Below are 72,089 nucleotides of genomic sequence, written 5' to 3' on the forward strand. Positions count from 1 at the left end.
TTTCTCCCTTTCCTCCAGTCATAATGGAAAAGATCTGCCTCTTCCTCTCTGAAGATCTCTCCTATCCCTGCATATGACCTGAAAATTATTTTCTTTTCTTTTCAGTCTCCCACTTCTCCCACTTTCTTGCTCTTTCTCACTTACTGGATGCAAATACATGATGTTAAAGAAGGAAGGAAGGAAGGAAGAAAGAAAGAAAGAAAGAAAGAAAGAAAGAAAGAAAGAAAGAAAGAAAGAAAGGGAAGGAAAGGAAGAAGGCAAGAATACAAATAAACAGTTCTTCTCCTTGGATCTCACATCTCTTTTTGGCAACTGACCTCGCTTTTGCTTTTTACTGCCCAAATGCTTGAACAAGTTACCCATGGCTTTGGTTTTTGCTTCCTAACCTCCTGCTGGTCTCTTAAAGCCCCACAATCTGCTTCTTATCACTGCTTCTCTATGACTGCCCCAGAAACTGTATGCATCAACATCATAAACAATATCCACATCCTTAGATTGGCCCTTGACTCGTTTGATTCCTTAAACGAATTCAACACATTTGATCACTCCTTCTTCCTGAAAAACTCTTTTACTGGTTTCTAAGAAAATGCATTCTTGTGGTCTTTCTCTTAGTTCTCAAGCCACTTTTCTTCAGCCTTTTTTAAATTTTAATTTATTTATTTGAGAGAGAGAGAGAGAGAGAGCAGCAGAGGGAGAGGGAGAAGCAGGCTCCTTGCTGAGAAGGGTGCTCTATTCAGGGCTAGATCTGTGGGCTCCAGGGTCAAGATCTAAACTGAAAGCAGACACTTAACCAGCTGAGCCACCCAGGTGTCCCTTTCCTTCAGTCTTCTTTGTTGGCTTTCTTCTTCTATGCAACCACAGAAAAGCTGGTTTCCCTAAGAACTATGGCTTGGCTTCCTTCATTCCATAGTCTACCCATTGTTCCTAAGTAATCCTCATGCCCTGTCATAGGTTCTGTCGTTATTTATATTTTGAAGACTACCTCTGAAAATCTGCAGTTTAAATCTCTCTTCTGCTCATGTAGCTCTTTTTTTTTTTTAATAAAGATTTTATTTATTTATTCATGAGAGACACAGAGAGAGGCAGGGACACAGGCAGAGGGAGAAGGCTCCCTGTGAGAGCCTGATTCGGGAGTGAATCCCTGGACCTCAGATCATGACCTGAGCCAAAGGCTGATGCTCAACCATTGAGCCATGCAGATGCCCCCACTCATGTAATTTTTTTGAGACATAATATTTATGTTAAATCAGAGACATATTCAGCCAAATGCAAAACTGGTGGTAATTTAAAAAAAATAAAAGATTTTAAAACATGAAACTTCAAAGAAATTTCATGATGGCGTGGGCCAGTCTCTGCTAAATTTTTATAACCCTGGGGATATGCCTTTCACTCTTCTATTTGAGATTCTGAACTTCAGGTGTTAAATCTAAAGAATTGTAGGCATGTAGCATGTAAGTGTGTGGCATACGTGTTAAGGAAGATTTGTTTATGAACATTCTACAGGAAAAATTTTTGACACAAAAGCCAACAAACAATAAACAGACCACACCACCTTAAAGAAAATGTGAAATTTCCTCAAAGTTTAATATACCAGGGCTAGTAGTAAACAATCCAGTTTACTTCTGAATTCTGGGCTTTCAAATATCAAGACATAACAGTTTTAATACAGGAAGATCAAGTTTCTTAGAGTAGCAGCTAGTGCATAGATAGATGCTTCATTGCCTTACTTATTGAATTGCTTGTAATGGGAATATGGGAGTAATCTGTCCCACATGGAGCTAGAAATCTCTCTTGGTAAGTCCAGATTTAAGACAATAGGCTTTGAATGTTATTATATTAACAAACAAGTAAAACCAATAGAGCATCACAAAATTAGAATGAGTAATTCTGCTTAAGGAATCTCCATAAGGATTTAAAAATCCCCTTAGAGAAGCTATAAGGCATGCTTCTGTGTTTTCTGTCATGGGTAACCACTACAAAGGCTGCATGTGTTTCTTAATTTTTACCAAAAGGAACAGATGGAGACCTAAATTTTGAGGGCTTTGTTTTTTAAGGAGTCCTTACTAGACAAATGATTTGGATACACATATAATAAAAGTAATCATTTTTCTTCCATATACAATTAGCTTACTGTGAATTTAGCTGCTCTTTCAACTCTAGGACAGAAGGCTTTACAGTCCACTCAATTTTTTTTTTCCACTCAATTTTTTTAAGGAAGAAGTCTGTGAGAGTTTGGTAGAGTCCAGAGAACACTTCTCTATGAGTGATCCTGGAAAACTTCTCCTTTGATAAGTCCTTGGTTTCTGTAAAAGAAAGGGGCAATGCACAAATCTCCAAATGCTTTCTTCCTTAAATGGGCTGTGATATTATTGTAATAAACAAGGGTCAGGACTGAGACTTTCCAAATGTAGGGAAAGAGAACACATCTCCTGCTTCTAGATTTGTACAACAAAGTTTACACTGTATACTGGACATAAATTTATTCAGTAAGGATATATCAATATTGGACAACTCCAGCCAAGATCTGCATTTTTTGGTAGTTTCTCTTTTTAAAAATTTTTATTTATAGAATAAAAAAGATAGAAGAGAAAATGTAAAATGAATATGATCCTTAGATCCTAGATTCCTCCAATGAAACAGAGCAAAAGTGTTGGGAAAATCTTTCTGCTCATTGTTGGCTAACACAAGTTAGTGATTTACTTGAAGTAAGCCTTGTGTTCTTATTTTGTTGTGTCTAGACAGCCAAATTCTTTACTGCAATTCAAAGAATGTGCAGCCCGTGTTGATGACACAGTAAAGGAGGAAAAACAAATGTAATAAATTTCTAAATTATGCTTTCTAAACTCATTGAAAAAAAACTGAAGCCAAGAATAATTTTTGTAAATAGTGTACTCCTTCAGCAATATGTCTGGAGTATTTTAAAGTACAAAAAAATGATTATAGGCTGCAATCTGAAAGCCATGGAGGATTTTATTTTACATAATTTTGAAATGAATGTGTGCATAGAAAGCATTTCTATGATTGACTAATGACATTAAAACAGTAATACTTCAGCACTGGCAATGGGCTCTGATGGTCGATTTGAGTTTTGTGGATTAAACCAAAGATTCTTGGTAAGAAACATCAGTGTATTATAAATAGCAAGATGAAAATAGAAAACTATTAGCTCAGCAGGAGCTGTATATTTGGGAGAGAAGATCTGAAGTTGCATAAATACAACAGATGACATTAAAAATCTAGCTTGCTTAAGAAAACTATTATTGAAAAAATGTTATTTGAAAAATTTTAACGCTATAGATGAAAATTTTTCTGCCGGGATCCAGTAGGTATAAGATTTGTCACGTATGTCAAATAGAACAAGGCAATTTGAGTGAGCTGCAGTGTGAAGACTTTAGTTTGAATTCTGAGAAAGCAACCCATTATATTTATCCTTTATGTTGACAAATCTATTTCTAAGAAGTCAGGCTCTTTACATACTAGTCTACATGAAGAAACCTATGACTTCTGCCTCAAGTCATTGTTCATAGAGGGAGTCACTAAAGGGAGTTCACCCTTCCTTAACCTTCTGATTTAATTATGGAGAGAAAAGATAAGGACTTTTTTATTCTTTTGTATACTTTCTACAGTATACAAGGCTTCCTTGTACACTGTTATATACAAGTTAAGGTTTCCTGAGATCACAGTGGAGAACAAGTGAGGCCAGAGATGGGTAGTAGAGGCAACTACTAAAAAAATGGTAGTTGTAGTGAATAGCAATCCTTTCCAAATACCAGAATGTCTCCCACTACATGCCAGCCTTTCAGTAATCCTCATAGGAAACCTCTAAGGAGTGTTGAAAATTATTTATACCAGATGCTTCATTGAACGTTTTTTTATACTAACTTGTTGAGCCCCAAAGGCTAAGAATTGTGCTTCTATTGAAAATGGCTGCTCTCTTCCCCAGAGGGAGCAGCTTGGGAACTTGTAGAACTAGGTCCAAGTATAGGGACAAATGCAAGATTAGTGATTATAGTCATGTAGTTTAAAAATATAAACTGAGGTGTACTGATTGTAGCTTTAAAGAACAGGTATTCAGTAAAACATTGGCCTGTCTCATTTAAAAAATACTAGTAAAATTCCAGGATGCCATAGACATTTTTTATGACTTTTTCTTATGAAAATTTCAAACCCATAAAATAGCATTGTGTAAGGAATCCCCATGTACTCATCACCCAGCTTCAACCATTATGTCAGACACTTTACCATTTTCTCAGTGGATATTTCGATCTGTAGCTCTGAAATACAGATGAAAAAAAAAAACACACCATTATCATACTGGAAACTTTAAAAACAATTTAAGTAGAAATATTTGAAGTATCTTTACTTGAGACACTTCTTTTGGCAGGGAGAAATAATATCTATAATTTAGAGAAAAACATGATCCTGAAATAACCCAATTCTCTCAGCTCTTTCCCTAGGCTCAGTGTCATTGCAAGAGAGAAACAAATCCCTGTCACTCCAGTAGGACAGTCATTTTGTTTTCTGCCTTGTTAAGGGCTCCAGATATATGACTGAGGTTACTGAAGAGTCAAAAATGAGAGTTTGTGGGCATCCCGGTGGCTCAGCGGTTTAGCACTGCCTTCGGCCCAGGGCCTGATCCTGGAGACCCAGGATTGAGTCCCACTTCGGGCTCCCTGCATGGAGCCTACTTCTCCCTCTACCTGTGTCTCTGTCTCTCTCTCTGCATCTTTCTGTGTCTCTCATGGATAAATACATGAAAACTTTTTTTTTTTTTAAAGGAGTTTGTGTATGATTTTGCTTTTCTGAGATCAAGCATATTGAACATTCACACCTGTGTTGGAGGGGTGAATGGTGACTCACAGCACTGGGAACTGACATCAGAGGGTGTGTGGACAATAAGGGGAAGTCACCGTTGGCAACAAACTCTAACAAAGCCATAATCCTTCCAAATCAGACTCCTGAATCAAATGATCATTTTAGGAAAATAGGACAGAATAGGAATACATTTATATAGTCAGAGACATAGATCTATTTGGTCAGTGAACAATGATGAGATACCCTGAAAGGAAACCTTTGAGGCTGTCCTGTGCAGTCAGGGAGATTATTTCTCCCAATGGGAAGACACCATCATCTGACACAGTGCCACTCACTTCGGGGTACAACGGAGATTTTAATTATTAATTTTAGCTCTCAGCTTGGCCTGGCTATGGCACTGGGATGTTTGATCAAACACTGGTCTAGATGCTGTGAAGGCTTTTTTTTTTCCCCCAAATGTGATTAACATTTAAATCAGTAAATCTTGAATAAAGCTGATTATCCTCCATAGTGTGGACAGGTCTCATCCAACCAGTTGAAGTCCTCATTAGAAAGACTGGGATATCCTGAGAAAGAAAGCATTCTGGCCCTAAATTGCCTTCAGAAGCATTTCAGGTGGCAGGCAATTCAAAGGCAGAGGTGACTGCAGCATCACCTCTTCCCTGGGTCCCCAGCCTGCCAGCCTACCCTACCAATTTTGCACTTGCCAGCCTCTGTGATTGTGTGAGCCAATTTCTTAAAATCTCTATCTCCATCTCCTTATCATCTGTATCTATCCATATATATTCATAATCCTGTTTCCCTGGAGACCTCTGGATAGGGATAAAATAACTCTTTTGTAATGTAGAAAAACAGCTGTACCATGACCCTGAACTTAACTACTAACAGCCTACTATTGACTGGAAGCCTTACCAGTAACATAAGTAGTTGATGAACACATATTTTGTATGTTATATGTATCATAGACTGTATTCTTACAGCAAAATAGGCTAGAGAAAAGAAAATAGTATTAAAATAATAATGAAGAGAAAATACATTTAAAGTTACTCTATTGTATTTATAGAAAAAAATCCACATATATGTGGACCTTAGCAGTTGAAAACCATGATGTTCAAAGGTCAGTTGTATTTAGACAATGTTATGTTATCTCAACTGCACTCTCAGCAAATCTGGAATCATAGATCTTAGACTCGGAAAGAACTTAGGTCTAATTCAGTCAAAATTTCCACCTATACATTGTTAAAAATTATAATAATAAAGGTCAAATGATTCACACATACTAGGTATAATCTTTTCAATATTCCAAGTTAATATTATTCAATTTTATATGAGTAGATGCAGCTCAGAGAGGCAAATAACTTCTCCAGGATGACTTGGGTGGAAGTCACTGAGGCAACATTTGGATTTAATACTTTTTGACTCCAAAGTCCATTTTTTTTTTCCTATCAGGTTAGATGGCTTTTCTTTGACCCAGTTCCTAAATTTTTGGACATTTGTGGTGATGTAGAGGCCATTATATGGCAACTGTATATAATTTTTAACATCTTTGTTAGAAAGGTCTTCCATAATGAGCCAGATTTTATCATGTTTTGCCCTTTATAGCTACATTCTCACATGTCAGTTCTTCAAACACTTGAAGCTAGCCATGTTTTTGGTATTGTTGACTTATTTTCTTTGAATTAAATTATGCCCTGTATAAAATAGCAATGTGTATATACAGAGGGATTTAATGAATCATAATATATATAATTATCTTTGAAAAGTCAGAATGCAAGTTACAATGATTATAAACATAAAATTTATATTAAAACATTCTCCATAAAGTGATTTATTTGGCTGTTTTAGTTCAAAGTCATTGAGAATCTGATGATTACTCTCCTTCAGTTTATGGTCCATCAAATCAAAATCAGTTGGCCAGATATATGTAATAGGAGATGAAATTTCATTTGTGTATAATTTCCATTTGGCCCATTTTGGTTGAGACACATTTTCTTAACTTCTATATTTGAGAGCACTGTAGAGCTCATTGTTTCAATTATCTTCTTTGCTTTTGATTGAAGAATTGTTGGAGAATGTTGTAAGAAGTCTCCACATTTCTGTTTCTTTCTTTCTTTTTATTTAGAGGCCAAGTTTATACTAACTATGGATGCTTGACTCCATAAAGAGTATGCTTCTTAGATGACGAATGTGTGAAGGCCTTTTGTTTCTTTTTGACAGAATAATTCCTATGTTCAGAAAAAGGGAACTTTAAATGAGTTCTGGGAATAGCATTCTTCTTATTTTCACATTTCACCCAGTCCTGACAGAGAGCCTCAGTAGTATGGTTAATACAATTTCTACTTTTCCACCATTTTGGAAATATATCACTTTTATTCCATTTCATTATTCTTCCTCTTTTGGGAGTTGGAAATCTTAAGGGTCCATCACTGGTGAAATACGAGAAAGGTGTTTCACTGCCATTTTGTTTGGCTATAAAGGTGTAGAATGAATCTCTAACTCAGGTTTTGGAAATTGTGTGGTTTGATTATTTTCTGTTGACACTTCTCAAGAGTCAAGGACTACAGAGCCACTCTCTACTTCATTTTTTAGAATTTCAGTACTTGTTTGAGGTTCAGTTTCAACTCTGACAGGCTTCATTGAATTCATATGTCAAGACTTGATATCTACAGTTTGCTCTTCTGTTTCAGAAGCCTCCAGGGTGATCTTTTTTAATTGCTCAATGTCATTATTTTTCTGTATGTCACTGGAGATCATACTTCACCTGTATCTCTAAAGCTGCAACAGGTTGATCCCATTCTACTCACCATTTTTAAAGGTTACTATCTCTGCCAGTTGTGCTCTAAGTATTTCTACTTCATTTTGTTGCTTTAAACAATGCTGTCTTCAGAATATTTTTTCATCTCTTTGTTTTGTAGATTTTCAGCTTCTTTTTGCTTCAGGAAGCTAGTGATTTAATCCAATCCAAAATCCAAATTATTTTCTTTTTGTTTTTTAATGTTTTGTCATAGAAACAATTTTCAGTTTCCCTCCCTCTGATTGTTTTTACTCATGCTCTTTGGCTAGCTATCCATTGGTAAGTTCCAGCAACTATTTCAAAAGTTTGATTCTAGTATTATCTGCCCAGACAACAATGGAATGCCCTTCCTTCTTGTTCTAGTAACTATGGTCTCTAAATGCAGTCTAAGATTTACTAGTTTTCTAATGTAGTCTCATGCCTCCTTTTACAGATCCTTTTATAAGAGTCTCTCATCTCTGTACCTGTGTGGGTAATATTTGTAGGTCTTTGCATTTACTTACATTATAATTTATATTATTAGTATCAACCTAACGCTAAAGTCTGTCAAGGTATTTAATACTGTATATTTTATCTTTTTCAATGCACAATTTCAGTAAGTACAATTTTGGCTAATTTGTTGAATATAAAATAGTAGAGCAACATGATGATAGACAGGTTTAGTGAAAGTGATAGAAAAGAAATGAAGTTTTAGGAATCATTTGCCCTGAGGCCCTAGTTAAAATCATTAGGAGTGACATTACTATGAGAAAGAAAAAAAGGGGGGGGGGGAGAAAAAAGAGATTTTCAAGGGTTGATCTTTGGAAAACAATTGATTTAAACATTGGAAAAGCCCATTTTAGGTAGTGAAGAGAAAGAGCAAATTCTTTAAGGGTAGGAATCAGGCCTGCTCTGAAACATAATGAGGGCTCACTGAATAATTTTAGAAATGGAATTAGTACAAGAGGCAAAGAAGGAGGGGTTAGAGAAGAAGGAAAAGAGAAAAGAAATAATAAAGCATTCTAAAAGAGTGCTGCCCACACTGTCAAAATTAGACAGATCAAAGAGAATAGAAGGGAGAAGAGACTACTAGATTTGGCAGTCATAAAAATGGTCACGAGTGATACCAGAGGTGGCAGTTCTGGCCAAATGTTTGGGTAGAAGTCAGATTGTGAGGTGTGACCAGTGGCTTGGTGATCAGAATGCAGACATTGAGTACAGATTACTTTTTCCAGTAGCACTTTCACAGGACTAGAGGGTGGCGGTTCTTTTGAACAGGTGGAACCAAGTGTTTTTGTAGTTAGAGAAGATTCACTGGCAGAGGACAGATAATCCTGGGAAGAGAGGGAATAATTAGAAACACATGATCTTGGATAAAGCAGCCAGGGTTTTATGAGGAACTGAGCTGAGTTTATGCAGTTTGTTAAGAAGGATGCACATATTTTCCACAAATGGAGTCAGCAGGGAAAGCAAATAGGCTGGGTTATGAATCTGTGTAACACTGAGGTAGAGATCAAGTTAGTATCAGATGATGACAAAAGTGGTTAAACTCAGTTCAGGATGACTTCTGTAGCTCAATAATAAAGCAGCAACAAAGATGACAGTGTAGTTACAGTTGTCTTAAAATATTTTGAAATTGCACCAGGGAATATATTAATTTGCTGGGGCTACCATGACAAAACACCATGGACTGGAGGACTTAACCAACAGATGTTTATCTTCTCACAGCCTGGAGGCCAGAAGTCCTATATTAAGGTGTTGCTAGGTTTGGTTTCTTCTGAGGTCTTGCTCCTTGCATTATAGGTGGTTGTCTTCTCCGTTGTCATATGATTTTTTTCTGCTATGCTCGTCTGCATCCTAATCCACTCTTCTAATGAAGACACCAGTCATTTTGCATTAGTGCCACCTCCCCCATAACCTCTTTTTACCTTAATTATCTCTTTAAAGGCCCCAACTCCAAGAAAAGTGATATTCAGAGGTACTAGGGGTTATGACTTCAACATATGAATTTTGGGGCAGGGAAGAGGAGTAGAGTGATACAATTCAGCCTATAACAGGAAGAATGTAGTCAACAACAGACAAATAAAGGAATTCCACTTATCTTCTTATAGTTGAATATGTTGTAACAAGTAGAACCCCTCAGAATTTAGTGTGGTAAGCAAAGTGATGGCCCACAAAGGTGCCTACATCATAATACCTGGAAATGGAAATACTTCACAAATATGACAAAAAGGATTTTCAGACGTGATTTAGTTAGGGACTCTGAGATGGCAGGAACATCCTAGATAATCTGAATGGGCCTAATCTAATGACATTGGCCCTTAAAAGTGGAGAACTTTTCCCCACTGAGTTTAGGGTTAGAGGGACATGTGATTCTGGAAGAAAGGTCAGAAATACAACACCGTTGGTTTTGGAGACAAAGAAAGAAAGCCAGGAGCCAAGGAATGCACTTTTAGAAGCTGGAAGAGGCAAAGAAATAGATTCTCTCCTAGAACCTTGAGAAGGAACCCAGCCTTGTCAACATCCTGATTTTAGCCCAGTGAGACCCGTATCACACTTCTGACCCACAGGAGTGTAACCTTACACATCTGTTTTAAGTCACTAAGATTATGGTACTTTGTTACAACCGAAAAAGTACCAGGGTGAAGGTCTAGAAGACCAATTCAGTAGGTCTGGGATGGGGCCTAAGAATCTGATTACCGACCAGTTCCCAGGGGATGTCAGCATGTCTGGACTGGGGAGCACACTGAGTAGTAAGGCTTCAGAGATCAAGCCTCATCAGATCTCCTCATCTCATAGAGAAAGGAATTGACATTTAAGAAGAATTTATGGTTATTGGCTGGTCTTTCTTCAACTCCAGTCCACTACACTGTAATAGTGCCTAAGAAATAATAAGTTAATAAATTAATTAATTGATTTAAAAAAGGAGCCCATCAAAAAAAAAAAAAAAAAAAAGGAGCCCATCAGAGAAGTCAGGCATGAAGAGGTGCCAGAGTTTGGAAAATTTGGCTCCAGAGCCTCTGTGTGTTTACGGTGCCCATGAAGTGCCATGAAGTGTCCTGTCTGACACTTAGCTGACATAAATTGCTCATCACCCACCCCTTTGAAAACTAACAGCTGTTTGCTACATACAACAGGTTTATAGCCTCTTGGTCCCAGGAGTTTCTAACTTCCTAGGTGTCAGCAAGTTTAAGAGAAAAATTTCAGGGCAAACGGGCATTTTGTTGTGACAATTTAGCAGGAGGCAGCTCAAAAGCTGTAGATCATCTGTAAACTCAGAACTGTAAACACGGAGGGAGTGTTTCCAGTGACCCGAAGGGCATGTTCTGTGTTTATCTTGTTGCCTGAGGCACCCTGTAATTATGTAAGAGCAGAATGTCCACTGATCATCTGGCAAAAGGGTTTGAGGAAAACTATCAGGCTTTATAAAGAGGATAAAGAGCTGGCATGTTGGACCGACATCCAAGGTGAAAATCAGAAAGGAAAAGATTCTAAGAATGTGACAGGGACTTGTCAGGAGAGGCTGGTGAGCAGAACATTACCAAGAAGAGTGAGGAGAAACTGCAACCAAAGCTCTGTGGAAACCTCCCACTTGACGGAATAGAAAGAAGAGTCACAGGCACTGGAACAAGGGTTCCCGAACAACCTCATACATGGGATGATGGAGGGAACATGAATACCACACAGGTAGCCTGCTAAAATGCACACTCCTCAGAATCTATCCCAGAGGTTCTTTTTAACTTTTTATTATGGAAATTCTAAACATTCGACAGTAGAGAGTGTAGTATATCTCACCTGCACATCCTCAGACTCAGTTAAGATCACCACACAGCCAATCTTCCTTCGTCTGTTCCACTTGCTCAATGCCTACGTTCTCATCTTCCCTTCTCCACTGGATGATACGGATGCCAATCCCAGTCATCAGGAAACAGCATTTCAGGTAGAGAGAAGAGTAAGGACAAAACCCCAGGGCAGAGGGTGCCTGGAATGTTTGAGCAATACTACAGAGGTCTATGTAGGTAGAATGGAGGGAATGGGGGCAGTTGGTAGGGGATGGAATCAGAAACATAATAGGGCAAACAGAGAGTTCAGATAGGCCGAGTAGGTCCTTGCAGCTTATTGCAACAGCCTTGGCTTTCACTCTCGAAACTTTAGAGCAGAAGAGACTAGCAATTGTGGAAAGCTAAAATTGAAAAGGCGAAGGGATGAAACAGTATTACTGGAGCCCATCGAAGAGTAACTGCTTGGTAGGAGCTCTAGTCATAGGGAATCAAGAATGCAGTTATGGCCAAGAACTTCGCTCCAAATCTGTGAGAGAATAGGAGAATTATTACTCTGATCCTCATGATAATAGGAATGAATATCCCTGATGAATAGAGTAACCTCCATCTCTGCCTCTTGGTTCAGTGACAGGAAAAGTCTTAGTTGGGAGAGCGCTATCTCAGCTTCCAATGACATGGAACATGACTACCTTCCTCATTGGAAGCATTTATCCCTTGGTAACTAGGGCCTTCAAATCACCCAGTCCAAGGTAGTGGGGACAGATACCAAAAATTCTTTAGGTGGGTTATTAAGTGTAATAGTGAGAGGGGTCCCTCCCACTCCCACTTATTGGCTCTTGACCCTATATAATCTGGTGATGGAGGGAATGGCATTACTTGGTTCCGATTTCACCAATGCAATGAGGCACTCATTTTTTTCTTGGTTCCTATTCTACAGGATCCTGGGCAGAAATTTTAGGGGGAGGAGCAAAAAATGGTCCTTGGTTTGGTTCCCATGACTTGTTAGGTTTATCACTCCCCCTGTGGTTAAGTATGCATGTGGTAGTTTTCCTGGGAAAAGGAGAATATAAAATTTCAGGGCAATCTGGCATCTGCGTGAGGCTACTTTCTGAAAAGCACCACTTTTCTTGTATAGATTGGTAAACGGTTCAGCTTTTTGTTAAAAGGCTCTGAAATGAGTCAAAACCTGGCATTAATTGAATTAACCTAAAGGCCATGCTATATTTCAGGCCAGAGGTTCTCCATCAGAGGGATTTTGTTCCCTAGGGGATATTAAGCAATGTGTAGAGACATTTTTAGCAGTCACAGCTAGGGGAGAGGGGGAAGACAGCTACAGATAATCCAGTGGCTACAGGCCAGGGGTCCTGCTAAGCATTTTACAATGCATGGGACATTCCCTGCAAAAGAATTATCTGCTCAAAATGTCAATAGTACTGATGAGAAATCCTGCCCTAGGCTGAAGAATTCACTCACCATTTATTTGATTTCTTAAACTTTGCCTACTCATGCTGTCCAGTATAGTTTATCCGAGACTAGGCAATGAACCTCTATGATAGAATAAAATTTATATAAGTAAGACAATGCCAGCAATATACATCTGCTTTGAGTTTGAACAATATAACTCCTCCTATTATTGTATTTTCAGGGAGAAACTGAAACCCCAAATTAAATCCTTTAATCATTTATAGTCAAACTTTCAGAAATTAAAGGTCATGGTTATTTTTTGCTCTGTCTCAGCCAGAGAAGTCTCAGTCAGATGCACATGTATGCTTGGAGTTCCTTTTGTAGCTGAAACCTCAAGCATCCTTCACTAAGTACATAGTTCTGTACATTAGCTGAAATTAGTTGCATCAATCTAGTTTATACTTCTAGGTGTTCTCTTTGTAAAGAGTCTGAACAGTGAATAGGGCCCATAAGCCTATCACAGTTGCAGCCCAACACCCATACACATCAGCAAATCTCTGGTATCCAATAACTGGTAAAATAGTTATGTCATTATAGACACTCAAGGATTCCCAGTGGGTACAATCGCAAGTTTCTAAGTGAAAGCAAGTCTATCACAAATTGAAAAATCCTTTTGATTTCCTTCTTAACTTTCATTCCTGGTTAGTTTATGCCAGTTATTCAAAATCATCCACCTGTGACTTGAAATTTGATAGGGAGACACTTCCCAAGAAGATGTTTAGTATGGCATTCTGTTTGTCATGAGGAAACAATCCCCTGACCCAACTGCCATCTTTTTTAGAAGTGGTCTCTGAGAAGGAGCACCTGGGTAGCTTTAGTTGGTTAAGCCTCTGACTCTTGGACTTTCAGCTCAGGTCATGAGCTCAGGGTGGTGGGAGCAAGCCTGAGTTGGGCTCTGTGTTCAGTGCAGTCTGTTTGGGATTCCTCTCTCCTTCTCTCTTTGCCTCTCACTCCACTCATTTTCTCGATAGATAGAAAGATCAATAAATAAAATCTTTAGAGTGGTTTGTGAGAAAAGTCAGACTCACCTAGGAAACTGGGTGATATCCTGATCCACCAGACACTTACCTGAAGTTCCTTCTTCTATCTTGCATATTGAAAAATTTTCATTTCCAGTTCTTCTTTTGAATTTTGTGTCCCTGGCCTTCCTGAATTGAAGATGCAACTGTGTAGTGGCATAGTCTGCACACCCTTTAGTGCCGGTAGCCGCCCCTCCTCTGTACCACATTTCATATCCATTCTCTAAGTCACACTCCCCTGGAGTCTCTGCATGTCTCCTTACCATCTGTTGCTGTTAGTGACACTTCTGGAAACCTTTAGGCTCCTGCTACACCTTCCCAGAGTGGCTTCCCTCGAGGTACCTGCTAACACACGAAATGTTGGTGTTTCTGGGGTGCCAAGTGCATCTTCTGCATTTTGTCTTGAGTTTCTTACCTCTTTTCCTTTTTTTTTTTTAAAGATTTTGTTTATTTATTCATGAGAGACACGGAGAGAGAGGCAGAGACACAGGCAGAGGGAGAAGCAGGCTCCCTGTGGGAACCCGATGTGGGATTTGATGCAGAAGTCGATCCCAGGACCCTGGGATCACGCTCTGAGCTGAAGGCAGATGCTCAACCACTGAGCCACCCAGGTGTCTCAGTTTTTTTTCCTCTTAAATTTCAATGTTTGACATTGTTTTTCAGAAACTTATTGTATTTGTTCTTAATTCATAAATATCATTATATTACTTTTGGGAGTGTTTCTGATTTCTGAAAAACTTTGGAAAACTTTGCTTATGACTTTTCTAATGCCTATATATATATATATATATATATATATATATATATATATATATTTCCCTAGCCCAGATGATACATTTTTGACAAGCCCTTGATATTGAAATCTTATTTTGCTGGCTTAGAGCATACATAAAAATTTGCAACTTGTTAAGACTGAAATTTCTCTGTTACTGTGTTCTCTCAGTTCTGCTCCTCTGGGATATTTGCAGATATGCAGTTTAAAACTATAAGCTAGGAACAAAAGATTGATGTTGCTTGGAGAGATGTTCTGAATGTCAGATTAAACTCATAGCAGGAATTTAATGGAATTAATCCTTTCCATGGGTTAATTCCCTCACATCGTAAGAGAGATACAAATAGAGAGTGGTCAAGAGTGACATTTAGTATGACTAATATTTTATAGGAACAGTACCATCTTATTGTTTTTGGCATATTTGTGTAGAAAGAGGAGGGCATATTATTTTGGCAGTTAAAGTAAGAGAAGTAGAGAACTGCGTAGTGGTTTTTAATACCACCCATGTTCTTTTAGTGTCCCACTGAGAACTATTAGTGAGAATCTCTCATGCTTCTGTTTATTCAACAACTTCCTGGGTCTTCTGAGTATCTATTGATTTCAATGTCCACTGCTAAGACAATAATAGGCCATGGGTAATCTACTGAGGATAAGATCATCTTATAAATGTCTTATTTAAGGTCTATTTGGTCTTTAGTTGTTCCTTCTTTTCTAGTGGAATACATATTGCTATTTGCTTAAAATTCCTATTGGAGTAGATAACATATAAAAGATGTCTCATGCCTTGTAGTTAGCTATACTTATATTAACCGAATCATTGATCTTTCTCTAGAGATTGAGACTAGTATCCGAAATCTGAATGACCATAAAAATAAAGTATCTTCTGCAACATACCTAGTGAGAAAATTTTAATGAAGAGTTTTTGTCCTCTAATTCCCTAGTGGCTTAAAGCAAATATGACTATAATTCCCAAATGTCTCCACCAACTGAGAAGACAAATATCAACCTTGAAACAGATTAGATCAATATGATGTACTAAGATTAATATGATTTAACCAATTAAATGAGCTTTATAGATAGAAATACATTAGGGGACCAAGTATATCCCAGTTAAATTTAAAGCTAAAGGCAGCCTGCACCCACACGCCGGGCACGCGGGACAACTTTGAGGGGCCATCTCAGCTCCAGAGCTCCCTAAAACATCAGTTGGTCTCTGTTTCAACTGCAGCACAGTGCAGGCTCTTGCTCTGTCCAAACCTGCTTTCTTCACTCTCTTGCAGGTATTTCTGAGAGCGCTTTCCAATAAACTTACAACATACACACGTTCCTCTCAGACTAATTTTGCCCAGTGGGCTGTGAGCTTTCTCAATTTGATAGAGCATGGCTCCCAATAGTCAGGTTGTTGTCTTTACTTTTTATTTTTTTTAATTTATTTATTCATGAGAAACAGAGAGAGAGAGAGAGAGACAGGCAGAGGGAGAAGCAGGCACCATGCAGGGAGCCTGATGCGGGACTCGATCCCAGGACTCCAGGGTCATCCTCTGGGCTGAAGGTAGGCACTAAACCACTAAGCCACCCAGGTGTCCCAGGTTGCAGTCTTTAAATACCAGTCAGTTCTCATTCTCATTCAAAGGAGCCAGGATTCCTGAAGTAGTAGATTCTATGTCTGGGCTCAAAATGTACAAGATGAGATCAGGACAGTTTGTCCAAAAGGTAACAAAGGGATTGTCAAAGTTCATGAGGATGAAGTCAAATTAAGCAGAAGATAGAAAAATATAAGCATCAGTAAAGACAATACCTGCTATGAATTAAAACATAAGAAATATGTTTAAATACATGAGCTCATACTAAAAAATACAAATTAGTCTCAAATGGAGGGTGCTAATTATTTTTGAGAAACTCATAAACAGAGGAAAAAAGCATTTGCTCAGCCTTTTCTATAAGAACTATACCACTATGTAAACAAATAACAGACAAGACGATGTTTTTCTTAATAGGGGCAGCTCAGTTATTAAATAAAGACAAGATAGTTTAAAAAAAAGACAAGATAGTTTAATTAGATTATAACATTTTGCAACCTTTAGTGAATTGATGGATCTAGGCATTGAACACAGATTAATGAGAGAAAAAGAGAGAAACCCTGAGATTATGGGCCTTCTGATAGAATACACCACTGCCAATGAAATATTATTTTCAAAAAATTCAAGCAAGTTTACAAGAAATATAGACAATAGAGGAACATGCTAAATTTTACTATGGTACATCAGAAAATTTGTGACTGTGAGAAATTCTACAAAAACAATGAGCCAGGTTTATTAAACAATTTATAGCCAAAAGAAAGATACAAAGAGAGGGAGAGGGATTAAGAGAGAGAGAGAAAGACAGATACAGAGATGGAGAGAAGTTATAAATTAGAAGATACTTTAAAGACATCAATCAATTACCTCCTGTAGGAGGACTTTTTTTTTTAAGATACAAAGAGAGGGAGAGGGATTAAGAGAGAGAGAGAAAGACAGATACAGAGATGGAGAGAAGTTATAAATTAGAAGATACTTTAAAGACATCAATCAATTACCTCCTGTAGGAGGACTTTTTTTTTTAAGATTTTATTTATTGATTTGTGAGAGACACACAGAGAGAGGCAGAGACACAGGCAGAGGGAGAAGCAGGCTCTATGCAGGGAGCCCAATGCGAGACTCGATCCCAGGACCCTGGGATCATGACCTGAACCAAAGGCAGATGCTGAACCACTGAGCCACCCAGGCATCCCTAATCCTGATTCAAACAAAGTGTAACATATATTTATGAAACAATTGGAAATTTTAACAAACTGGATAATTTATATATAAATGCTTTCTGCTAATGTTTTTCGGTGTGACTATACCATGAATATGTGACAGTTTTATTATATAAGTGTTCTTATCTTTTATTGTTACATACTGAAATACTTACAGGGAAAACCATAGGATGTCAGGGATTTTCTTTTAAATGATACAGTGAAGGGAAGGGAGTGGGGATATAGATGAAACAAGACTGGACTTAAGTAATCACAGTTAAAGCCATGAAATAGGGTCATGGGGGATTATTTAGTGTTACTGTCTATTTTCCTACATGTTTGAAATATTTTAAAATTGAAGCCTTTTAAAGTTGAAAAAAATTCTAAAATAAAGAACTGCAAAATGGATTTAAGAAATATCTCCGTTTTGCCTTTAATTCTACTATAAGCAAAACACAAAATGAGTATGATGGCAAAAGGCAACTGTCTCCCGTCCACAGGGGCAGGACAGTGGGGACTGGTGTGGACTGTGGCAGATGGAAGAGAGCACGCTCATTGCAAGAGGAGTGGTCTAGCACAAGGTTTATCCATACTACATATGGCAGCAAGGTTGATAATACCAGATTTCTGATGTGTTCAGAAAAGCTGTAAGTTGACATACGTAGATAAAATTATCTTTAGTGTTAAGTGTTGGCAACTAATGTAAATTTATTTTACATCCCTAACTCTGGGAAACGAACTAGGGGTGGTGGAAGGGGAGGAGGGCCGGGGGTGGGGGTGAATGGGTGACGGGCACTGAGGGGGGCACTTGATGGGATGAGCACTGGGTGTTATTCTGTATGTTGGCAAATTGAACACCAATAAAAAATAAATTTATTATAAAATAAATAAATAATGCTAGTTCATCGTTAAAAAAAATTTATTTTACATCATTCTGTGGGTAAGCGCTATATGGATCAAACAAAACATGACATTTTGCAACCTCTGATTTATAAGGAGCCGTCACAGTACCATATGACTGGCTTCCCCATCACCAAAAGGGAGTCACAAGCTGTAGAACACCAGCACCTAAGTCTCATGGAATATTGCCAGAAACCCATTGTTTGATCTGCCTTCCTTTCAGTCACCCCATTGTGCCATGTCCACTTTCTATTTCTGTGCCCAGTCTCTCCAGATTGCGCCTTTGGCTGGAAGGACTGCTTGACTTTTGACTCCAGACCCCCTCCTGCATACAGGATTAGATCTTCAGAGTCTCAGGATGCAATCCAGCACCACTTTCAGCAAAACTTCCATAAATCCTCATCTCTGTCCAGTATCACAAGCACCCTGCCTGTCCAGAGGCCTGTTTGGTAAGAGGTTAGTTTATAGTTATCCTAAATATTAATTAATGTGACTTTACTAAATTCAAAACATGTTTTCCTCATTCACATTCAAGGCTAGCTTTCTCCTGGCCTTCACTAAACACTGACCCCCCCCCCCACCCGCCCTGCCTTTAGATAGTTCCATGCTATTTGTTTACAATCCATTCAGTTGGAAAATCACTATCTGGCTGAGTATAAACACATCTAATAATTGACCATCAAAATGACCTAGACACTTCCTCTGCGCCTGCATGTATGAATAGTGATGTAATAAGCTCTCAAATATCTTCTCATTAGTACTTATAACTCGTTTGCTGTTCTTGAGACTGGATACAGTCATATAAATGTTGATTTTAGTTAGATTGAATTTGTCTAAATGTTGCTCTTTGTAATAAAACTCAGTGTACAGATGTTAGATGCTTAAAATGTCACTAAGAAAAATAGATAAATTCGTAGTGGTAGAGATATTTACTAACAGGATTTTCTAAAATATAGAACAGTTTGTTTATGCAAAATTTGATAGAACTACTTTCCTACTTCCCTACAAGCTGCTTTTCCACCATTCCCCATTCTTCACCCTTGCCATGTGTAGATCAAACACAAACCCACAATTTTATGTATTGGAGTAGTTGGGGAAAAAAAAGAGAGAGAGACAGACAGACAGACAGAGAGAAAGATAATGAGTTTGATCAACATCTTTAGCGTTTAAAATATTTTAATATCTAAATATATATAAATAAAATGAGTTGGAACATTGTATGTAAAATATCCTCTGCTTATGTTAAGAGGGGATTTAAATTATCTATTCTTGCCTCAATAGTAAAAGAAAATGTTTAAAATTGCTTAAATCATAAATTACTTATTTATTAGTGGTCATTCTTCCCAATCTCCAGAGCCCAGCCGCGAGGCCTTGGTGCTCTCATACTGCCTGATGTTGGAGCAGATATGACAGGTTCCAGCACACCCTAATCAAGAGTCTTAGTGCATGTCTCATTTAGAATTGGTTTTCAGAGGCCATTTTTTTCTCTCCATTAAATGCTTTTTTTTTTTAACACTGTAGAAAGAAATAAATAGGTATTCTCATATAAGAGATTCTTAAAACAACTACAGGACAAGATCAGTGGAAGATCCATTAACAAAAGTTTGGGATGTGTGGAGGGGTACGTGTGTGTGTGTGTGTGTGTGTGTGCGTGCTCTGGTATAATTATTTTGTAGTTGTGTTCTTTGTTTCCCCCTTTTTTTTTTATTCATTCGTTTGGGTTTTTTTTTAATATACATATATATTTTATTGGAGTTCGATTTGCCAACATATGGTATAACACCCAGTGCTCATCCAGTCAAGTGCCCATCACCCAGTCACCCCATCCCCTCGCCCACATCCCCTTCCACTACCCCTTGTTTGTTTCCCGGAGGTAGGAGTCTCTCATGTTTTGTCACCCTCTCTGATTTTTCCCATTCATTTTCTCTCCTTTCCCCTATAATCCCTCCCACTATTTTTTATATTCCCTGTACGAGTGAAACCATACAATGATTGTCCTTCTCCGATTGACTTACTTCACTCAGCATAATACCCTCCAGTTCCAGCCACGTCGAAGCAAATGGTGGGTATTCATCATTTCTAATGGCTGAGTAATATTCCATGGTATACATAGACCACATCTTCTTTATCCATTCATCTTTCGATGGGCACCGAGGCTTCTTCCACAGTTTGGCAGAAATGGGCCCTCAACTCTACAGTCAACTAATATTCGACAAAGGAGGAAAGATTATCCACTGAAAAAAGGACAGTTTCCTGTTTTTCTGAAAAAAAAAATCAGTTTCTCCTTATTTTGTTAGCTAAAGCTAGAAAAGTCTCTACTTAACAAAATCTCCAGAACTGTAGCAATTTAATTGTCCTTACAATTAAGCATTTATTGAATCATACACTCTAATTAGTAAAAAAAAAAAAAAAAAGAGAGACAAAGTCATAATACAAAATAGAATGTGTTAGAAAAGAAAGATTTTAGACCCTATCAGGGAGTTCTAAAAAGATAGAGACTTAGTTATTTTCTATGTATTAAAAAGACTGAAATACCTGTTGATTTATGATGGGAGTAGTTTAGGTAAGCTAATATGCTTCTTTTGGCAGGAGTCTCATACTTTATTATGAAAGCATGATTTATCTCATGCTGATTGAAAGTTATAAATGCCTTTAAGTAATTAATAAAAGGAAAATACATCATTATTACCTACATTTTACAACTTAACCAATTGACAAAACTTTTAGAGACTAGGTTTAGCAGTCAAATTGTTAAGCATTACAGATAAAATCTAAAGGTCTTTTTTTTAATTATTATTTTATAGATGAAAACTATGTTTGAGAGGCTTGGTGACTTATCCAAGATATCACAGATGTTTTTCTTGTAGCCAAACTGATATTAAAACCCAGCTTTTGTAAATCATGCTACAGTAGCACACAAACTCCCTTACATCTCTGGATTATACCAACAAAGGTTTATTTCTCATTCAATTTGGCTGGCTGCTGTTTTACAATCTGTGTTTGCTCATTCTGAGACCAAGGTTGAAAAAGCCTTATTTGGAGCATGCCATCTTTCAGGCAGAGATTAAAAAGAGGTTTTACAGAACTATATAATGCCTCTGAAGGCTTTTGCTCAGATGTGACATATGTCATTTACACTCACATTCTGTTACTATATACTTTGCAACTTACCTGACAAAACCTGACTCAGTGGGTTAGAGGTTTAGTCTTCTTACAAAGAACTTAGCTGAGAAGTGGAAATAATTACATCGTTTACTACAATAGATCCTCAATCCCCAGAACTATATACACTCTCTCTCTCAATAAGCAGTGGGCCTCTCCATTTCTTGGAGTCACGAATGCAGTGTCTCCTGAGGGCTCACCGGCTACCATGTCAGATCTGACTTCTAATTTTTCAGACAGAGATTTTATTGTAACCATTAAGACTGAATACCATTTCCTCTGGAGGCTAAAAAACTAAAATTACCAATAGAAGTAAATTAACTCTCAACTACTGCTTCTCTTCTATAGACTGACTCCTAAGGAAGAAGTTGCTTTTTTTAATGAAGATCCTTCATAGGTTAAAAATTAGTCTTTTTAGATTTCTATGACCTGAGTCGCATTTTTAGTAAATATGTTTTATTAACTCCCTAGCATCCATTGAGTAACAGTCATTCAGTGTGGGAAATTATTCTCAATTTCAAGAGATGGGTCTGCTCCAGTGAGAATAATCCCATCCACTTCCCTTGCCAAGTGACTATTTCAGAATGATCTGATTCCTGCCATTCAGGTACCATTCAGGTATGTGGAGAAGGTCACCAGACACTTCTGGAAAATATCCTTTTTACTCTTAAAAGCAGTATAGTGAAAAACTGCTCTCTCTACCTTTCACAGAATGTGAACATGAAGCACCTGTCCTAATGGCTATTAGTGTCCATCGAAAGCATGACAACTTGAGGACAAATCTGACATCAACAATGCCGAGAGAAAAGCAGAGAAATATTGCTAGAACCCTAATTAAACTATGCCTAAATCCTATCTCTGGATTTTTAGTTATGTGAGCCAATAAAATCATTTATTGGTTAGTCAGATTAAATTGATATTCACATACTTCAACCAAAAGTATCCTAAGAAGGCATCAGTTCTTCTCTCCTTCTTTATTTTACCCACACCCCACCAATAACCAAAGCTGCAAGATTAGTTTTGGTAGGAGTTACAAGCAAATATCTATCTCTCCTCTTGAGTTCTACAATGAAAACCGTTCTCTTTTTTATTTTGTTAAAAATATCTTCTCAAATATAAGTATAGCTAACTACAAGGCATGAGACATCTTTTATATGTTATCTACTCCAATAGGAATTTTAAGCAAATAGCAATATGTATTCTACTAGAAAAGAAGGAACAACTAAAGACCAAACAGACCTTAAATAAGACATTTATAAAATGATCGGTTATTTCTAAGCTTAGAAATTCCAACTTTGCCTGAAGACTACTGGTCTTAAAACAATAGAGAAAAGGGTATCATTAATACAATGTCAGTATTTGTCTTTCTACTTTTATTTCCAAGGTGTACTGAATGTTAATTAGCATTAAGAAGTATATTATCATAAAAAAATAAGTATATTATCATAGCAGAGGTTTAAAAGAGAAAAACCAAGAAAATGCTGAGAAAACGGCCACAAATCTGGCAAAATATTTAAGGTTTGAAAAAAAGGTGTTTTTTTTTTTTGGTTTTGTTTCTGGTATGCACTATTATGTATGCAACTGTGGAAGAGTAAAGATGAGTAGAGGGAGGCAAGAACTTTAGTTTTTAAAATTGTGATTTAAAAGTCCTTATTCCCGGGGCACTTGGGTGGTTCAGTGAGTTAAGCGTCTGCCTTCAGCACCTGCTTCTCCCTTGCTCCCCTGCTGTGCTCTCTCTCTCTCTCTCTCTCTCTCATCTCTCTGTCAAATAAATAAATAAAATCTTAAAAAAAGTCTTTATTCCATAGTCACTTGTCAAACAGATTATATCATACTCTCAAGAATAAGCAGAAGAATCTTATTAGAATATATATTTTGAAATATATAAAACTTTTAGGTAAATATTTTTTTAGCCAAGAGATTTCCTGTAAAGTGGTCATAATTTATTACATTATAATGCTCTTTGAAATTATTTTTCTTTTACTATATTTGCTTTATGTGGCTGTTTCACCTAAATTTATGAACATGGTAGCAAGTGTATTTATATGGAGATAAGCACTAGCAATAAAATAGCCAGCAGTCACATGTAGCTATTTAGCATGTGAAATGTGGTTAGCCAGACTTCAGATGTGCTTTAAGTGGAAAATATACACTAGATTTTGAAGTCTTATTAAGAAAAAAAATAAATTTTCTCATTAATAATGTTTTATTGATTACATGTTGAAAATAATATTTGAATGCATTGAGTTAAATAAAATATATCATTAACCTTAATTTTACCTGTTTCTTTTTCTCATTTTTTAGTGTGCCTACAGGAAATGTGAAATCACATTTCTGACTCCGATTTGTAGCTCTCATTACATTTCTATTAGTGTGATCCAAATGATTTAGTTGTTTTCCTCCAATGTTTTATCATGACAGTTTTCAAATAGAAAATAGAAAAGCTGAAACAATTTTACAGCAAACATATATCTTCTACAACCAGCATTTTACTATACTTGTTTTTCATGTATTTAGCCATCTGTCTTTTTTTTTTTTTGTATTTTTCACAAATCCATCTGATTTTTTGGATGCATTTCACAGTAAGTTGCAGATGTCACTCTATGTTCCTCTACATACTTTAGCATATAGAAACTAGTTTTGAACTCTATTAAAGTGCATATTCCTTTAGCCATTTTCTTGCATCTTTAGATTTGTGTTGGTAAGCAGAGGCATAAACAGATTAAATGTATCAAATCGGATTTAATAAATTTTCCAAGTAAAAGGAACATTTAATCTCTGTTGACATTAAAGCACAGATCTAGATTACTCAACAAATATTTGGAGACCTTATAACATTAAATATTGACTAGAAACAAATTTCTTTCATTTTCCGAGTAAGTGCAGAATGACCAGGCTGTATTCCATGCTCATTGTGTGACCATGGATGTTCATACAACCTTTGAGTCTTTGGTGTTGATAGAAAGTTTATCTCACAAGATTATAGTGATTAAAGGAAATAATATGTGTAATCAATTTACTGGAGTTTTGGCACATTACTTTTTTTTTTAATTAAAAGAAACTTAAAAAAAAAGATTTATTTATTATTTTGGAGACAGCATGAGCCAGAGTGGGGGGAATGCAGAGGGAGAGGGAGAGAGGGAGAACCTCCCTACTAAGTGCAGAGCCTATGTGTGGCTTGATCCCATGACCTTGAGATCATGACCTAAGTAGAAATCAGACATTTAACTGACTGAGCCACCCAGGCATCCTGGCACATACTAACTTTTAAAAGTCTACTTAACTGGAAATAAATACAAAATATTTGGAGTATTTTGTTCGTCAGGTTGATCAGGAGATCCCTTGGCAGTGTAGGAATATCTCTGATAAGAAAAATGAACAGTCTTGTAGATGGTTCATCATTTATAAATATACCAGAAAGGCACGTGTTATGTAATACCCTCCAAAGAAATGGACATATGTTTCCTCCTTGTTTTACTTGTAAATATCTTATAGAAATATCCTGAGACTTCTGTCAACGTTTCCCAGATTGAGACTCTTGAACAATTTGGATTTATGCCTGTGTTGAGATTGGAGACTCAATGAGAAAATGTGTTTATGAAATTAAGTTGCAGGTGATTCACCAACAGATGATGTACTGGTTGAAAGGCCAGCAGTGCAGTGCAGGGACCTAGGAAATAGGAGGGTTAGCTGTGTTGTTCTCTGTTTTCTGTGTAGAGCTATATGGTCAACCATATTAAATATCTTTTAACATTTTTATTATATGGAACTTTTTTTTATATTATCCAAGTAACACATTCACATAGTTTTTTAAAGTTTTAACAGACAAAGCCAGACATCCCTTCCTTTCGTAGTTTCCTTGCTCTTACTACTACTTAAAGGCAACTATTTTGAACTTTTAAACTATTTTGTGGTGTTTGCTTACATATTCCTAAATACTGTCAAAGCATTGATGGTTCTTGATGCATTTGTTTTAGAGATTTTATATGTTCTTTCTCTTAAAGTAGATAGAACTTTTAATTCTTTTACATTCCCCTTATCATCCCCATATCAATCCAGTATAGTTATAACTCAATTTTTAAAATCCATAATTCAAATTATTAATATGACTAGGTAAAGCTTTTTCATTGCTAAGCTAAATGGCATGGATGTAGGCTCTTTATCTGCACTTTAAGATTTTTCCTGGAGTTAATCATTGCTTTATATTTTTCATTTATTTGGTTTCTTTGAACCAGGAGTTAAGTTTTCTACCCTTTCCAGTAGTTCTGCAAAGTTTCTCAATAGTTTTTATACAATTTAAAATCTATCAAATAATCTTTCATTTACTTTTTTAATGGGAGATTTTTCTCTTGAAACCATCCATCCCTCTCTAATATGAACCAATTGCTATCTAGGCTTGCCCTTGACTGTGGAATGCATTTCTAATATTTCTGTTTGACCTCAATTTCTTAGGACTCATGATTTTTTTCTTCTTTGCATAATCACACATTTTAGATGAGAAATTTCTCCAGTAACTTCTTGAAAAAGCATAAAAAAAGTAGTATTTTTTTTTGAGTCTTTGAATATTTGTAAAGTTTCTCTTTTTTTTTAACCTTATTTTACTTGACTGATATTTTGGTTGGCTATGGAATTTAGTATTAAGAATACTTTTCACAAAGAATCTTAAAGGCATGGTCTTTGTCTTCCAGCATTTAATTTTGTAGTTGAGAAGTCCATTCCCAGTATTTTTATGTAATTTTATTTTTAAAAAATCTGGAAGCTGTTAGGATTTTTTTTCAACTTTTTTTTTTTTGAGATTTCATAATAAAAGAGCTGGTATAAGTCCCTCTGCCCTTGTTAATTTATTGAATACTCAATTGGCTAGATAGATATTATTTTCCTCATTCTGGGAAATATTCCTCTTCATCTTTTACTTTTCAGGGAGGAAAAGTTTTCTCCTCATTTTCTTCTTTATTAATTCTTTTTGGAATAGGTATTTGTCAAATGTAGGACATCTTGGATCAATTTTCCAATATTCTTTTTCTGTTTTTCTATTTACCATTATTTTTGGCTTTTAAATTCTATTTCCTAGGAGATTTTCTTGACTTTATGTTCTAACCCATTTATTGAATATTTTGTTTGGATATTATTTTAAAATTTCAAGAACACTTTTTTCTTTTGTTTTCTGATTATTCCTATTTTTATAGAATCTTAACATTATTTCTCAGAAGTAAAATCATCTCATCTTTTGAGAGTATGAATCATGGTTCCTTCAACATATTTTTTTTTTCCTGTATCATGTTAGGATTCTCTGAAGTATATTTTATAGTTTGTTTGGTTATTGTCTTTCATGTTTCAGACTGTTCCTTAACATTCTCTGCAGATCAAGATATATTCAAAATGAAGCATTAATAGAGGGGTTGGAAGCTTTTTGTATTGGGGCATATTTTTCCATGGGACTGGTGGACCTATGTCATTTTTGTTGGGGGTTCAGTGTTTTTAGAGGAAGATCTTCTAGGCTCCTGCTTTGAAGTTGTAAGTCTAATAGCTGGCTTTTGGGGGCTGGATATATGCAGGAGCTGTTTAGCTCACAACTGAGTATGGAGATTTTTGCTAAATTCTATCCTACCCTCTCCATATCATCACCCAGAAATTAAGTCTAATACCGTATTCCAGATTTACTCCAGGTCTTGTATTCCAAGTCTGAAACAATTCAGGTTCAATTTCTCTTGGGGAAAAAAATTCATTTCCTTAGTGTACTTGAAGGGTGGTTGCTTAAAAGCAAAGAGAGGGACAAACTGAGAGTTTTATTGCTTCTTTTGGAGATTTAAAGGCCTTGACATGTCCACCTTCAAAGATACCTGGCATCTCCAATTACTGAGACTTTCAGGAGATCTGAACAACAAACCAGATTATTTTGCAACAGGATTCCTTGTTATAAGTACATGGATTTGAACTCTTTCCCTTCTGCTAAGTTATATTCAATTTCTTCATCTGCTTTCTAAGTTTATAATCTGTTATGGATGAGGTTGCAGATGTCTTCTGTTTCTTTCTTTCAGTGAAGATGGAATTTGCGCTTCTGTTTCTCGTCCTCTTTGATTATTGGAGGGTTTTGTTAAATGAAGAACTAAGAGGAGTTTTCTTTACTTAACCATCCAATTTTAAATACTTTTCTTTCTTCTTCATCTTTTTCAATTCCCTCTTAATATTGTCTATTTCTTAGTCTTTTCTCTTTACATACCTTAAATGCTACATTATTTATACCTATTTCACCTATTTGTTGACAAAATAAATATTGTCTCAATATAGGATTACTGCTTACTGCTAAATAAATGCTTTCTCTCTCTCTTTTTTTTTTTTTTTTTACAGAAAGGTGGTCTCAATTTGTCTGCTACTTTCTCCTAAACACCTTTCCCAAACCTTTAAAACCAGGAAAGGTTTCATTGCCATATATAACTTTAATACCACTACAACATTTACCATATTACATTGAAATTACTGGTTTGCTTGTCTTCCTGAAATTTTACCAAGAGTAGAGGCCACATGTCAGTCATTACTGTATCCTCAGTGCTCAGCTCAGCAACCTCAGATATAGGAGGCACTTGGGAAATATTTGTTAAATTAATGAATGTTAAAATGCATAGATAATTTTCATTAGCGTAAGATGGTAAAATATTTTAGTTCATTGGCCTTACTATTGTTATTATGTTATTATTATAGGAAAACGTGAAAACTAAACATTTTAAAGATCGTATCTCACCACTAATTATCCTGTTACTGCAATTAGTGAAAATGTGACTTCTTAAATATTTCAAAGAATGCCTTTGAATATTCTGTTACTTTTCTTTGTAGTTCTCATTGCGTTTTGTTAGCCCAAGTGTTTTAATCTTCAAAAATTTTGCTTTTTAGGTCCTAATTCTAGTGCATTTTTAGAATTTATGTATAGTGCATGCTTTTCTCCTCACTGTGAAGAGCTTCGTGAGAGAAAGGAGGCAGGAGTTAGAATATATTTTTCCATACTTAGATAAACAAAAAAACTGTGAGTGGTAAGATTTCTATGCATGGAATATTTCTGCTAAAATGAAGAATCCTTCACATTCTCATATAATTTTGATTATCTCTCCCAGATTAGTTCTTGGCTTACAAAACAAAATGCTACCCCAGGCTAAACTTTAAAGTAGGTAGTGGCTTCAAAGAGATAGAAATTTAATGGAGAAAAAAAAAAAAAGAAAAGAAAAAAGAAATAAAAACAAAACAGAGAGAGGTAAAAGACATAGCCAAAAATGTAGGATTAGCTTTTAGAAATTTTACCAGGAAAACTTTGAAAGTCAATAAAATAATACAACAGTAACACATTGGAAAGAAGCATCAGATATTCAACTACTCATGTTATGTTAATGCTTTGTGATTGTCTCAAAAAACAAAGTTAGCTTTATGTCTCTTTAACAGTATAAAGAATTTAATATTTATCTGACCTTTTAAGTTGAGATGAAAACACAATACAATACACCAAACTTAAAATAAACAACTATGGACATGGGCCAGATACAATACTTTTGTATTTTCACTGATGGAAATAGTTTTAGAGATGTCCAAAAAGATTTTTAAATGCATTTAAGCAACTGAAATACTTACTTTTGATGTTATCACCATGTGGGCAGGTTGTCTCTTGAACATGCTTGATTAAAAAATGGTTTGGCTCAGCTCTGTTTTGCTCATCAAAGGAATAAAACATTACTGGAAATTTTCAAAAATAATCTTTTTAAGTACCATGAATACAATTAGCTATGTCCTGAAATAATGTTTCCCAGGTCCCCTTTGACATACTTTTATGTATGTTCACAACAATAGTAAAATAAAAAGAAGGCTAGGATTTGTTTAGGTTTTAAGTCCAGTAAAAGGAAAGGGAATAGTATACATTTCATAAAGTTGACTCCTAATGATTATCTTATTATACATGTATATATGCTCATTAATGAACATTTACCAAGAATAAACAAAAAGAACAAAATGCTCATAGTTGCAATATACAGCCACACAACCATTCTTAGCATTTCAGCACATTTTCTTCAAACCATTCTTTTTTATACATTTATTGTTGGTGTTACATATGTAAAACCACAGTTGGTTAAAAAGAACAACTTTTAACTATGATAAATAACAAAGAGAAGAAAAATGGAGGAAGACAGCATGAACAATTGTCAGGAAAGGTAAGTAAAAAATTTTGTTCCAAGTACTTTCTAAATACTTTTTTTCTTTTTTTTTTTTTAAGATTTATTTAATTATTTTAGAGAGTGAGAGAGTGAGCGGGGGGCGGGCAAAGGGAGAGGGAGAGAGTCTCAAGCCGACTCCCTGCTGAATGCAGAGCCTGGTGCAAGGCTCCATCTCACAACCCTGAGAACATGACCCTGAGATCATGATCTGAGCTGAAATCAAGAGTCAGATGCTTAACCAGCTGAGCTATCCAGGAGCCCCATGCACTTTGCTTTCTAATGAGAGTTTGAAAACTGAATGAACTCATAGACCCAGAAGCTATGAAACAACTGGACAATAAATCCTACAGAATTTAAGTGCTGCACACTGTTATTTGGACTTATTTTCCAATAGAATAGAATAGAATAGAGAATAGAAAATAGAATAGAATAGAATAGAATAGAATAGAATAGAATAGAATAGAATGAATAGAATAGGGACGTCTGGGTAGCTCAGTGGTTGAGCATCTGCCTTTGGCTCATTTAAAAAAGATTTAAATAAAATCTTTTAAAAAATAGAATAAAATGAAATAAAATAAAATAAGCCTCATAAAATAAAATGCACATTTTTAAAAAGATTTTATTTATTCATGAGAGACACACAGAGAGAGAGAGGCAGAGACACAGGCAGAGGGAGAAGCAGGCTCCATGCAGGGAGCCCGTTGTGGGACTCGATCCTGGGTCTCCAGGATCACGCCTGGGCTGAAGGCGGCGCTAAACTGCTGAGCCACCTGGGCTGCCCTAAAATGCACATTTGTAACACCATTGACTGGTTCTATCCTATCTATAAGATACTGTGCAGATTTGTCAAAACCCATACATATTTTTTAATCCATGTTTAGTGCTACTTTGGTAGACTCTTTTTTTTTTTTTTTTAATTTTTATTTATTTATGATAGGCACACAGTGAGAGAGAGAGAGAGGCAGAGACACAGGCAGAGGGAGAAGCAGGCTCCATGCATCGAGAGCCCGACGTGGGATTCGATCCCGGGTCTCCAGGATCGCGCCCTGGGCCAAAGGCAGGCGCCAAACCGCTGCGCCACCCAGGGATCCCTACTTTGGTAGACTCTTAAAAATGTTCTTTTGGGGAAAAAATATTTTTTAAAGGTTTATTTATTTATTTGAGAGAGAGATAGAGAGTGAGCAGGGTAAGGAGAGGGGCCGAGGGAGAGGGAAAGAGGATCTTAAGCAGACTCTGCACTAAGCACAGAGCCCATTGTGAGGCTCCATCTCATGACCCTGAGATGATGACCTGAGCCAAAACCAAGAGTAGGCTGCTTAACCTACTGCATCACCCAGCTGCCCTGAAACCAATGATGTTCTTACCTGCACTAGATGGTGAAAATAATTTAACAGTTGGCCTGTACTCAAAAAGATAGTATAATACTTTTGGGAAGATAAATCAATACTCACAAATGTGAAAGGTGAACATGAAAATATTAGAGAAATTTCAAGAAGCCAGTGGGGCATGAAACTATGAGAGAGAATGCATGGAGAAAGAAGGATATGATACGGACTTTAAAGCTGGGTAGAATTTAAGTTTTTTAGCTTAGTGAATTAAAGAAGTAGAGATGTTACAGATGGGAACATTAGGAGGAGCAGAAGTTGAGAGAAGATACTGGCTATGACATGTCTGGAAAATAGTATGAAATTGGAAGACTAACAGAAAATGGTATCCTGAACTCTCAGTTTAGGTATAGAACTACAAGATAGCAGTCATGGAATAATGACGTCAATAAGTAGTTATAACTGTGATGAAATGTACAAATATAAAGTTTTATAGGAGTGCAATTGGCACGTTAAGCACATTGGGAAAATGAGTATAGAGACAGCATACCTTTATGCCATTTCTCATGACCCCTTTAAAATTTGGTGTGAGGTGATCTGCTGCTGCTATGAAAACTCTAGTAGTGTCATTTTTCTCTTATGGTGGCTTTAAGTTGCAAGTACTTTCTAAATCAGAAATGACAGTGCTTGTCCTTCGTAATAGTCAAAATGTCCAAGTCCATTCAATGTACAAGCTATCCCCTTCTTCTGTTTAGGCTTCTACAGGGGGAGAGGTGTAGTTGCCTTTTTCTCTGTCATTCATCTCCTTACCCTTTTGCTAGTTGCTCTTTCTGACTCTTCTGCGGGGGAAGGATGGAGGCATAAGGCAGCAGGGGAAGGAAGGGGAAAATAAAATTTTTTATTTGACTAAGATTATCCTAAAGTGACTTGTCTTTGGGCCTGCTTGGTCCATCTCTAAGGCACATCTCTAACTCTTTTGAGGGTGCTCTGTGTGTCCTTACTAGGGTTTCTTACCTATATTCTCTTGCAGGTTGTATGTAGAATCTTGGGATACTTTAGCTTATCTCCACTAAGAACCTCTTCCCAGCCCCCTACTCCTAAACCCCTCCTCAAGATGACTCTGTTAGGCAGGATCTAAATCAACTCCACATCTGCTTTCTGTTATGCATAACCCACAACTGGATTTGAGGACCCTTACACAGCCTTTACCTTTATGGATTCTAAGAGTGTGGGCTGATTTCAAGGCAGCTCTCTCTCCTTCAGCTCATCTCTTAATAGGGGGACCATCTCTCATCCTTCTTCAATTTTTTGGACAGCATGCCAGATGCCAGTTTCTTATGCTTCCCTAACTGGAGGTGACAAGTGGTGAGCCCTTTTAAAGGTTTCTTTGAAGTCCCTTTCAGTAGGCTTGAGGTGCAGATGGAGAGTCCTTCTCTGCTGGTGGACATTGAGCTCACAACCCAGCTATTCTCAGGAAATAATCCTTAAAAATTCTTTCTTTCTATATGAATAGGAGGTTGAAGAGTCATTAAACTGATTTGGATATTTTTCTCTGAAAGTTTCTGTCTTGGTTTGACACCTCACTTTGGAATCTTTTTAGGGATTTGGCTAAAACTCTCATTTTACATCCTTTCCTGGAAGAATTTAAGGGGCCTAACATAGTTCATGAGGTCAGGAAGAATTTTCCTGTGGGAATGAACAGAGAAATTTCATGGAATTCAAGCAAAGAGCATTTAAAGAGTGGAAGATTGCTCCATAGTAGTAAAGGTATCTGGGAACCCAAGTAAAAGAAGGACTGAGAAGAACCCATTTTCTTGGGTAGCAAAAAGGTTATTGGTGATCTTGGCAAGAATAGTTCCTGCCAAAAGTTAAATTCTCTGAGGCTGAAGAAAGAGGGGGATGTAAGGGAATGGAGACCCCAAGTGTAAGGAAAAGGAGACCACAAATTTCAGAGCTTCTGAAACTTTGAAGTGAAGAAGAAGAAAGTTGGGAATTCTTTTCAGACTCCTGAGTGCTGGGAGAGGGGTAGGTAGATAAACAATGGTTGAGCAGTGATCAATGGAAATGGAGAGGTAGGTGGTTCAGGAAGGCTGGAGGGGATGAATCTAGAGTTGAGGTAATGGTTAACCTTGGGCAGGAGAAATGCCTCCTGCGAGTTTGCCAGAAGGAAAGAATTAGTGTGGATGTGAAGCAAATGTGAAGATTTGGTGTTTGAAAGGCAAGGAATTTATGGCCTGATGGCTTCTACTTTCTCTGCTTAATCACAAAGTCCTGGAATGATTTTTCTTCGAATTGGGAAAAATAAAGTGAACCTAAATAGCAGAAGGCCTTTAACTAGCTTATATCTGGATTTGACGTGATAACTGGCTATATCTGGATTTGACGTATAGGAGAGACAAGATTCAAAGGAAAATTATGAAACATTTAAATATAAATATGGGATTGTGTTAACCATTTTAATGAGCATTTGCACAAGAACCTGTGCTAAGCACTTTACGTACATCCAATTCCCCATCTCCACTCACCTAGATTAGAGCTGTTTTTTTTTAATAAATTTATTTTTTATTGGTGTTCAATTTGTCAACATACAGAATAACACCCAGTGCTCATCCTGTCAAGTGCCCACCTCATTCCCCACCACCCAGTCACTCCCCCCTCCCCCCATAGACCTGGTTTCCCATCTACTTTTGCTCCAAAAAAAGGCATTCTCTGTTCAGCAGCCAAAGTAGATTTTTAAAAAACACAAACTGGGATATGTCCCCATTTAAGCCCTGGCATAGCTTCCAAGTGCCTGTAGGTAAAGTCCTTCATGTTGTGGACCCTATGTGTTCCTTCAACCTCACCTTTTCTTTGGTTGTGTATTACATTATTCTTGGAATTATTGTAAATAAGTCTGTTTTTATTTCACATAAGTATTCTGTTAGTTTTTACAGGGATATACAAAACCTATTGAGTTTTATTCCAGACAAGTTATTGTCTGATGATACTTCAAAATATTATTTAGGCTAAGTCTTTTGCAACATGCACATAGAATGAATGCACTAAGACAATCAAACTTTTCCCCAAACCCCAAAACTCCTTTATCATATAGCTTGAAATCTTATTTTGGTTTTAGCAAGAAAAAGAAAGCTCTTAAGTGTTATATTCTCACTTCTATCTAGTGATGGCAGCAGCCAATGCATGGGAATAAGAATTCTGGGAAAATGCCAACATCTAGTTTTCTACTCCTTTATTCAACCTTCTCTCTCTGGATCCATTTTGCTTTTATAAGAGCTCTCAATCTGAATGAGTATGTGTTGGGCATAATATCAAGATAAATTTTCTGTTATTTGTCATAATGGTGTTTTTTGTACCACTCCACTTAGCCTTATTCTATATTTAAATGAACTCATAAATTTAGGGTAGATTCACTAAGCCATTAATTAAATTTTTCTATGAGGATAAATCATGTCTCAAGGTTTTAGCATGGCATCTCCTCCTCCCTCCCTATCTCTCTCCTCCTCTCTCTCTGTCTCTGTCCCTTCCTTCCTTCTTTCCTTCTTTCAACTAAGTTAAAGAGAATTTGTCTGGATATCCTGAAGTCTGAAGACTGGGTAATTCTGAAGATTACCCAAAACAAATAAATAAAGAAGATGATAAAGAGATGGCTTGGTTTTAGTGATTCTTTGCATTCAAATAATTAAAAAAATGAATAGCTAAAACTAAAAATGATTTCTACTTAAATGTTTTAGGAGAAGATCAATAGAAGATGTTTATTAAGTCAGTGTGATTTCTACAGACTGGTGCCTTTCATTATTTTTAAAATTTTGCAGCGGGTCTGTGGATTTCCAATTTATGGATCCTAAAGGGAATGTTAGAAAATATGAGGATATTTAAGTAACACAAGTATCTCAAATTAATGTGTTTGAAACATTATCTACATTTTTCTATGATTTATAAACTGCTGCTCATTTTTATAAGTTTTCAAAACATTCTCTCACTAGCACTCCCTTAAAATATCTGAATAACTTGTATAACTTTTGTAAATATCACTTGTGCAGTAATTGGCAAGGAAATAAATGTCACTCACAAAAGCCAGAAACTAAATCTTAACATACTTAATAGTTTTCTTCCATGTTTGGTATATATACATAGATCGATTTTGACTTTGTTATGGTGCATTTCCATCCAAGTATATAACTTGTTTTACCCAATCATTTTCCTACTCTACCTCAACAGCTTTCAGGACCTCTACTCACTCCATGGACTATAAGGGCAGATGTACTTGTTTTAGTGATTTAATATTTGCTTTAAGGAAGACATACATGAGTAGGAAGAACCAGAAAAAATGGTTTAACAAAATGCTAACAGAGCAAATCTGATACACGAGGATCTGGAAGGGCTATTAAATCAGCCAATCTTTTCATCCTCAGGAAGCTACTCTATGGTTTACCTAGAAAGTCAGAGGAAGCAGGCATCTTTATGCCCCTATCATACTCCCCAGGTAGGATTCCATGTTTAGAACAGTGGTTCTTAAAGTGTGTTCTGGGTGCTAGCAGCATCTGCATCACCTGTGAACTTGTTAGAAATGCAAAAATATAGGTAGACTTGCTGAATCAATGCTCCAGAGTGCAAGGTCACTGTATTTTAACAGGACCTCTGGGCAATTTGAGAGCTACTGACCAATGAACAGCTCTGGCCGTTATGTGGGGAGGGAGTAGAGCTCCATGCAGAACACGATAGATGTATTACACATGGCTGTACTCTGCTTCTTTCTTAACTGAGCCATGCCCTTCCTCTGGGTAGCATGACATGATGGATATATGCTTGCAGTCTTAGATGGAAGAAGAAATCTTCTCTGTGCGATCCATACAATTTAGGGTTTTTGTTTGTTTGATTGATTATGTGAGACAGGAATTCCAACACAAACTGGCTCAAATAAGAGTATTTATTTGACCATCTAAGGATTAATAATAGTAAATAGGTAGCATTTATTGGACATTAAGTACATGTCAGGCACTGGTCTAATTGCTTTGCATGTATTAATTCATTAATCCTTGCAAAACTTTTCTGAAGACTGTTATATCTCCATTTTAGAGAAGCAGAAACTGAGGCACAGTAACGTTGAGTAGCAGGATTGGGATTCTAACCTAGATAGTGGGCCGGGCTTCAGACTGGCTTGATCAGAGGTCAAGTCACATCACCGGAAATCTTATTGCTCCCAAAGTTGAGCAAAAGTCCTGAGTCTGACTCATATCAACTCAGGATCATAAGCTTATCTCTGAAGCAATCACTATAGTCAAGGGGGTGGGATGTACTGATCAGCTTACAATATTCTGGGCCCATTCCCAGAGGTGAGGGTGGAGTCAGAAACCAGTCCTCATCACAGAGTACTTTCTTAGGAGCTGAGAGGTGAGTGGGTAATGGGATATTACACAGGAGCAGAGAAGATCACCTAAGGCACTGCTTTATTACTCAAGACCTCTTTGAATCCAAGTGACCTAAGTCCCATACAAACTAGCTTTGACAAAGAGGCATTTATTGGATCACATTACTGAATCACGGGAAGGGGAGAGTTTCATGAGGATTTGAAGAGACAACTGTCATCAGAGGCAACTTCTTGCCAACACTCTTCTTCATCACCTTTCCACTTCCACTTGGATTTTATTCCTGGGCACCATCTTCAAAACCAAAAATGATATTTTTTTAAGGGTATTACTATAACTACAAAATATTCCGAAGGCAAGCTTGACTTAAAGGAGAAAAGTCAGAATTAGTGTGTGTGTGTGTGTTTTCTGAGATCCTAAAACAGAGACATTGGTGCTCCAAATGATAGGATGAGGATGGATTTAAGTCAGCTGGGCCATGATATGCACAAAAGATTAAAGGAAATTTTCACTACCCCTGGAGAGGAATGTTGCAAAATAAAATTGTGATTGTTCTCTTGTCCCAGCCTGAAGATAGTGGTCATGAAAAATTGTGAATGTCTTATTCCATTAATTCAACAAGTAAGGTGTTGAACACTTACAGAGGTATCCTGTGTATCCTTTTGTGGGGAGACAAAGAGAACTAAGATCGCTCTCTCCATAAGGATCTAGATTTAACAGCAGAGACAACACAAAAGTGTACAATTGGAACTGGAGGGAGGGAAAATTATTTTGTTTTAAATAAGGGCAACATGAAGCTTTGATTAACTGCTGTTTATTTAATCATTTGTGAGTTGTTAGCACTCTTATTTTTTACCATACTTTATTCACTAAACTATATGTAAAACTCCCTATTGCTCTCTAACTTTGTATTTTTTTGCTCTTCTTCTCTTTGTTCTCATTTCTTCAAATATAAAGTCATTGAAGAAAAATAATAATTGAAAAAGATTCTGTAAAATTTTTGATTTTTTAAACAAGATGATATTGAATAAGCCTAATACAAATGTTAGCTTGTTTAGTATCCAGTATTAAAAAGGAGAATACAGACCTGTTTGGAGAACCAAGTAACTTTATATCTCTAATTTTCCCAGTAATTCTATAAAATGTCATGAACATAATATCATCATTGTATAATGAGTATAATAGTAAAAATTCTGAAAAAGATAGTATTTTATTTTTACTACTAACCAATAAATTATTATTAATATAGTTAAACTAAACTAGTGACATAACCACAAAAGAAAAGTTGGGCTATTTTAATGAACACAATGTGAAGAAAAGAGACTACTTCTGAATTGCAGTGACTATAAAATTAAGTTGTAACTATGACTATGTGTCCCTTCTATTTGTGAAAACTCCCTAAGTATGTTCTTCTAATTTTTTTGTGGAAATTATTTTCTAATAATTACTTGATGTTTATCACAATTCATTCTAGTTTTTAAAGTGCAATTTTTGGAAAGACACAGAACCGCCCAGAAGATGGGATGCATATGCAATATTACTAAACTGCATAAACTGCAATGAAAGGAAAACTCAAATACTGTCTATAGTTTGCTACTGTTTGTCCCAGACAGACGTTTGTGTATTACCACTGTTTATTCTGAAAACTCTTGATGGTGAACATGTGGTTTTATCTTTGGAGTAAGGTTCAACCTAATAGAATTCCAAATAGTTCTGGTAAAAGACCTAGATGCTATCTAGGCTGCAATGGTAATACTGAGAGTTCTCATTCATCAATACTATAAGTTAGTTCCAAATGCTAACTTGAGATGGTTGCCAAGAAAGATTATCTGGTGAAAACATAAACTGTGGTGTCATATAGTCTGATTCCATTTGTGTTTAAACTACAACACAAGAGTTTAAATCTATACACCAGTGTGGAATGGAAACCAATGTAGTCCTCTCTCATTACCTATCTGAGTAGAAGCCTCTTTTTCTATCTTTTTTTTCCCCCAGGCTTTGAATCCACAACATTGGGAATACATAAAATATTTTTTCATGTGTGTATGTATAAATGGATAAAAGGGTAAAGGGGCTTTTGGCTTTGCTCTATATACACTTGTGTGTTGATTTTTTTATGAGCATGTAACTATGTATACTTTTGAAATAAAGTAGAAGATCAAGACAAAACTTGACTAAAAAAGACTTGACTAAAAAAGAGTAAATGAGTTATAAATAAGGTCATGGCAATATATATATGCACATATTACATTATTCAAAAAATATATTTTATATGAAAAAGATGATATCCTATTTCTGTTCAAGAGAAAGAAAAGCAAACTGTGGTGAGAGTGATGTTGAAGAGATGTTCACTTTTTCTTCTCGGTACTCTGTCCTCAAGTTTATGCAATAGTTACGTATTTATATAATATTTGTGTTATTTGTGAAAAAGTGATTTTTTTTTTACAGAGAATTACCTGATTGTTTTACTTCTGCTAAAGGACAAGTAATAAAGAAAGCTATGAGGAATTTTAAAATATATATTCAATGATTAGAGAGGAAAAATTGTTTCACTTTGTATAGGAATCTCAGTATTAATCAAAGGAGTCAGTTGTGAACTTTTCTGAAATCATTTTTGATGTTTTGTTTTCTCAATCTAAGAAATTAAGTCCTTTATTTCAATATTATATTTTTCATGCTTAGTATCTCTAATGACCTTAACTGCTTGATGTTTATAATATTGTTTCTTTATTCTCGATAAAGATATTTTGCACATTTTAATCTGGTCCATTAATTTTGCTTTCTTATGTATAGAGTTTTTCTTTCATAGAGCTTGTATGCACTCCTCAGATGTCTGTTTTTTTTTGTTTTTGTTTTTTCCTGCATGTTCAGAATGGTGGGACCAGCATCTTTCTCGCTGGTGATGTGTACCTGAAGGGAGGGATGTTGACTTAGATTGCAGCTGACACACCTTTTGGTGAAAATGAATAGCCACAAAGGCTAATGTTTTTTTTTGTTTGTTTGTTTGTTTTTCTGGGGGCTGCCTCTTCTTGTAGTTATCCAGTGGGAATTCAATGATGGGAAGCTACTTAGTTTTTCAGCACTAGGTGGTTATTCTCTACTTCCTACCACCTGGCACCAGCAAGGCCCAGATGAACTGCCACTCGTGGCAGGCCCTGGATGGGAGCTTTCATTTTCTGTCCACTTCTTGAACTTGGTAGGGAAGAGTAGGCACTTAGTTGGCCAACATAATGTGAAAAGTACAGAGCTAGAAAGCTTTCCTGTAGGTTCTGTGGGAACTGACCTATGTTCTGGTTCTCCGAGGGCTTTTTATAGTCTTTGATTTAGATTTTGGGATCCATCAAATTCCTTTTTTAACTTTGTGGCATCTACAGATTTGGGTTCAGGGGAAGGACCAAACAGTCCATGACTGTTCATGATCTTACCCTGACCACTACACCAAATTTCAGCTTGGAATGTACTCATTTCCCCAAATCTCCTTGACATCTGGCTTTATCCTTATTATATTTTAGGTCCTAGGGCTGTCATTTCCTCAGAAAGCCAGACTCATAGATTAATATATTATTCCTTATACTTTTTTATATTATGTTGACAATTGGGATTTCTTTAATAACTAGCCATGTCTCTAGATGTTATGGTCCATGAGAACAAGGAATGTGTCTGCTCTTCTTGTTTACCTCCTTATCTATGACATCTATTATAATACCCATGCAATACCTGGGACTCCATGAATATTTTTCAAAGGAAAAAATAAGGAAAAAAGAAAAAAGGAAAAAGAAACTGATCTATTTTTGTAAAAGTGGAGTGCAATGTATATCTATTCAAGATCAATCTGCTTCTGAATTAGTCATATCTGTAATACATAAAAAGTGTGGAATCATAGACTGCTTTATCCTGGATGTGAAATGACATTTGGCCTTGTTTTATTAATATCTCATTAAACACCAAAAGTCAATGAATTTTCTGGAAAAGAAACATAATATGTTTCAACATGAAATAAAAATTAATTCTGTATTATCCACTGGAAGTGGATAATAAAGTGTTGATTGTGTATAAAACTATTATGAATAAGAGACTGTAGAATTCTCAGAATGTAAAGTATTCCTTACTTAAAAGTCTGGTAATCTATGTGAAGCATTAGTAAAAAGTAAACGTTTTTACTGAAAAAATGACCAAAGAAAACCAGTGAAGATTAAATAGTAGAGAAATTAAGAAAAAAAAGGAAATGATAGACACACTTTGAAGATCCTCCTTCTAAACATCTTAACAACTAGATAAGTTTTCCTCCCTCTCTGTTCTAACATATAAGTAAATTACTCAGATCATCACCTACATGTTTCCTAAACCAGATAGTTCAATCCTAGGCACATTTCTCAGTTGCTAGTTCATAAAGCATTTCAAATAACAGACTGTGTCAGGGCATAAAATGATGTTACAACCTCAGATTTCTTTTTTTTTTTTTTTTCCCTGAGGCATTAGGCTATGGTAGAAGCACTGGGTGCTTGCATGTTATCCTCTTATTTAATCCAATTTTCCCTTTCTGGTACAGTAACTTAATCTCAGAGACACATGTATAGTTACATGAACAGACAAGACTTCCTCCTCCTATCTCCTGCTCCGTTATCTAGTCTCCAGGGTTATCATGTTCATTTGTGATCTGCAACTAGAGGATGAAGTGAATTGCTTTACAGTGAAGCAAACAAGAAACTTTTTATCTCCCAAATCTCTCCTTTTCTCAATACTAATGTCTTTTACAATACAATTTTTCTTCAGTGCCAGCTTGTTTTGTTCTTTTTGCTTGCCATTGAGCCAACTTTCACTCCATCATGTCAAATGCACACTGTGGAAGTTATCAACTACCAATTAAGCAAGTTCCAAGTGCTAGGAAGGAAAACAAAACAAAGCTCTCAGCAGGCAAGGCTTATACTGATAGCTGGAAAGCACCAAATTAAAACTAATTCACATAACTTCAGAGCGTGACTCAGAGCTCCAGATCATGAGTCATGGGCTTTCACTGAGATAGGGCCGGCCATACACATGGAACAGCTTAGTGTATGCAAAAACAGGCTGAAAAATGCGTAAATCCATCATGGATAGATCACAGTGTTGCAAAAATGCATATTATGATTAGGACTGTCATGTCAATAAGGGTTAGCTGTACCTCTGAAGAAATCAGTATTTCAAGCAATCTAAAATAGAGTGTATTGTAAAATAGAGGCTTTATTTATACTGAACTTGTCACTATGACTATGAATTTCCAGCATGAGGAGGAGTTTGGGTAGTACTTTATGGAACAAATAAGCCACAGCCACTTGAAGACATGCGATGAGGAGAGAAGTGAAAGCAAGACACTCATGCTAAGTCATCTACGTGCTCATGGGCTTACTTTGACTATCTAGCCTGCCATCTGATTGGCCCAGGTCTATGGATATCAGACTCATTCTCTATCCTCCCTTGCCAGCCTTTTGGCATGAAACTGTATTTTCCAATTCCTCCATTTATCATGCCATGGACCGTATTGCTTTTTGCCATCCTTGGGTCCATTTTTGCCAACACTACTAGGGATGTTACTAGAAATCTAACTTACTCTGGAGTTTTAGCTCCAATTTGGTTTGTTGCTTATCTGCTATTTCCTCCCCCTTCAACCACATACATGTGCCCAAAGATTCTTTATTTTCTGACTACATGAGCTATGATAACCTCTCAGCCAGTATCAGTGATGGATTTTTTATGTATTTATTTTATTTTATTTATTATTATTTTTTGTGGTGGATTTTTTGAATAGATCTTATAGATAGAGTCTACTGGGTAGAGGAAATGGACCAAAGGATAGGGTTCCTAGGTAAATGGGAAATAAATTATGGGTTCAGAGATCTGGAAACAGTTGATTACAGTAATTGGACATACAGGTAAACAAGAAATTTTTTTTTTTAAGATGAGTGAGGATAAGTGGTTATAAAAGTGACTTAATAATAAGGCCACATAGGGAACAAACAAACAAACAAACAAAAACAGAAACAGGCTTATAAATACAGAGAAAAGACTGGTGGTTGCTAGAGGAGGGGGTGGGGGATGGGCAAAATAGGTGAAAGGGATTAAGATGTATAAACAAACAAAAAATAAGAAGGCCACACAGAGGATGACACTGAGAGGGGACAAGGGAATTTATGCTGCAGGACGTTGTAGGAATGTTGGTCTGAATTCTTGGTGGAAAAACACAAAAGATAAGAGATAATTAGGAACTTCTAATCTATGTTTCTTCCTTTGCTTAATTGCTATATCTGTGAATAGGGCAATCCCGGGCAAGAAAATGTAGTGGTGAAGAGAGCAGAGTTTGAATTCCAGCAAACTTGGTTTCAGGTCCCAGCTACTGGTCACCGTTACATGAACTTGGACAAGTGCAAACACTCTTTGGGCCTCTGCAAAACAGACTTAATAATTGTATCTACTTCTTTGAAATAGTTGTCTATTTCTATCCTAACTCCTAAACTCCCTCCCATCAAGGGCTTGCCCCCATCATGCCATCCACTCTTGTTGCGGTCACCAGTAACATCCACGGTGCTAACTGCACATAGGGCCAGTTCTCAGGACTCATCTTACTTAACGTATCAGCTGCATTTGGCAGAGTTAAAGTATCTTTCCTTCTAGATATATATTTTTTCCTTAGTTTTGAAGATATCTTACTTTCCTGGTTTTTCCACCTCTGCCACTGGTTGCTACTTCTTGCTTTCATCTTACTGGTCCCCCCCTCCGCCACCCCCCGGCCAAAAATGTTGAAGTGCCTCAGAGTTTAGTTCCTTTTCTTCTCCATATACATCCCCTCCCTTAGCCGTCTAATCCATCTTGCCGATTTAAATTCTGTGTATGTGCCATAGACTCCCAAATTTATATCTTTAGCCCAGACCTCTCTCCTGTACATCAAACTGCCTGCTGAAAACCTCTATTTGGATGGCTAATGAAGATCTCAAAATTGACATGTCCAAAATGAAACTTCTGGTCTTCTCCTCCAATCTCTTCTGCCTGTCATCTCTTGCCCTGTCATTTGATGATGATTCCAGCCCCATGGTCTGGAGTAATCTTTTCCCTGCTCTTTCTCTCATAACCCACATTTAATCCATTAGCTAATGCTGTTGGATCTACCTTCAAAATACACCTGATCAATTCTTAACACTAGGGATCCCTGGGTGGCGCAGCGGTTTAGCGCCTGCCTTTGGCCCAGGGCGTGATCCTGGAGACCTGGGATCGAATCCCACATTGGGCTCCCGGTGCATGGAGCCTGCTTCTGCCTATGTCTCTGCCTCTCTCTCTCTCTCTCTCTCTGTGACTATCATAGATAAATAAAAATTAAAAAAAAAAATTCTTAACACTACCTGTGGTCCTACCCTGGTCCAAAACCCATGATCTTCACCTAGATTATTGCAATAGTTTCCCAGTGAGTTTCCCTGCTACTACCTTTGTCCCACTGCAGTTTCATCTTCATACAGAGAGTAGTCTCTAAGTCATATCACGTCAGTCCTCTGCTTAAAGCCTTCCAATGGCTTCACATCTCATGCAGAGTAAATCCAACTCCTACAAGGACAACCCCACCCCTCACCCTAGTATTTCTCTGACTTCATTTCTTTCTCTAATCCCTGCCTTGATCTCTCATTTTCATCACATTAGCCTCCCAGTGTTACTTGAACATGCCAAGCATGTCCCTGTCTTATGCCTTTGCACTGGTTGCTTCTAAAAGCATTCTTTTCTCCAGATATTCTCATGACTGACTTTCTTTATAAACTTTTGAGGTGTGTTATATTACAAACTCAGTGTGCTTTACCCTGATCATCTTATTTAAAACTGCAAACTGCCTCACCTCTGGCATCCTTATTCTTCCCTTTAAACTGCTCTATCCTTCCACAGCATTCATCATTCTCTTAAAAAAAAAAACTACTTAATTTGTTTATTTATTACAATTATTGTTTATTATTCAATTTTTCCCAGTAGTATCTAAGCTCCAATATGAAAGCAATTTTTATCCATTTCATTCATTGCTATCTCCCACACACCTAGAAAAGTACTCGGCACACAGTAGGCATTTAATATTTGTTAACTTGAATAAGTAGATGCCATATTGGTTTTTGACCTTTTAACAACATAATCTTAAACATACATTAATATAGGGCGTGGCACATGGGGCTATAAAGATGATGACTATGAGCAAATATGTAGGGTAAAAAAAGTTCATGTTTCCAGTCTTTTCTCAATGCCTTTCACTAAATATGCTGCTCATTTTCATTGCTTAAGACCCAGACAGTGGCATACTCCATGGGTAGAGTTTAATAAATTTAATCTTTAAAGCAGTTGCATAAAATAGATGACCTATAACTTTGTCGATTATTTGATAATATATGTTATCTTCTAAAAGCTTTCCACTTTGAGAGAAGAAAGTAATCTTTAGGCAAAGGAACATATTTCAAATCAGCTTTTGAGGTTTCAATGAGCTGAATGAAAATGTTATTCTAAGGAAAGAGAAATTTTTATGATACATCTAAAATCAGACTCTGTGTGTGTATGTGTGTGTGTGTTTGTGTGTGGTAAGGTGATTCTGTTTCACTTATGGCTAAGGATTACCTTATATATAAAAAGATCTTTGAAGAAGATTAGTGCAAAGAAAGTTCATGATTCTAAGTACTTCATTTGTTGATAAATAGTCTGATAACATTCAGTCCACTTTGAATAAGCAGGTGCATGGTTTGACATCTTTCCTTATAAAATTGAACACATTCAGTTCCATTTTTTTCCCAAAAGTATGAAGATCCATTGGGAAGTCACTGATCCATAACCTGAAGAACTTCTCTGTGAACAATTATTTTCACTATCTGTTGGCTTTAATACATTTCATTGAATTTTAAGCTAAACAAATAAAGATTCTACACGTGGCTGAAGATGATGGATAAGAAAGGTAAGCATCATGCAAGCCCACTGAATCACTGTATTATGAATTTATTATTGAACATTACTTGACGTCTATTATATTATAAGCAGTGTATTAGAGAACTAAGATATAGTCCCTGGCCTCAAGTAGCTATAGACAAAATTAAGATAAAATATAAAAGATATGACAAATTAAATGTGTACAGATGCCATGTAAGAAAGATGAGGCATGACTACTTCTGATGAAAGGGTTAGAGAAGGAATGATCTGAGCCTAGCTAGAGAAGTATGAGTAGAATTTTATCAGAGACAAAGGGACATTATAGGCTAAGGAAAGTAGAAAATTAAATCCATGGAAAGCATAAGGAAGAAGTTAGTGTAAAAAGCAAGAAGAGAAGGGTTGATTTGTGATTGGAAATCAGAAAATGGTAGAACTGATAAATCAATTGACTAGTTCTTTGGGAGAAAAACAAGAACAAGGTAACAATATACTTGTATCTAATTCAATCAAGAAGGGGTATGCTTAAGCTGCAAATAAGTATGAAGGAAATGAAAGGAATTCTATGAGATTACTTTATTTCTCAATTCCATGCGAAAAAACACAAAAATATGGAAATCTAAATTTAAAGGGATAATTCTGGGGGAAAATGTAATTTACTAAAACTGATTCTAGAAGAGTTAGAAACATTTTCAATAGTTTCAAACAAAATTAAAAAATATTTTGTAATTTGCAAATTCAATTCTTGATAAAAGTTTAAAATAGGGATAGATGCTTTTGTGATATAATAAAATATATGTTTCAACACCAGTGCTAGGATTAGGCTTAAGGGTGAAACACTAGGGCAGCCCGGGTGGTTCAGCAGTGTAGCCCCTGCCTCAGTCCAGGTTGTGATCCTGGAGACCCGGGATTGAGTCCCACGTCAGGCTCCCTGCATGGAGCCTGCTTCTCCCTCTGCCTGTGTCTCTGCCTCTCTCTCTCGTGCTCTGTGTCTCTCATGAATAAATAAATAAAATTTAAAAAAAAGGGGGTGAAACACTAGAAGAAGTTGCATTAAAGTCAGGAATGACCACTGTAGTTTCTAACATTTAATATTCAACTGGATGCCTAATCTAATGAGAAGATAAAAGGAAGAAATTAGACTTACAAATATTAGAAAGGAAGAGATAAAGTTACCAATATTTGTAGATAATTTGATTGTCTAGCTGGACAACCCAAGAAAATTGTTAAAAATAAAAACAAACGGATGCCTGGGTGGCTCAGTGGTTGAACGTCTGCCTTTGGCTCAGGTTGTGATCCTGGGGTCCAGATCGAATCCTGCATCAGGCTCCCTGCAGGGAGACTGCTTCTCCTTCTGCCTATGTCTCTGTGTCTCTCTGTGTGTCTCTCATGAATAAATAAATAAAAAATCTTAAAAAAAATAAAACCAAATAAACTCCAAATTTAAAAACAGTAAGGCAACTCACTAATTTTTCTGGAACAAAATCAGTCACTGTCATTCAGGCAACAATCAGAAAATATTTGAGGAAGACTCTATCTCCATGCCATCAAAACAATTAAATACTTAGAATAAACTTTAAGTGATAGGTACAAGATCAATACAAAGAAAACTTTAAATCAATATTGAGGGATGCCCTCCAAAAAGACATGAAAAAATAGGAAAAAAGTATCGCATACTTAGATAATAAAACTTAACATCAAACATGTCACTTCTCACTAAGGTATAATCCATAAATTTAGTGTTATTCAAATAAAAAATAGCTGAAAGTAGACAAGATGATTCTCAAGTTCACTGAAAATATGTAAGAATAGTCAGAAAACAGTAAGAGAAAAGTGAAATTAATGGTGGTGGGTGTTAATAATTCTACAATTCTACAAGAACATGTTATAAAAGTATAAGAACTAAAATAATATAATAGTCCCTTTACTAGACATTTCAATGAAGAGAACAGCAAATCTAGAAAAAAAATCTATCATTTTTTTACATCACATATAGTACATAGTATGCCATAAAAGTGACATTTTGTATCAGAAGAGAAACACTATTTTTGAAGTATAAGTGACACTGGAAACTTATGCAGACTTCATTCTTTACATTAAAATGAATTCCTGATGTTTCATAGCTTGAAATGTTTAAAAAAAATCATAACATGCTACAATAAGATCCCACCATAAAACAAGTGATATATCAAAATTCAGTTATTTAACATGTGGGATTAATATATATTACTATGAGATTAATGAAGTGACCTAACCAGCAATAAACCTACAAAACCAGTTGGCCCAAACTTCTGTAATAACCAGTATGCTGTCTATACTGTCTTGGCTATGGTTTGTCATCTTCTGATGGCAGTAGTTCATGTCTGCTTAAATACTGATGGGGAAGACTCTTGGTCTATGGCTGGTGGCAGCAATCCTAGCATTTTGGAGAATAGTTGGCACCCACTTTGTGTGCTCCCTCTGGGGAGAATAGGAACAGAGAATACTTCCACAGAGTTGCCTGCTAATTGCTTGCTATATATAGTTGTTATATATAGTTATTAAATATATATATATTAAGTATATATATATATTTAGTAACTGACAAGAACTACTGCCATCAAAAGATGACAAACCAAAGCCAAGACAGTATAGAGATATATATATATAATAATTGAAAAGTCAACAATATCCTGACAGAAGTATAGTCATAGTATAGTCATAGGATAGGAACACAAGGTTTACAGAAAACAACAAAATGTTCAAAGTGGGGTGCCTGGGTGGCTCAGCTGGTTAAGCATCTGCCTTCAGCTCAGGTCATGATCCCATGGTCCCGGGATTGAGTCCCAAGTAGGGATCTCAGTGGAGAGTCCGTTTCTCCCTCTACCCTTCCCCCCTGCTGTGATCTCTCTTTCTCCCTCATGCTCTCTCTCAAATAAATAAAATCTTTATAAAAAAATGTTTAATATGTGTGTATGTAAAGACTTATTTATTATACGTGAAATGAAAATTAAAATGACACTAAGATCTCATGTTTTATTTATCAAATGTTAAATATAAAATCTTTCATGATATACTCTGTGGGCATAAGGGTGGAGAAACATTAGCTCTCATACTTTTTTTTAACACATTGTCACTGAGAATGTAAATTTTCAGGGGTTCTGTTTGGCAAGATCTATAAAAATTACAAATGCACATATTCTTTGATCCAGCATTTCCACTTCTGGGACTGTATTTTACAAATACACTGTGTAAATGATTTATATACAAATTTATTCATTGAAGTATTTTCTGTAATTGTAAAAGATTGAAACAACCTAAATGTCGTCTAATAGGGAGTGGTCAAATAAATGATTATACATTCATACAATGGACTATCATGCAGCTGTGAAAGAAGATGGGTAATCTATATACTGATAGGATTTCCAAGATACACGATTAAGTGTAAAATTCAGGGCTCAAATGAAATGCATAATATATGCCCCATTTTGATTAAAAAAAAAAAAGAAAATATAGGGACACCTGGGTAGCTCATCAGTTTGGCGCCTGCCTTCGGCCCAGGGAGTGATCCTGGAGAACCAGGATCGAGTCCCATGTCAGGTTCCCAGCATGGAGCCTGCTTCTCCCTCTGCCTCTCTCTCTGCTTGTGTCTCTGCCTCTCTCTCTGTATCTCTCATGAATAAATAAATAAAATCTTAAAAAAAATAAATATATTTTCTATTTGTTTCATGTAACATATATCCATATATATTTTGTACATACATTTCATAATTATACCTAAAATATCCCAGAAAAGATATACAAGAAGCAGGAGGCTTAATGCCATCAGTCTGGGTAATGGATTATTGACAGGACTTTTCACTTCTGTCTTTGTATTTTGAATCTTGACAGTATGAACCATAAAAAATTAAAGTGTAAAAATGGTTTTATTACTAGCATAGTTTATAAACTACACATCTTAATTTAACTTTTGTATTTTAAAGAAGAAGTAAACAAGACTCAGGACAGTGATAACAGATTTTTCCAGCTTTCTGCAGACAGGACCACAGCTAGATCCTCTCAGTTCATGGCAAAATCTACAATACCAAAAGAAAGTAAACTTATATATATATAAGAAAGTAAACGTTATACATATCATAAAGAACTCAGTTAAGGAAACAAAACCAAAATTAATCATATATTTTAATTTGAGATTATGCTCTATGTATGTCTGGTACAAAATATTCTGAAAATGTTGCCACCTCTCCTCCATGAGGATGTCCATTATTTTCTCTTTTAAAAAATTTTATTAATTCATTCATGAGAGACATAGAGAGAGGCAGAGACATAGGCAGAGAGAGAAACAGGCTCCATGCAAGGAGCTCGACACAGAACTTGATCCCAGGACCCCAGGATCATGACCTGAGTCAAAGGCAGAAGCTCAACCACTAAGCCAACCAGGTGCCCCTATTTCTTTATCTTTGTGGCACTTTTCAATAGTGGTGACAGAAATTGAGACTTCTTTATCTTTCAGGTTCTCTTTTATGATCAAAACCTTTTATTTGTGAGATAACTACACAAAGTCAGAAAAGATTATCTGTATCTGTGGAACAGAGATTTCCTCCATGCCAGTTGACACCATTTCCTTTAAGACTTGGATCCAAACTCAACTTTTCAAACACATTAGCATTTCTTGTCTTTCCTGAATTATTTCCTCCCTGATTGTGCTTTAATTCTATGTCACTTCAACTCTCAAAACTATAATTGATGCAGTGTCCTTCCTTTCAATTAAACTGTACAAATATTTAATGAAGTTGCAACCATTTTCCTGTTACCATGTTTGGGACTTGAGATAAAAGGGTAAATGATAAAATCTTCTCCCTTCAAGAAACTCAGCTCAATCTCTAGATGATCTTAGTGATGAGATATATGAGTGTGAAGGATTCCTGATTTTGTGAGCTACTAAGACCTAGGGAAAGTAGGAGAAACAAGTCAGAGGACATAGAGAATATACATCAACTTGCAATTTTTAAAGATCTTGTGGGACACATACATGGATTTATCCAGAAGGCAAAGAAAAACACAACTCTGAAGCTTAAGCAAGAGTTTGGGATAAAAAAAATAGAGATGTTGGACACATTACCTAATGGGTGTTAAGTTGAAGAGTGGGCCCTGGAATTGGTGGGAAAGGTTACTGATGTCCACGGAAGATTATAAGCAAAAGAGAAGAAAGTGTGAGCAGAATTTAGGAAGTGGTCAGAGGAGGAAAAGGCAATGAAAGTTACTCATTCTTTTTTATGCCAAAGAATTTAAAAATTCTTCTAAGAGAGGGGCATCTGGGTGACTCAGCTATTTAAGCTTCCTACTCTTGATTTCAGTTTGGGTCATGATCTCAGGGTTGTGAGATTAAGCCCTGAGTTGTTGGGCATTTTGTTCAGCAGGGAGTCTGCTTGAAATTCTTTCTCTCTCCCTCTCCCTCTGCCCCTTCCCCTTGCTCTCTCTCAAATAAATAAATAAAAACATCTTTTAAAAAAATTCCTCTAAGAACAGTGTTTCTTTTATTTCTTCCATACCAAATTTCCAAGGCATAAGTACAGTGTATGCAACAAGTATGTAATAATTGGTTGCTGAGTGGATGACCTAATGTCATGTGTCAGACTCTACGTTTGCCTATTAACAATATTTCTGAAGGCTAGATGAAGGCCTTAGGAACCTAGTATCAAATACCAATATTATCAATAAATCAAAGTAAATAGGAATATTAAGAACTGACCTTCTTGAGGTTTTTTTTTTTAACCTAAAATCTACTTATTTTTAAAAAAGACTATTCAGACATAACCTACTACTCACATGCATTTTCCTAGGGTTTTAAGGGTTATATATTAACATTTCTATGGATATTTTACTCCTTTTTTTTTTTGGCCTAATATTTTGGGCTCTTTTTCTCACATTAGAACATTAGTCCTAATTATTTTTAAATATCTGAAAAACTTCTGGCTTTTGTATATAATGCCATTTATATGGCTCTTGCCAACCATAATAACACTTGGAAGGTCATATCATAAATGCCTTTAGTACCTTTCTAGGAAAAAGAGTCTGACTACAGTGACTCTTCGCTACTTGTAGCTTATGTTAGAAGCCAGGCTAATTGAATGAAAGGCAACTCTCTTCAATTGTGTAAGTTGTGTGATTGTTGCCTCATCAGATCATAGAATAAACAAAAGACCAAAATTCTGCATGGATTATTAATTAAGTGAAAAGCGGAAAACTAAAATCAGTTACAGGAAAGATGGCTATGGTTACTCACATGGCAGCTGGATGACCTTCAGACCAAGAAGACTATGCAGATGTGTTGAAAGAGATGGAAGAAGAAAAGCATAATATTTGTTGGACCCGGTGGCATCTTACAGGACTCAGGCTCATAATTTCCTACGTGACTCAGCGGTATTACACAACAGTGCTTTGAGAAACCCAGTTCCTTAAGACAACTCCAAAGTACTAAATGGTGCTTTGCTGATCTACGTTATTATAATTCTTCCCCAGTTTCCCCAAATACACTCCAGAATCATGTGTTTACCTGCTGGATAGACTACTTTTTATTTCATTGAAAAATGTCTTAAGAGCTCTTACTACACCACACACATTGATCTATTTAATTTTTTTTGTAGGTCTAACTAGGGAGGAGTCAGAGCCATTAACCCTTCAGTATTTCCTGTGCTATTTTGAGTTTCTTCAAAAATATTTTTTTTTAGTCATGTGCTGAAAATGAATTTCAGCCAAATAATTATTCTTCATTCAGGAAGAGGTTGAAAGTGTGGTGAACTTAAAATTAAAGGGAAAAAAATTAAGCAAAGCTGTTGTAATCCCCAACGGCAAAACTTCAATCCAGAAAAGTGGATTCCTTTTCAATTTACAGCAAAAAAACAACCTTGAGAAAATAAACATCGTGGCTTACACAAGTTTCCATCACTAAAAGTTGTTTTTCGCTAAAAAAACCCAAACCACAAATATGTGTAAGATGTGATAGGGAATAGAGTTCTGATATTTGTTTGTTCTATCAAATTCATTGGCTTTTGTTTACTGCTACATAAATAACTTTATCAGGAACTAGGAACAAAGGCAATTAATGACTTCACATTCACAATGGGAAGGTTGGTGTTTCTCACTTCTAAGGATTTAGCACTAGGTAAATCTTTGTTAGGGCTGATAATTAATAATTTACAGTAAAAAGCATAAATCATATTGTGTCAGGAGTTTAGCTTTCCTGGGAAATACACATACTGACTAGCACTGTGTCTGTTTACTCATTTTTCTTCGTTATGTTAATAAAATTTAGGATGTTGTCACTAGAAGTAAGTGTTTAGTTTGCTAACATTCCTTTAGGAAATATACTATGTTTAGACAGACTTTTAAAACAATCAGCATCCGGACCAAACATCTGATAAACTGTAAAGCAGGAATAGGTACTTTAATTTTAGATAGCGTAACGATGACTTATTTCCTCTCAGTGCAGGTCCCTGGTTTCTTTTCTCGAGGACCAGTGCTGGGCGGAAAGGCATTACAACTGAGCTTTGAACAGGCTAGGGAAAGATATTCAGTAATACTTTTCATCTGAGTCAGAACCTCACCTTGTCTCCAGGCTAATGGAGCCCCAACTTTTTTCTAGTGAGGTGGCAATTGACTGAAGGAGTTCGTTGCTTTATTTGTGTGCCAAAAGTATGCTTTGGGAATAACTGATTCTTCCATTTAAGTCAGTTTATTTTTATTTTTATTTTATTTTATTTTTTGAGTAAAGATTTCTTTTTTAAAGATTTTATTCGTTTATTTATGAGAGGCACAGAGAGAGAGAGGAGAGAGAGAGGCAGAGACTAGGCAGAGGGAGAAGCAGTCCATGCAGGAAGCCTGATGGGGGACTTGATCCTGGGATCCCAGGATCATATCCTGGGCTGAAGGCAGACTCTTAACTGCTGAGCCACCCAGGTGTCCCCATTTAAGTCAATTCAAAGAATCTGAGAAAGTTTGTGTATCTAGTGAGGTAGCAATTGGTGATATTTCTGAAATTTGTATTAGAAAAACATTTTCTTTTTTAAAAAATTTATTTATTTATTTATTTATTTATTTATTTATTTATTTATTTATTATTATTGAGAGACACACACAGAGAGAGGCAGAGATACAAGCAGAGGGAGAAGTAGTGTCACTGCAGGGAGCCCGATGTGGGACTCCATCCCAGGACCCTGTGGTCACAACCTGAGCCAAAGGTAGATGCCCAACCACTGATCAACCCAGGCATCCCTCTTTTTTTTTTTTTTTTTTAAGATTTTTATTTTATTTATTTATTTGAGAGAGAGTGAGAAAGATCACAGAGGGAGAGGGAGAAGCAGGCTTGTCACTGAGCAGGGATCCTGACGTAGGGCTCGATCCCAGGACCCTGGGATCATGACCTGAGCTGAAGGCAGACCCTCAACTGACTGAGCCACCTGGGGAAACCCTAGAAAAACATTTTCAAAGACATTCATATGCATCTCCTTTACTCTTGTTCTCCTGCTACAACAACGTAGGGATTTCTACCACTAGGTTTGAAAAAAAATGAGGAGCGGTAAAGTTAGATCACTGCCTCTCCTTCTTTTTCCATTCCCTTCAGATCTCCACCAAAGGCTCTTACATGGTGCGGATGTTAATTTGCCACAAAACAGCCATTGTGCTTGTCCACATCGTAGCATTAAATGATTGTGTGAAAATTCTAGCCTCTATTGTTCCTTGATTGGGAAAGCCTTTGAAAACCAGGACTTCAAAAAGGTGTGATGGCCAATTGTTTGAGCTCCTGTGAAGGAATTCTCCCAATTATTCATAGAACACAGTGTTGTGATGTTAGAAACTCAAATGCTTTCCACACAGGATGTTAGTGCATGCACACGTCTGCTGCTGTGATGTGGGAAGTACAATGCCTTCAGGTCTGTAAGGATATCAGCAGTAAACAGGATGCTCACTAACAGCTATGGACGCAGTGCCTCTCGCTGTGGAGAGAGAAAAGTTTGCAAGATCTTAGTGCCGCTGGAGTAACTATAAAGAATACGTTCAAATCCTTTACCGAATATTCCGTATATACTCCGCATATGACCCAAACACAAAATCCTGTTTTAGACCATAGACATTAAGAAAATTGTAGAATGGCCTTCAAATATTCCAAGCATAGCACATATGTAAGTTATGTAAGTATTTTTTTTTTTTTGAAGGAGCACTTCATTTTATGATAACAAAAAACAAAACATAAAGAGAGGTCTGATCTGGTTATTCCTGAATTCACTTCAGGGCAAAGATAGTAAGAGTTTAACGATTCTATACAGTATACAGAAACAGCTTTTTGGCTGATTTAAAGACAAAGTTTAGGGATCCCTGGGTGGTGCAGCGGTTTGGCGCTTGCCTTTGGCCCAGGGTGCAGTCCTGGAGACCCGGGATCGAATCCCACATCAGGATCCCGGTGCATGGAGCCTGCTTCTCCCTCTGCCTGTGTCTCTGCCTCTCTCTCTCTCTCTGTGTGTGTGTGTGTGTGTGTGTGTGTGTGACTATCATAAATAAATAAAAATTAAAAAAAATAAAGACAAAGTTTATCTGTGCTTTAACTTTACTGAAATTTTACAGTTTTATCATTATGACAGGACACAAGCATTTATTATTTAGTAGGGTTTCTATAGCTCTCACCATTGAGCTCATAATTATTGACCTTTCCATCACTTTTGGAAAGATGCAAGTAAGCAACCCATTAATAAATTGTCTTTAGTTGGGACTTGCTGCCTGGGAAAGCCAAGGGAAGGCATTCTAGGCTTTACACCTATTCTTAGGAGTTGTCTCTCAGAGATCCTTATTAATAGCTAGTACTTGATTGTGGTCTCTCTTAATTCTTCTTTAAAATTTTCTAAATGATTAATTTATTTACTAGAGAGAGAGAGAGAGAGAGAGAGTGCCTATGTGCATGCAGGGAAGGAGTAGAGGGAGAGACTCAAGCAGATTCCCCCTGAGTGCAGAGTCTGAAGCAGGGCTGGATCTCACAACCCATGAGATCATGACCTGAGCTGAAGCCAAGAGTCTGATGCTTAACTCAACCACCTAGTGTCCCTCTCTAAATTCTTTTTAAAGGCAGAAATAGGGTGATAAATCTAAGCAAAGTAATAAGAAATCCAACCTTCCAAAGAAATGCTTTCTCCCATCCAACTCCCCAAATCATTATTACTGTCCTTAGGCTTCCTCCTTCCCTCTCTGTATTTTGCCACGGCAAACTTCCTGCAGCTCTGCCAAATTGCACACATACGTCTCCTTGCCTCTTCATAGTGAAACTGAAATCAGAAAGAACTTCACCCAGCCCAATCTTACCTACAACTCCATTCGTATTTTCAATTGATTCCCCCACCTTGTCCTCTTGGTCAATCTTCTTTCTGTTTTTTTGTTCCTGCTCCATATATCAGCAGCTCATTTAAATGCATCTTCTACTTGTATCCAAGATTCTCTAATCTGAAAAGAAAAATACAAGTAACAGCCACTTCTATTTTGCATACTCCATCCACTTGACTCCTCTTCTTCATTTCATAGCCAAACTTCTCAAGTTACGTTATTGTTTCTACTTCCTTACTGCCCATTCACCACTCAGTGTACTGAAATTTGACTTCAGTCCTCACATCTGCTCTTACCTTTGTTTAGCTCCCACTGAGGTCATCAGTAAAGTACTAATAGTTAAAATCAGCACTTTTTTTCCCAGGTTGGATGTTATTAGATGTTTTAAAAGTCTTTGAAACTGCTCAACACTCTTTCCTTAAAACTTTTAAATCCTCTGGTTTCGATGACAACTTAGTTTTGGCTCTTCTCCTCCCTTTACTTTGGTTACTTTTCAATCTCTTTATGGACTTTCCTTTTTCTGGCATTTCTAAATACTGAAAATCATCAGGTATCTATCCTGTGGTCTTCTCATTTTTCATACTCCTCCTCGATGATCTGAACTACCAACTGTACGTGGACAAGTCTTATTGCAGGCTGACCTGAAGACAACTTTTAGGTTCTTTTTTTGGTAGATAGCAGTAGCCACAGAAAAAAAAATTTAGGGAGGGTGAGAGCTAGTTCTATTCCACTATCATTACCTGATCATAATGAAAACAAGTCTCAGAGCACATTCTGCTACATATATAAAACATTTATTATCTAAGTATTTACCAGAAAGTAATCACCAAAGAAATAATTGTGTGTAATCTGTTCTGCAAACCTGAGGGGATGTCAAGATTCTATTCTCCTTTATTATCACCGTCTGATAATCTGAGTCCTCCCAAGTTCATCGCTGACATTCACCTATGGCATCACTAAGAGTGCAGGCTACTGGCTTTTCTGGTTTCTTATTCTCTGTTTCTGCATGCATCAGGCTGGGTAAGATGTACTTCTAAAATATTTTATCCAATCCACATATTATTAATACTTTCACTGAAAACACATTTCATTGAAAAAATTTAAAAGTCATTCATTTCACCAATACAAACTCATTTCTGACAATTGCTCTGTGAGAAAGGAAAGCATTGGTTTTGATAGAGATCCAGATGGCTGAAGTGAGTGTTCTCATAGGAAAGGCCTCTGGAGTATGGAGTTCTACCCCCAACCCCGGCTTTATTGAGCTATAGTTGATAAATAAAATTGCATATATTTAAATGGTACAAGATGTTAATTTCATATACATCAAATGATTACTGCAATCAAGTTAATGAACACATCCATTATCTTACGTAGTTATCATAGTTGTTATCTTGTGTGTATGTGGTGAGAACACTTAAGATCTATTCTCTTAACTCTTTCGAGTAGACAATACAGTGTTAGCAACTATAGTTACCATGCTGTATATTGGATCCTCAGAACTTATTCCACTTATAGGTGAAAGCCCTATCTGATCAACATCTCCCCATTGCCCCCACTCCCCAAATCCTGACAACCACCGTGCTACTGTTTCTATGAGTTTGACTTTTTTAGTTTTGACATCTAAGTGAGATCATACACTGTCTTTCTCTGTCTGGCTTATTTCTCTTAGTGTGTTAGAGTTCTTGAGTAGAGGATCAGCTGTTTCTCTTGGACTATTCAGCAGAACCTGGCCTATAGTGAGTGTGGCCTAAGTACCCTACATAGAGTATCACACTGTACCTGTGGAAGTGTTTCACAGTCATTTATGGATATCACAGCAACCCCAGTCTCAGGTCTCTATCTTCATGTCAATCCTAGGCTCATATGCAAATAATTACATCAAAAACACAACTAGCCTAAACTGAACTTGTATTTACTCCTTCTCCAATCCCAGAATGTTTCTCCTTTATGCTTGTATTCCTTTGTGTTAGTGTATGATCAGTTACCTCCTTTCCCAGACTCTTGCACACATGTAATCACTCAACAAATCCTGTCAGTGTTGGAGCCAAATTCTTCAAATCCCACCTCTATCATTTACTAGCTATGTGACCCTGTGCAAGTTTCCTAACCTCTCTGAACCTCAATCCCCTTCTTTTTAAAGCAGGAATGATAACATCTGTTTCACAGGTTTAGCGTGAGGGTGGAATGAAATGAAGGAAGTAATGTGCCCTGTGTAAGGCTTAGAACATGATAAAGCCTGCATAAATGTCAGTTTCCTTCCTTTGCCCTTTCTCTCACACCATCATCATCCTTTGTTGCCTTTAAACTAATTCTTAATGAGCTCATTTAATAAATATTCATGTATCCCCTCATGTGCTATACAAAGTGTTGTCAGCACAATTGTGACAAGATAGAGATTGTCCTTGCTCTAATGGAGGTACATTTTAATGGAGAAAACTGATGTGAAAAAAAGCAAACAAACAAATAATTATCACAAGGTAAATGATGGTAAGGATCATGCAGGAAATACATAGGAAGCTGAAATAGAGAACTGGAGCTGCGGATGAGGGCACTCTCTATCAGGGGTACTTGCACTGTGACCTATAGAATAGTAAAGTTGTAGATTTGTAGTAAAATAGTAGAATTGCCCACTCCCTGTCTGTGACAAGAAGTACAGACATTCAGAATATGTAGAAACTTTTATAGCAACCTGACATGGCTGCAATAATCACATGGATTGAATAGCGATTATTTAAAGAGACCATCACACTCATGTCACAAGTAGTGTGAGGTCTGTGGAAGTCCTATGTACAATAAAACCAAGTTATAGCTTGTGATATTTTAAGGCAAGTTTTTCAATTGCAACTCAAATGTGTATAAAATCCAGAAGTCATTTGTTTCATTGAAAGGTATTTTAAATTGAACTTTATAGGATCAATGATTGGAACTGGTTACTGATGAAGGAATAATTATGAATTTTAAAACTACAATGCTCTTTGTTTCATTTTGGATTAATTAAATATGGAGGTTTTTTGCACGTGCTAAATGGCTATTTTCATTCCTGTCAGCATATCTCTGAGATGTTGTCTCTACTGTGACTATAACTAAAACAAAATATAGAAGAGGTTTAAATTTATCTATTATCTTCTGCAAGTTGAACTGTCATCAATTCAACCTAGATTAAATAAATTAATGAGCAATAAACAACCTCACTCGCCATGTTAAAAATTTTAGATATTGATACATACTATTTTTAAAGTATGCAAATAGGCTTTTATTGTGGGGAGTCACTATTTCACTAATAATTCTTTTTAGTCATAATTGTAAGTCTATAAAAAGTTATGAGTATAGTAGCAATTTTCTGTATATATTGACTATCTGTACATCTTTAATGAACATTTACAGTTTTAATTTTATTTTGTTATTTTTCTACATTAGATTGGTTCTTACGAAGTTAACTAAAATGTAATCTTATGTTTGATGGATTTCATAATAAAATACTAAGACTTTATTTTGAGAGTGTTTATTTTCTATTTCATTTTTCTACTAATTTATTTTTATTGCTTTTTACAAAACTATTAGTACAAGGTGGATTGGGAAAAAACATAAATCTAGTCCTTACCCCTTAAGAAGCATTCCTATAGATGGATATAGTCAGAGAAAGCTCTTTAGGGAAGGAATAATAAAAGCCTAAGAACTGCAGCCTCCGACTTCCCAAATGTCTCCAAAATTCGTGTCTTTCTATGCTGATGCTTATAGTCACCACTGTGGTTCAAACTCCAATCACCCACAACATGGACATCAGTAAAAACATATGCTGCTGGGGAAATTCTTTCTTTCCTTCTTCCTCCTCACATCTTCTATATCTCTTCTGTATCTGAAAAACAAAAACAAAAACAAACCAGAAAATCATACACAGACCTATTTCTCTCAAAAATTCTGGAATGGTTGTCATTGTACCACCTTCCGGATGTTTCTTACAGGCTGCCTTAATTTGTCGAGTTTTTAATATGTATGTGTTTTTATATACCCACGTGTATTTGTGTGTGTGTGTGTGTGTGTGTGTGTGTGTCAATAGAAAGACTACATATTACCATCTCCTAAACTAAATTGTAAATTCTGTACAGGTATGGCTTACATCTTATACTCTGCCTCCAAAGGGGTCAGTGTACTGCCTTATACATAGCAGGTATTTCATAATTCTTTGTTGTTGATGGCAGTGCCATAATAAATCTAACAATGGATTCTTTCATTTATTCTCTTTTTCTGTCTCACTCTCTATACAAGAAAGTCAGTAGAACTTTATTAAGGGTTATAGTACTTTTTTAGAGAAGAAGCTTTGGGAACTTCAATTATTGATTCACCAAATCACAGGATGTCTGGGCAGAGAGAAGACCACAGTGGTCTGGTGGGTGAGCTTGCATGGACATGTGTACCCTGGGACCCTCTAGATATACCTTTCACCAACTCATTGCTCACTTCATCAGCAGTGAAGCAAAATCTTTGCTTTTACTAGTTTCTGAGCCTTTAAAAGGAATGCAATAGACATCCCCCAGCACCCTCTGCTTATTTAACAATTACAGTCTTATAGAGACATCCAATTAAAAAATGTAAATAGCAACAAGAAAAAGTGTGCACTATGCTTGCAGGGTGAATCTTGGCTCGGAACTGGAGACCAAGTGAACCGTTTGTTTTGAAAACCAGAGTTTATAATTCTCTCAGTAATGTAAGTATTTCGGAGTAGGCCATTTGAATGCTCATTCACAACTTTATCTGAAACTTAACAACTGTGTTTTTGTCTCACAGAAAATATCTTATGCTTGAAAGAAAACTGCTAAATTTCTTTTTAACTGTGAAATAACTACCCTCAAAAATAAAGGAAATAATTCATAAGTCTAGAAATAATATTAGATTAGGAATAAAGATCCAAACTGCAATGATATAATGTTTAAAATGGAATTTTAACATAATTTGAAAATAGCTTAATATTTTTCTGGTGGAACGAGGTTCTCAGAAGGAGACTTTCAGGAGTTGTGCATAGTGACTGGTTTGGGTTCATTAAATTCCAGAAACAACTCCCAGGGCTGATTTTCAACATCTTTCAAATTCCTTAGATCACTCTTCTATATGTTGAATTCAAAGCAGTTTGCAAGAAGAAAACTCTCAGGCAGAGACATGGAAGGAGGAGATAAGCATTGGGTTGCAAATGCTTTTCAGTCAATCAAACCCAAACCAGGTTCCCTTAATTTTTCAAACCTTGTATATTTTAAGGAAATTTAATTCTCATGTGTCTTATTCACTTACAATGAAATCATGGAATTTTAAAAAACAGCTGTTTAATGTCAAAAAAGCCATTTTGATATTTTTGCTTCCTCCAGTCAAAACCAGAGCTGCACTTCTCCATCAGAAATTGATTTCAGCATCAAAGACTGGAATTCAATTTGAAACTCTAAATCTGTTCTTCTGAGGTGAACGTTTAAAATCCATCGGAAAAGTTGTCCCTCAGAGAATTCATAAGCTAGGGACAGATTTTGCTCATTTTAAGTGCTCAACAATAGGATCTGGGACTTTTATTTGGGGACATTTGAAATGTCAAAAATCTTCTGTTTTTCAAAAGGTAATAGGGTCAAGGAAAAACTGGTGTTATTATAAGACTTTTCCATTCTGAGAGATCAGGTCAGTTCACCAAATATTAATTAAGCAGTATACTATGTTTTCTCCAGAGAAACAAAACCAATAGGTTATGTGTGATTATATATAAATAAATTTATCAGAAGCAATTGGCGCACACAATTAGGGAGGCTAAGAAGTTCCAGGATATGCAGTTCACAAGCTGGGGACTCAGGAAAGCCAATCTGTAGCTCCAATCTGAGTCTGAAGGCCTGAGAACCATGTGAGCTGATGGTATAGTTCCAGGCTCACATGTAGAGCTGATGTTTCAGTCAAGGCTGAAGGCTGATAAAGCCCAATGCCCCAGCTCAAATGGTCAGACAGGATGAAATCCCTCTAGTGAACATTTTTATCCTGGTCATGTCTTCAACTGATGAGATGAGACCTACATTAGGGAGGACAATCTGCTTTATTCAGTTTATGGATTCAGATATTAATGTTATCCAGAAACATGCTCACAGACATACACAGAATAATGGTGGCCAAATGGCGGCATATGCTGTAACACAGTCAAGTTGACATTAACCACCAAAAATATGTCTAGCACAGCATTAGTCATCGGAAATGCTATGCTAACAATGTGTGCTCTGTCCTTGAAAAGTTTGTAGTCTAGAAAAGAGAGCCAAGCATGTAAACACAAAATTTCAATGCAGGGTCATAAATGCAATAAAGGGTAGGGTAAGAGGGCTTAATTCCATCGAACTCTGAGGAGGAGAGTTAGGTGCCTAATGGGAGAAAATTAAAAAATAAAAACTTTTTTTTTCCCTTTATACTACTGCTGTATGATTCAAGTAATACGATAATGATAGTCTTTATCTATTAAGCCAGTAATCTGTGCTTGGTAGAGTATTCAGCAATTTATCTTGATCCTTAGAGCCTGGGGGAGTTGTTACTGCCATCATTTTACCTTTGAACAAAATGAGATCAGGAAGATTCAATGGCTTTTTCTGGTTTCCCTGGTGGGATTCAAATCCAGGGTCACTTGGATGATTCAGAAGCTGACGTTCTTTTCACTGTTTTACTTAGAATGTTTACTATGAGATTTGTAAGTTTACCTTTTTTCAACATAGTAAAATCTCATTGTGATTCTATTTTTCCATTTCAGTTGAATTTGAAAGATACTACATCAATAAAAAGTGTTCTGAACTTGGAGCACAGAAAGGACAATCTGAAAGAATGCCAGGTCTGTTGAGAGGGAGAGTGATTGTTCCTCTACTAGTATAGGCATCATGGTAGATTTCCTGAAGGGAAGAAGAAAGTAGTGTAAAGAATAGCAATGGAAACAGCAAGATTCCCCACTAGAAAATGCACCTGTAAGCATCAGCCATCAGTGAGAAGATGGTCTTTCCAATAAAATGACAGAAGCAAGCTCCAAAGGAAATTTTTAAAAAGGAGTCCAGGGATCCCTGGGTGGTGCAGCGGTTTGGCACCTGCCTTTGGCCCAGGGCGCGATCCTGGAGACCCGGGATCGGATCCCACGTCAGGCTCCCAGTGCATGGAGCCTGCTTCTCCCTCTGCCTGTGTCTCTGCCTCTCTCTCTCTCTCTCTCTCTCTCTCTCTCTGTGACTATCATAAATAAATAAAAATTTAAAAAAAATAAAAAATAAAAAAAATAAAAAGGAGTCCAATCATACTGAATATGCACGGTGGTGTCAAACACTTGTTGTTTACAGGAAAATCTGATTCCATTCTTGCTCTTTTTCTACTTTAGATTCTTGAGGTCTCCCCTATTAAAACTTTACTCCTGCTGACTACTCCATTTCTCTCCTTCCCTCTTCGTCATTCAGTCACTACTTGTGCTCCCCTTAAGGCTGCATAAAAGAGGCCTTTTTCCATCATCTTTAACAAGGAAGGCAACCCATTCTGGAATTTTATTTTTTTAAAAAAAGATTTTACTTATTTATTTGAGAGAGAGAGAGAGAGAGAGAGAGAGAGAGCAGGAGAGGGAGGAGGGTCAGAGGGAGAATCAGATTTCCCGCTGATATGGGGCTCGATCTTGGAACTCCAAGATCATGACCTGAGCTGAAGGCAGTACCTTAACTGACTGAGCCACCTAGGTGTCCTTCTAGCATTTTACTTTTGAAAACAAGCAAAGCAAAACAAAAATAACGTGTCACACCCTCTTGGACACAATCTAAACTCACGTTCACTCATTTGTGAATACATGTGAATATGTGCCTACCTACAGAAAAGTCTATTTTATGACAGGAGAAAAAAGGTAAAGCATAATCAACAATTGGAGGAAAATGAATAGGTGACATGTGAAGTTCTAGGCTAATGAGGAAACCTGGAATAGGAGTGTGAAAAAAGTGTGCTGGATGGTAAGGGTGGGTGTATGAAATCTGAGTTGGTGTCAACAACACACACATCCAGCTGCTAACTGCTTAAGTGAAGACTTACAAACCAATGGCCATGACTTCTAACTAATCCACTCTTGATAACATTGCCAAGGATTTTCTTTTCTTTTCAAGTCTCCAAGCACGTGAAATAATAGCACGAAAGTCTTCTGTTCTGTCAGCTGGTGGAGACTTTGAGATTTCCCATTGCAAAGTGGAAATCATGGGTTTTGAATTTGGGCTCAAGTCCCCTTCCTGGGGATTTCTCCACATTTCAGTTACCTCATTAATTATTATTGCTTTGAGAATGGGTGGCTAATAATGCCTGCCTCATGAGAGTTTTCTGAGAAGCAGAGCATCTTACACAAACAGCTAAATAGACAAAAACCTGGCACATAGAAATACTCAACAAAAAGCAGCTGGGAGTTGCTATTATTTTTACAGTGGTCAATACTAGGCTATGAGAGAACTTTATGAAATGACTCAGCAGGGCTTACATTTATTTTCTTATATACAAAAAAAAAAAAAAAGAACACAGAAAGAACAAGGTGGAAGTGCTTCCTTGCTAGGAGGTAATTTATGATGGTCTCAAACACAATGTCTGCTATGCTCTGGTCTGTGAAGAATAATCTTTTTTTTTTTTTCCTTTTCAAAAATATCCCTTAAACGCTAACAGTGCTCTTCTTTTCTTATGCACAGATATCAATGGGAAATTCATACTTAGAAAAACTGGCTCCTTTGTGTTACCAAGAGTCAAACTTTTGACTCCAGTAAATGAGTGCTTGGAGGATGACCTTACATTTATGAAGGCAGAGAGAGGAAGATAAGAAATTTAATTATAAAAATAATCTATTTTCAGGTTCCTACATGCATTAGCATAATACATGTAACTCACCTTCTAGAATATTTCATGTCAACAGTATCCCTATTATGAAATTAATTCCTATGTGATCTGTCTTATTTGCAAGGTTATTGTGAAGCCTTAGATACTCTCAACATTTCTGAGCATTAGTTTTGTATCTGAAACTTGGGATTAGTTGGATCTATTTCAGTGTTATTGTGGATATTAAATAAAATAATATTAGGGGCACCAGGGTGGCTCAGTCAGTTAAGCATCTGCCTTTGGCTCAGGTCATGACCTCAAGGTCCTGAGATTGAGCCCTACATTGGACTCCCAGCTCAGTGGGGAGTCTGCTTCTCCCTCTCCTCTGCCCCTCTCCCTGAACATGCTCTCTTTCCCTTTCTCTCAAATAAATAAATAAAATCTTAAAAAAACTAATTATCAAAATATTAAACATATTGTTTGAGATGTAGTAGGCAATGCCCCTAAGTGTTAGAAAATGACTCGTAAAGGCCTAACGTCCTGTTGCCTTGCCTTGCCTTGTTTCTAATTCATCAGATTGTCAAGGATATAATTTAGTAGAAACATTTAATGCTTTATCTCCATTATGTTCAAATCACATAGTCAGATCTCTTTAATAACTTTCCATAAGGTATCTTTCTTTACTTATCTGGGAGATAACCCTAGATCCTGATTCTTTTTAAAGATTTTATTTATTTATTCACGAGAGACACAAAGAAGAGGTAGAGACATAGGCAGAGGGAGAAGCAGGTTCCCTGCAGGGAGCCTGATGTAAGACTTGATCTCAGGACCCCTTGATCACAACCTGAGCCAAAGGCAGATGCTCAACCATTGAGCCACCCAGGTTCCCCTAGATCCTGCTTTTAATTTAAGAGTCCTTACAATTGAAAATAGATGAATTTTGAGGGGGAAATTATGATTAAAGAGAAATTAATGTGAGAAAGAAAATGAGGGATTTTATTTATAAAGAAAACATAGTAAATATAGATCATTTTAGACTCTGAATTATCAATATAAAGATGAGTGTTTGCCGGCAACAAATACCTTAACAGTGCATGAAGGAGAGAGAAAATTTCCTTTTTTCATCACACGTGAAAAGCTCAAGTTCTGGCCACTAATTATCAGTCTCCTGATAATTAGAATCATAGGCTGAAACTGGGTTGAAACCAAGGATGTATCCTACCCTGGGATATTAAACTTTTTCTTCACTCCTCCTCTCTTGATTGTTGCAATAAGATGCTGTGTTCTATCCCACCATGGAAAGGAAGGTGGGGCATGGATGTGATGGGAAGAATTTATTTAAAAAAGATAAGCTGGGGCAGCCTGGGTGGCTCAGCAGTTTAGCATCACCTTCAGCCCACGGCGTGATCCTGGAGACCCAGGATCGAGTCCCACCTCAGGCTCCCTGTATGGAGCCTGCTTCTCCCTCTGCCTGTGGCTCTGCCCCGCTCTGTCTCTGTGTCTCTCATGAATAAATAAATAAAATCTTAAAAAAAGAGGAAAAAGATAATCTGTTGGGAATTCTGGGTTAATATCCCAGTAGATGAAAAAAAAAAAGCATTAAAATCATTTGTGCTGGCATGAATATAGTTTGAAAAACTATAAATTAATTACCAGATGGTAATCTGATCATTAGAAAGCATTGAGTAAACATTTGTGTGTGGCACTGTACAGAAAAATCAAAAACAAAACCCAAAAAACTAAACAAAAATGTCCTGCTACCTGTATATAATTCTGGACTGTTTTTATAAAGACATTGATAAATGTAGTAAGTTCCCAAAAGTCTACCAGTTTGGGTGCGCCTAGGGTGTGAAGGGGAACCAGGAAGTTCGTGACCCATACCCTTTAAAGTGAGGAGAACTACAGGTGTCCAGAATGGCTGCCAGTTAGGGACTCTGGTGCCAGTCAAAAGTGTTCTGGCAGAAACAACTGCTGGGGAAGAGCTGTTGGGGCTCTTTTCTAATCCATGTCTGAGAGAGCAGATGACAGGCACCTCCTTTGACACGATGGGAGAAGCAGAGTCCAGGGTGTTTAACATTCATTAGGCGCCAGATACTGAACAGATCATGTACAAGAAGTAGATTTATCCACGTGAATGGAGTAAGTAATGTCTTAAACAGGCTACATAATTTGAAACATGTTGAAGACAGTTTCAAAAAGACCGTCCAATTTAATAAATGTCAACCAAAAAAGGAGCATCGTTAAATGGGGGAGGGGCCAAGAAAGAAGATAGAAGTTTCTTTGTGTTCCTATGTTTCTCCAGGGTCACACAAAAGTAATCTTTTGAAGGCATGCAACGTAACTTTTTCCTGTGACTTCTTCAACTGAGATGTAAGATGATCTTCAGGGAGTCTCAAAGTAGAGAATTAGGTACTAAAATAAAGCGGCTTCCTGTGGCTGTTTGCATCCAGCTTTATAGCATAACTTGCATTATGACCCTCATAAAGACCACTCCAGAGAAGAGGTCCTTGTTAAGAAACCTGCCTGCATATTTATCTTTCAAATAGGTAAATTGTCAGACTGTTCTTGGATACACTTATTCCACGATGGAGGAAGAAAATCTTGAATCATTTCTTTTTGTAGAGACATGTTTTTAAGCTGACTGAAAGGATTGTTCTATCTTTGCAAAGGTAATAGTTTTGCAAATAACCCTAAAATGCCTTTTTTAAAAGATTGATTATTTGAGAGCAAGAGAGAAAGAGAGCACAAGGTGGGGGAGAAGCAAACCCCTGCTGAGCAGGGAGCCTGCTGCAGGGCTCGATCCCAGGGCCCTGGGGTCATGACCTGAGCTGAAGGGAGGTGCTTAACTGACTGAGCCTCCCAGGTGCCCTTAAACCTACTTTTCCACTGCTGCCACTCATCATTATATGCAGAATGACACCATTTGATTCTGTACTGCTTCTTAGATTGGGAAATGGAAGGTTCAAGTTCATTTCGGTTCTAAGATGTCATAACTCTAATAGCCTTGATAATTGTCTCCTAAGAGTGAGTCAGTTGAAAATTTTGAAGACCAAGTCAGTAAAATTGTTTATGTGATTAGCAGCGACCTTAGCTGCAAGATGTGAAATGCTGATTTCTCAACAGAAAGAGCCTCCACGTGCCTGCCAGTGCCACAAGCCCTTCTGAGAAGAGTGGCTAATGTAGGACGACATTACGTGTAGACAGCTCCTTGGTAGCATGCTTACCCATAAGTGTGGCAGGTGGTTTACTTGCGCTTAGAAGTGTCCCAGAAGTTGAGCTGGTTCAGTAGGTATGGGCCAAATCCTTGGTGGTGACTCTCTGACCCGGTCAACCCTGTCTGCCTCACCTCTGACCTGCTAAGTCAGAGACTGAATCAGCAATATGTGTGTTAACAAGCACTGCGGGTGATTCCCATACATGCTGGAGTTTGAGAACCGCTGCTCTAGACTCTGAAGCACAGAGGAGGGGCATTTAATTCACCCTTGCAATTGGCAAAGGCTTCTGGAATGACGAGTCATGACCTTGGATAGAAATACATCAGGGGAAGAACTTGGTGTGAGCGTTCAACAGAGTGAACAGTTTAAGAAAAAGTAATGAGGCACTTACTCCATCAAAGGTGTCGTTCTGAAGACGGCATAGAAAATGTGGACATGCAGGAATAATGATGGGAAAGAGGGAAAGCTGTAGGCCAATTTGTTGTAGACCTTGCGTGTCACGCAAAGTCTTAACATGTTTAATAAGCTACTGAAAGTAACGTGGATAGTTTAAAGACACCAGATAGGTTGTAAAGCACACGTAAGATGTGGTAGGGCTATAAAATAGAGAATGGACTCAGTAGTTCCTTATGAGGTATAATTACCAGGCTTTGGTGCTTGATTGAAAAAAACGGAGATAGAGAATAAGAGGATGACTAGCAGCTTTCTAGGATGGGTGACAGGAGGGTGGTGTTGTCACCACATGAGATGTGAGGCGCAGGAGGAGAATGTGTGTGCGTGCGTCTGGGCATGCTGAATTTGATTTGCTATGGAACAAGCTTGAGGAGGCTGATATTCGGTAGGAGATTCAATTTTTATCTCTGCAGTTGTAAAAAGAGAACAGTCTTGAGGTTGAACAGTGTATTGAGTCATCGAAACCATGAAAATAGATGAAATTCCTCAGGGGTACCAAGTGAAGTTATAGTTTTGTTTTCCTTAACCATTAGTAATAACCTCTTAATAATCTGATAGAACTATTGATCCTCTTCTCAGGGAAATTCATTCACAGGTAAAACTCTGGATATAATCTCTGTATTCACGGACCACCTCCACCCCCCGCTGAAGCTCCTTTTCAGTTGTCTAGAGAATCCAAGAGAAGAATGCTTGATGTAAAGTTCCAGTTGCCCTAGAAGTGGTGACAAAAATGGCAGCTTGTAGGGTGTGTGGTAAGTGCTTAGTATATGTTAGGTCACAATAATAAAATAAGTGTTTATTTATTCAATTCTCCAAAAACCAAAGTAAATCCTCTCATTTTAATTTCTCTCCTTTCCGTTTTCATCTTCCCTTGCTCTTCACAATACACCCTTGCTCCTGTAGGAGAAGCAAACCAAGTAAAGTCCTTCTGTGCACACAAACCAAATCCCTGGCTTTGTTTCTTACGTATTTGAATCAGGGACTTGTATCGTCTGGTAAGGTATTTCCCACAGAATACTGGTTTTGAATCCAGACTTTATAATTAGGTATCTTAACTTCTGAAACCCAGTTTTCTCATCTGTGAAAAGGGTGAATGATTTCTCCTGCAGAGCCTCAGGTTTAAATAATTCAAGTATTGCAGAAACATTAATCAGAAAACTCTGTACTCTTCCCCGAGATCTTGATCAAGGCTGGATCTGAGGGAAGGGTCCATAAGGAATGATTAAACATTATTAGGTTGCCTAACCATCCCAGGACTTTTAACTAGATGGAGGAAAAAAAAATATTTACTAGCTCTCTTCTCAGAGAACATACTTGTCTGTGGTTGGGAGGAAATACTTTGATAAGCTGCATGGAGTGTGAGGTGAGATGCCTCCTTCCCCCAAGGAGTATTTTGAGTAAAAACAGATGGTCATTAAACTGACTCCCTGGGAGGGTTGGTTCAATTTAAAAGGGAGCTTTAATTTGTTGTGTAGGTTGTGTAGAACTGAGCCATGCCCCATCACTGACTTTAAGCCATGTGGCTCACAGCTTCTTCTCTAAGTAAATGCTAAATATTATTTTTAATATTGAGTTAATATTGTGCAAATTAGTGAGCACCCTGCATCCTTGGGTGTTTGTTCCCAGTCTTGATATGGCTAAAATATTAGGGTGAAGTTAGTCACTGGGGTGTAATTGGGTTCTTCTGAAATGGTGCAATTGATATGTCATGCTTCACTGAACTAGATTTCTAGAGCTAGGGCTTGCTCTGATTTTACTTTGAATCTTAGCAGAATTGACACCATGTTCCTAGCAAAAGTTATGAGTCTGAGGAAGCCTGTGGGGGCTGACACAAGTCAAGAGCATATTTAGGTGTGTGAAGTCAGCCCTATCTGTAGTAATTCATTCTGGTTTTTATACTTCTGGGGAAACTTTTTTTTTTTTTTTTTTTTTTTTGCAGAGAAGAAAGGTTCAAGTGTAAACTGTTTGGAAACCCACTTGAAAATTTGTGAGGTTTACACAGTTGCAGAACAAATAAAACCATAACGTGTTTCTCAATTTACATCATTGATTTCGCATAAACTTCAGTCTTAGAGGATTTTTGAAAGTTATTCCCCCTAGGAATAATTCCTTTCCGGCCCTCCTCACCACCCACACACCCCACCTAGTCTAGTTTCCTTTTCAATAAGTTAAGTCCAACAGCTCCACCTCTACTTTATAGCTGATGTGGCAAATGTACAAAACTGCAAAGTAAAATGTTATGGCTTTCATTTTTAAACAGGAGGACTAACACTTTTACTGATTACTTTCATGTCAATCTGTCCATCTACTCTTCTGACAAAACCGCATTTCGTGTAAGTCCAATCCTTTTGCTGTGATGGACGGGATGCGGGACTTAACTATATAGTCTGTGTGAAAGATGGATTTCACAGTGAAATGCACCCAGTGATGGGGAGGAGCTTACATTTTAGGAAGCCCAAAGGGTGTTCAAAAATAAGATATTTCTTGATTCTTAAAATGAAGATGAATATGTTTAAATTTTGGGAAGAGAATATGGATAGGTTTCCAAAACAGGAGATTTCTTATTATAGATTCACTGCAAAGGTGACAAACCACTTAGTGGAAAATGGAGCTTAAATCTTTGGCGATTAGAACATCATCTCAGGGAAAATCTACTCTTAAATGTGCACTATTAAGCCCTCTCACAAATCACTGTAAAGATGAGCACTTGAAGGAAGATAAGACAAATTGTAATATATTGCTTATAAATTTACTACACTCTTACCCTTCAAAGTACCTTGAATCAACTTTAGAACTGATTTTGGATCAGAGCCTATGGAAAGATGTACCATGGGCCAGCGTGTTCTCCTTTTAATTAGGGAAGACATAATTTAGGGAAATAAAGGTGAATCTTAGAAGCTCTGTTTAATGGTTATTGGTCACAAACTTCCCTTCCCTTTTTTTTAATTAAAATTAGGCAATGATAAAAAAAGAAACCACTCTGTAGTACAGATTAATTCCCCGATCTCCTTTTTTATTTAATACAAGTTACCAGAGGAACTGAATAAAAGGAAGAACTTTCTTAAATTTCCAAGGGTACATGAATTTGGAGGTCTCGGTAAGAGAGGTCATGGGGGAAGAACAATGGCCAGCAGCAGTGAAGGAGGGATTGTAATATGGGATAATATAAAGAACAAAGAGAAAAATGGAAAAGTACTGTTGTTGTTAATCAACTTATAAGCATTGGTGAACTTTTCTGTAGTACCATACACACACACATGCACATATGCACGCATGTACTGCACAACCAAACCACCCAGTGGTTTCCATTAACCCTGGAAGTTAGAACCATAGCTAATCTGCAATGTATGCACATGGAATCAGAAAGGCTAATGGGTTCCATAGTCATCAGCCACCCTCCTGCTTTGGATCACAGACCAGGGGGCATGGTCAAAACATGTGAAAAAAATGCATAGATTACATAATGCAGCTTTAAATTGTAGTTCATTTTAAACAGACCACTGCTATTTAGTAAAATTGTGTGTGTGTGTGTGTGTGTGTGTGTGTGTGTGCTTGTGTTTGGTGTCTGAGGGCATGTGGTTTGAGGAAGTATGATTTATGTGATCTGAGAAAACCCTTACAAATGAATTCCATCCCTCCCTATCAAGGAAATACCCTGATTGTGGTAACTACCTGCTTTAGCTGTATTGCATTACTGGTCTCTGATCAGAATCTCTGTATTGCTTGTCTTTAATGCTAGAGTAGTAAATAATAACAGGAAGCCATTAAAATAAATGTTTATAGTTAAATCTTTTTTGGTCACTGAATAAGGGTTTTGGTTGTGCTATATGGAAATAATTGTCTCTATAGAACACTTTCAGTATGATTGCAGTCTTTATGAGACCTGCTTTACTACATGTAGTCTTTTGTTCTATCACAATAGCACGAAGTGTCAAGGAAGTGTGCGGAAAGCACCTGGTTCTCCATTTCTCATTTGTGCTTTCTCTTATAAAACGTATCAGTGCTAGGCA

The 72,089-nt window shown here is 36.8% G+C and overlaps 1 long non-coding RNA gene across 1 annotated transcript; it reads right to left on the reverse strand.

Moving 5' to 3' along the window:
* Nucleotides 1-20,173: 20,173 nt before the first annotated feature.
* LOC129500826 (uncharacterized) lies at nucleotides 20,174-51,575 on the reverse strand. The gene is made up of 3 exons (XR_008662606.1): nucleotides 51,522-51,575; nucleotides 29,078-29,179; nucleotides 20,174-20,562 (listed from the first exon to the last, which is right to left on the reverse strand). It is a non-coding gene; the product is annotated as an uncharacterized LOC129500826 (long non-coding RNA).
* Between the last annotated feature and the right edge of the window lie 20,514 nt (nucleotides 51,576-72,089).

The sequence above is a fragment of the Nyctereutes procyonoides genome, unplaced genomic scaffold, assembly GCF_905146905.1.
Source record: "Nyctereutes procyonoides isolate TBG_1078 unplaced genomic scaffold, NYPRO_anot_genome, whole genome shotgun sequence".
Lineage (NCBI taxonomy): Eukaryota > Metazoa > Chordata > Mammalia > Carnivora > Canidae > Nyctereutes > Nyctereutes procyonoides.